The sequence below is a fragment of the Fringilla coelebs genome (assembly GCF_963513975.1).
Source record: "Fringilla coelebs genome assembly, chromosome: 28".
In the NCBI taxonomy this organism is placed as follows: domain Eukaryota; kingdom Metazoa; phylum Chordata; class Aves; order Passeriformes; family Fringillidae; genus Fringilla; species Fringilla coelebs.
This window is the reverse complement of record NC_140054.1, coordinates 5,670,887-5,729,796: the sequence shown is the minus strand read 5'-3', so window position 1 is coordinate 5,729,796 and position 58,910 is coordinate 5,670,887. Positions and strand designations below refer to the sequence as shown.

The 58,910-nt window shown below is 62.0% G+C and overlaps 6 protein-coding genes across 11 annotated transcripts in view; 4 read left to right on the top strand and 2 right to left on the bottom strand.

Annotated features, from left to right (window-relative positions):
* Positions 1 to 228: 228 nt before the first annotated feature.
* On the bottom strand, positions 229 to 12,302 carry MFSD2A (MFSD2 lysolipid transporter A, lysophospholipid). 2 transcript variants are annotated; one of them, XM_084222652.1, is made up of 14 exons: positions 12,199 to 12,302; positions 9,182 to 9,304; positions 8,564 to 8,688; positions 5,371 to 5,494; positions 5,154 to 5,232; positions 4,721 to 4,893; positions 4,506 to 4,596; positions 3,942 to 4,063; positions 3,237 to 3,320; positions 2,473 to 2,556; positions 1,745 to 1,857; positions 1,442 to 1,585; positions 1,117 to 1,293; positions 229 to 802 (listed from the first exon to the last, which is right to left on the bottom strand). In XM_084222652.1, the coding sequence occupies exons 3-14, from the start codon at positions 8,620 to 8,622 to the stop codon at positions 745 to 747; spliced, it is 1,308 nt and encodes a 435-aa protein (XP_084078778.1). In that variant the 5' UTR covers positions 8,623 to 8,688; positions 9,182 to 9,304; positions 12,199 to 12,302; the 3' UTR covers positions 229 to 744. The 2 variants fall into 2 exon arrangements, with proteins under 2 accessions (XP_084078778.1, XP_084078777.1); XM_084222651.1 differs by lacking the exon at positions 12,199 to 12,302 and adding an exon at positions 9,402 to 9,513.
* A 2,426-nt stretch (positions 12,303 to 14,728) lies between these two features.
* Positions 14,729 to 18,056, top strand: MYCL (MYCL proto-oncogene, bHLH transcription factor; the record flags this gene model as incomplete). The annotated part of the gene is made up of 2 exons (XM_084222684.1): positions 14,729 to 15,233; positions 17,491 to 18,056. The coding sequence occupies 2 exons, from the start codon at positions 14,729 to 14,731 to the stop codon at positions 18,054 to 18,056; spliced, it is 1,071 nt and encodes a 356-aa protein (XP_084078810.1).
* A 3,406-nt stretch (positions 18,057 to 21,462) lies between these two features.
* On the top strand, positions 21,463 to 35,354 carry TRIT1 (tRNA isopentenyltransferase 1). Of its 2 annotated transcripts, none has more exons than XM_084222690.1 (11): positions 21,463 to 21,636; positions 26,445 to 26,587; positions 26,999 to 27,095; positions 27,282 to 27,430; positions 28,250 to 28,392; positions 28,628 to 28,739; positions 28,816 to 28,928; positions 29,901 to 29,978; positions 31,509 to 31,618; positions 31,924 to 32,038; positions 34,759 to 35,354. In XM_084222690.1, exons 1-11 carry the CDS (start codon positions 21,481 to 21,483, stop codon positions 34,896 to 34,898), a joined length of 1,356 nt encoding a protein of 451 aa, XP_084078816.1. In that variant the 5' UTR covers positions 21,463 to 21,480; the 3' UTR covers positions 34,899 to 35,354. The 2 variants fall into 2 exon arrangements, with proteins under 2 accessions (XP_084078816.1, XP_084078817.1); XM_084222691.1 differs by having other exon boundaries at positions 26,445 to 26,592; positions 27,004 to 27,095.
* A 4,524-nt stretch (positions 35,355 to 39,878) lies between these two features.
* LOC311163766 (CYFIP-related Rac1 interactor A-like) lies at positions 39,879 to 43,495 on the bottom strand (the record flags this gene model as incomplete). Of its 3 annotated transcripts, XM_084222864.1 has the most annotated exons (11): positions 39,879 to 39,942; positions 40,026 to 40,096; positions 40,214 to 40,340; positions 40,436 to 40,515; positions 40,610 to 40,726; positions 40,829 to 40,906; positions 41,008 to 41,144; positions 41,319 to 41,424; positions 41,501 to 41,622; positions 42,111 to 42,190; positions 43,389 to 43,495. In XM_084222864.1, 10 exons carry the CDS (start codon positions 42,181 to 42,183, stop codon positions 39,879 to 39,881), a joined length of 975 nt encoding a protein of 324 aa, XP_084078990.1. The 3 variants fall into 3 exon arrangements, with proteins under 3 accessions (XP_084078990.1, XP_084078989.1, XP_084078988.1); XM_084222863.1 differs by lacking the exon at positions 42,111 to 42,190 and having other exon boundaries at positions 43,389 to 43,458; XM_084222862.1 differs by lacking the exon at positions 43,389 to 43,495 and having other exon boundaries at positions 42,111 to 42,222.
* A 7,947-nt stretch (positions 43,496 to 51,442) lies between these two features.
* On the top strand, positions 51,443 to 52,363 carry HPCAL4 (hippocalcin like 4; the record flags this gene model as incomplete). 2 transcript variants are annotated; one of them, XM_084222674.1, is made up of 3 exons in its annotated part: positions 51,443 to 51,604; positions 51,708 to 51,923; positions 52,166 to 52,363. In XM_084222674.1, 3 exons carry the CDS (start codon positions 51,443 to 51,445, stop codon positions 52,361 to 52,363), a joined length of 576 nt encoding a protein of 191 aa, XP_084078800.1. The 2 variants fall into 2 exon arrangements, with proteins under 2 accessions (XP_084078800.1, XP_084078801.1); XM_084222675.1 differs by lacking the exon at positions 51,708 to 51,923.
* Positions 52,364 to 55,245: 2,882 nt separating this feature from the next.
* Positions 55,246 to 58,910, top strand: part of NT5C1A (5'-nucleotidase, cytosolic IA) — a gene marked incomplete at its 5' end in the record, with an annotated part of 10,533 nt that continues 6,868 nt past the window's right edge. Inside the window, 2 exon segments of the mRNA XM_084222865.1 lie at positions 55,246 to 55,380; positions 55,382 to 55,480. Coding sequence (XP_084078991.1) covers positions 55,246 to 55,380; positions 55,382 to 55,480 — 234 coding nt within the window.

Genomic DNA, 58,910 nt, shown 5'->3' with positions numbered 1-58,910 from the left:
GGAGCCTTTGTTGGGTGGCTGCGACGCAGGCACCGAGCAAGGAGCTGCACGGGGGCAAGGGGCTGAGCGCAGCCTCCTGCCTGGATTATGGCATTCCTGCACCAGGGCTCAGGAAAAGTCAATCCTGCACCCCGTGGTGTCTAAAGGGACCCCGGGCTCGCTGACAGCCGTGAAAAATCCCGGCTGAGTGAAAAAAGAAATTCTTCACACCCGCCGCCGGCTTCCCCCACTTTTATGTAAATTAATATTAACAGGTCCTCGGGTTTGGGCTCTGTACAGATATATATACAAACAGGAAATGGCTCCATATTTACATCATTAAGTTAATTAGGCTCTGTAAAAAAAGCACAGGCCCCACATTAGTGCCCTCTGTCGAGACAGCAGAGGTGAGCTCACGTCCTGGGCGCGGGCACACTGACAGTGTAATGTACACTAACGATCACCCCCAGGCAGGGCGCTGGGCACGGCTGATCCTGGCCAAACCATCCCAGGCCGGGCTTCCCTGCCCTCCAGAGCCCGGCAGGGAGAGTGCCTGTCCCTGGTGAGGCACCACCATGTGTGTAATGTACACTACCAGCGCTCTGTGGGCCCCGTACAAGGCACGGGACGGGCACAGATCCCGAGTTCGAGGCACTGGGCGCTCCCCAGGGCTCCTCCAGCACCTCCAGGGCCACCAGGCTGGGCCAGCCCGGAGGGGACGAGCCCCTGGGGAGCCCCAGAGCGAGCAGACAGACCCAGCCCGGGTCACACGATGCTGGCCAGTTCTGTGTTGTCCGACTCCGAGCTGCTGTTGCTCTCCTCCCTGGGGAAAGAGTTGGGAATGAGGCAGGATTAACCCACAGGAGCCAGGGCTGCATCCCAGTAACATCTGCCTTGGGGAATGGGAGCTCCGAGGGGGAACCCAGCACATGAGCAGCTGGGGCAGGTTCCTGCTGATCTCCCAGCACTTCACACCATCCCTCTGGAAGCTGGGATTGGCAAAACAAGTCAGCCCTTCCCTCACGCCACCGCCCACGGGGCCTGGAGGAATCCTGGACAAGCCCCAGTGTGTCCCAACCCGTCTGGTCCTGCCCCCACACACACCCCCACGGGCCCTGCTCGCTGCCTGATGCTCACCTTAAATCCTGCAGGGCTTTCTTGTTTTTGCTCCTCTTCTCCTCGTCGATGGGGTAGAGCTTGAAGAGCAGCAGGCTCAGCAGGATCAGCCCCACGGGCACGGCAGACACCAACATCTTCAGGGTGAAATTCACCTGGCCAGGCTGGGAGCAGCCCCGGGTCTGGTACCCTGCAAAGCTGTGGGCAGAAAGGCACCCTCAGACAGAGGAAATGGGGTTTGCAGGGAAACCAGGGAGAGTTTTGGGGCCACAGCTGGATTTGGAGCCCAGAGGTTGGGAAGCGCCTCCCTCCCTGTGCCCCACTCAGCCCCCAGGCAGGAACTCACTCCAGGCTGAGCGTGGAGATGCCCAGGGAGACCCCAGCAGTGAACTTGGTGAAGAAGACATAGAAGGAGAAGAAGATGGCCTCGTGGCCACGGGAGCTGGGGTGCTGCAGCTTGAAGTCATCGATGACATCCGGCAGCATGGACCTGTGCAGAGAGAGGGACGGTGACCACCAGGGCTGGCACAACAGAGCCACCCCCTCTCTGCTGAGAGCATTTCCCTCAGGAGCCCCACCTGGGGCTGCAAGCACGGCAGAAAAACCCTCCTGAGGGCTTTTGAAGGCTCTGGGAGCCCCCCACACTCACCAGGGCAGGAGGAAGGCGGCTGCCACGCTGATGCCGGCGGCGACGGCCACCAGGTAGGTGACAAAGAGGTTACTGTCCAGGACAACCACGGCGATGAGGAAGGGGATGGCAGACTGCAGGGGGGGCAGAGACCAGGTTGGCATCCTCAGGGCCTGGCCCAGACCCTCCTTGGCTTCCCCCCTCCCACATATCCCAGCCCTCCAGGGAGCCAGAGGTGCAGTGTCCCTCCCTGAGCCCCAGGACAGCACAAACAGCAGCAGGAGGATGGCACCATGATATTTTATGAAGAATCCCTTCACCAGGATCTTTTCTCCTGGCAGAGGGACACTTCAGCTTCTCCATGTTTCGCTACTTTGGAATGGGATTTGGAGAACTGTTTGCCCAGGATGTGAATTGTTTTAATTTAATGTCCCATCACAGCCAGCTGTGTTGGACTCTGAGTCTGTCACGAGTTTTTATTTTCATTCTTGTCCAGCCTTCTGATGTCTCCTTTCTCTTTCTTCAGTATAGTTTTAGTATATCATATCATAATATAATAAATCAGCCTTCTGAGAACTTGAAGTCAGTTCTCATCTCTCACCTCGTCCTGGGGACCCTGACAACACCACCACAGGAGGACAGGCATCAAACTGGCACTAGCAGCAGGGGGAACTCCTTTGGGGGAACTCTGCTCATCCCACGTGGCAAAGACCATCCCCACAGGCACCCCAGACTGAGGGGACACTCACTGAGATGCCCACGTAGACAGCGCTCTTCTTCCCAAAACGCGTCAGGAACCACTGCCAGAAGGGAATGGTCAGGGTGGCCGAGAGCTGTGGGAGCAAAGGGTCAGGCTGGTGCCTCTTGCCTGCTGGAAAGGCCCTTCCCAGCTCCTGGCACGGCCTCCTCCCACCCCAATTCCAGCACCTGGGATTGCCACACGCTCCCGGGGCTGGCACGAAGCCACACGTGGCGTGTGGGGCCACGTCCTCCCCGGAGCAGAGCCCTGGCACCACACCTGCCCCGACAGGGAGAGGATCTGACTCAGTGCTCGGGGCTCAGAGGGGACCTGACCTTGTCAGCTGCCCAGGAGCCGGGCTCTGCGGGCACCACGGCACCTTGGCCCCTCCACCCCACCGAGAAGCGGCTGGGAAGCGCTTCCAGGAACGAGGAAAGCTGCAAAGAGCCCTCAGGGAGCCGCTTTGCTGCGTGTTCCTGGCAGCAGACAATGAGATCCTTTTCTCAGAGTGGGCAGGGGAGGGAGACAAGTGGCAGGATGTGGACAAAAGGCCCCCATGGCTCCTGGTGTCCCCCCTTTGTGGCCTTGCTCACACAGGAACAAAGGCCCCGCTGTTCCTGCCAGCCCACCCAGCCTCTGCAGGACGCTTGGCAGCTTCTTCTCCCTCCCCTTGTCCCAGGGGACCTCTGATCACTGTCCCTGTCCCTCCCCTCAGCCCATGCCAGCACCCACTGGACCCCCTCCCCATGGGCTGCAGGACAGGGCCATACCCACCATGATGGCCAGGAGAATGTTCTGGAACTCGTTGCGGAAGCCCAGGGTGTAGGTGCAGAAGAGGGCAAAGTTTCCCTCCAGCAGCTGTGGGAAAGGCAGGCAGGGGTCAGGGGGGGACAGGTCTGTCCTCACAGACAGGACAGTCACACCCCCAGCACGGACAGGGGTCAGGGGGGACACCCAGCCACCCAGGGGGACACGTCTGTCCTCACACAGACACACTCCTAACACAGACAGGGGTTGGGGGGACACCCAGCCACCATGGGGGGACACGTCTGTCCTCACACAGACACACTCCTAACACAGACAGGGGTCAGGGGGGACACCCAGGCACCCCAGGGGACACGTCTGTCCTCACACAGTCACACTCCTAACACAGACAGGGGTCAGGGGGGACACCCAGCCACCCCAGGGGACACGTCTGTCCTCACACAGTCACACTCCTAACACAGACAGGGGTCGGGGGGACACCCAGCCACCCCAGGGGACACGTCTGTCCTCACACAGCTGCACCCCCAGCACAGACAGGGGAAGAAAGCAGCCATTGACAGAGGGCACGAGGCCACATCCTCCTCCTCCCCCTGCCCGGGGCAGCTCTGGCTCACCCACCACGTGCTCCCAGCCCCTGGGATCGTCCCCACAGCCACCCCCAGGGCTGCTCCCTGTCCCCAGCTCCCTGTCCCCAGCTCCCTGTCCCCAGCTCACCATGAAGGCCAGCGAGGTGAAGAGGAAGCCGGCGATGAGCTTGATGTAGGGCCCGTGGTTCATCACCAGCTTCAGCCCCTGGAAGAAGGAGACAGGCTCGTCCGACTGCAGCTCGCAGGACTCTGGGGAGCAGAGATCAGCCCAGCAGCGTTAGAGCCCTCCCAGAACAGCACCCCTGGGTGCCCCATCCTGCTGCTCAGCACCCTCCACAACCCCTGCCCACCCACAGCATCCCAGCCCCTGCCTCACCCGCGGGTCCCTCAGCCCCATGGAGCAGCTGATTCCCCCAGGGAGAGGGAAAGACAGAAGTTTGGATATCACATCCCCCCCTGGGATGCCCTGGTTGGCACCGGCAACCTTGGCCAGCCATAAATGGGTGAGATAAAGGTTATCTCACAGACCCCAGAGGTGCTCTGGCCTCCTGCAGCACCTCCCCAGACCCAGAGCTCAGCTCCTCAGGGAGAGCCACCAGTGAGGGGCCAAAAGCTCAGCCAGGCTCCTGCAGAGGAAGGAACAGCAGCACTTCCACAAACCCTGAGCACTGCAGCCCCTGTCCAGCCTCACCTCTCCTCTCCCTGACACCCAGCACCAGGATGAGGGCACAGAGGATGTAGAGCCCCCCGATGACCCCCGCAGCGATCATGTAGGCATTTCTCTGTGCAAGAGAGGGAGAGCAGTCAGGGCAGGGGCTCAGCCAGGGCAGGGGCTCAGCCCTGCAGCTGGGGAAGGGGCTCAGCCCCACCCCAAGGGGAGCACACATCAGGGGACCCCCAGCTTACAGTGTCTGTGAGGGAGCCGGTGTCGTGGGTCATGTTCAGCTCCTCCATGGCCACCGAGGAGTTGGTCAAGCTGAAGAAGAAGGGGCTCCCCACGCAGGGAGTGTCCACTTTGCCAACGATCTGGCCCTGGATGGCAGTGCCCAGCAGGGTGCCCAGCACCTCCACGGTCATTCCTGCAGGGAGAGGCCGGCACTGAGCACAGCCCCTGTCCACAGCAGAGCATCCCCAGCTGGGATTCACTGCCCTTCAGGGGGAGAAATGAGGGGAAATCCGGGAGGAAGAGGGGAGGAAGAAGGGGAGGAAGAAGGGGAGGAAGAAGGGGAGGAAGAAGGGGAGGAAGAAGGGGAGGAAGAAGGGGAGGAAGAAGGGGAGGAAGAAGGGGAGGAAGAAGGGGAGGAAGAAGGGGAGGAAGAAGGGGAGGAAGAGCTCTCACGGTAGGCAGTGGCCGAGTCCCGCTCGCTCTGCTCCCTGCTGATGAACATGGTGAGTGCTGAGTAAGGCACGTGGAAGCACTGCAATGGCACAAGGAGAACTGGCTCAGGGAGGATGTCACAGCCCCAGAAGGGACCTGGGGCAGGGTGGTTTCTGCCCCTCTGGGCAACTCAGGGGTTGGCAGCCTCCGTGCCAGGGGTGAGCAGAGCCTGACTCACCGTCACGAGGGTCTGGAAGGCACAGTAGAAGACAAGGTACCACATCACTTGTCCTGTGGAGATGTCTGGCACAAACCAGATGAGGAAGTAGGAGATGATGGCAAAAGGGGTGGAGAACATGATCCTTCGAGAGAACAAAGGGACAGTCTGAGCAGCCCAGCTCTCCCTGCTTCCACACATCCCGTGGGGTTCAGGCAGCTGATCTGGGGGCTCCTGAGCTGCCCCAGGGCTGGAGGCAGCAGCTCAGGTCTCACAGGGTCAGAAGAGCTGACTCTGAGTTCCAGGGAAGAGCTTTCCTTGCCCTAACAGAGGTGTCTCCTTCCACAGAAGTGATTGATCTGCTCCTGCCTTGGGCTTCCACCCCCAGTCCCGACCTCTCCCCCAGGCAGCTCTGCTGTGATCAGCAGGATGTAATCACCCCCCTCATCCTGGCAAGGGCTGGGGAGCAGCTGGGGAACAGCCAGGCAGCTCAGCCCTGCTCCCCAGCAGCCAAAAACCTCTCACCAGCTTGGCTTTGCTGCCAAGGCCCCCCAAGCCCTGGTCCTGGGGTCAGCCCTGCTCTGCTGGCAGCAGTGGAGCGAACCAGCAGCAGGCTGGCTCCTTCCTCCACCTCTGCCCAGCCTTCCAGAGCTGCAGGAGCAGGGACATGGGACACAAAACACAAGAGAGGATCAGAGGGGACTGCCCAGTGCTGGCAGCAATTCCTGCAGGATCTGCCAGCACGGGCATCTGCCCTCTTCATCCTGGGGGTCTCATGAGCCCTGTCCTGCTGCAGGACAGCCTGGGCACAGCTCTGCCCTGCTCCAGCACCCCAGGGACACCACAGGCACCCAGGGCCCCCATCACTCAGGGGAGGAGGGGAGAAGGAAGGAGGGAAGCGAGCCAGGTGCTGAGGTTAGACCCACATCTGCTCAGAAGATGGATTTTGCTGGGGGATTTGTGAGCACCCTGAGCTCCACAAACCCCAGGACGGAGGCTGTGAGGTCCTGGAGCGAGTCCAGCAGAACTGGACATGGGACAGAGCCACTCATGGCCCGAGCTGGCCCTTCCCTGCCAGGGTACAGCGAGATCTTTCCGAGATCTTTCCGTCTGGGCTGACGTACAGGACGCAAAGCTTCAAGTGAGAGCCGGGGAGGGAGCGGGGAGAGCGAGAAACAGAAACTCCATGGATGGAGAGCAGCGACAGAGGCTGCACAGGACACAACACATGCACATTTTTCCACACCCACGTCACCCCGCCGGGGAAGGAGGAGGGGAGGAAAACGCCGAGCAGCTCCAGCCCCTCCTGCCGCCGCTTATCTGCCCTCCCATACGCGGAGCGAGGGAAACGCGGAGCCAAAACGCTGAATGAAACCACCAGGAGGGAACAGAGCAGCGTCACGCTGGCCGTGGCATGAGCGTCAGACGGACCAATTCCCCCCAGCATCGGGCAGCTGAGCCCCAGCCGGGGCTGACCACAGCTCCTGGCAGGCAGGAGTGACTGAGAGTAACCCCTGACCCAGGGCGAGGTGATTAAGGAGCTCGGAGGCGGCTGTGACGCGCCCCGGCGCTCATTGGCCCCGCTGGATGGTGTGTTCCTTTGTGCCTCTCGCACACCCCTTCCCAGCCGGCCCGAGCTGCTGGAAAACGGCGGCAGGAGGTCAAGGCCAGGGGTTCCTCGCTCACAGACACCTCAAGGAAAAGTTCAGCCAGCGGGAAGTCCGCTGTGGTCACGGAAATGAGGATCCCAGCTCGGAGCTGGGGACTGGGTGACGTCCACGAGGCTGGGGGGAAAGGAGGAAGCAGACGCTGGATGAGCTGGTGGATGGAAATGTGCCAAAAAACGTGTTTCAAAGAGAGGGCTGAAAGGCAGAGAGGTGGTGGCCCTTGGGGAAGGTGTCCTCTTCCCTTCCAAGGAACTGGAACAGCCTCAAGCTTTGTGCTGGAGCCAGCTGGGCTTGGTCCCACAGATCAGCCCGGCAATGAGCCCTCACACACGGCGGGGTCACCTCGCAGGTGTTGAGGGTGGGGGTCAGGCAGCAGCCTTGAGACCACCCCAGCGCCTGCAGCTCCTGCCTTTGCACGCAGGGAAACTGAGGCAGCCACAGCGGCAACACCAGCCTGGGGCTGGCAGAGCCAGAAAAACCTGGGCTTAAGAGGTTTAAAATCAGCTCGACTCCATCCAAATCGGGCTCGGCGGGCAGCCCTTGAGCCATGCACAATAGCAGCGAGCCGCGGCCGAGGGGCCCAGCGCAAGCAGAAAGCTCTGGCTAATTTTAACGAAGCGGGAGCCGCTCGGAGGAATGCGGCCACTTCAGTCCCACCCCCTGCCTGCAGATTAGGGCGAGCGGAGCCGTCCCCTGCCTGCCCCGCACGCCCAGCCTGCCCCGCGCTAATCTCCGGACCCCAGACCCCGCTGCAGGCAGGGAGAAGCTATTTCAGGGCACGTGTGTGCAGCCTGCCTTCAACAATTGCCTGCTGCTGCTGCTGCTGCCCAGAGCTATTCCAGGAAAGGCAGGAAGCAGAGGGTATAATTCTGTGGGGGAAAGCACTGCGTCCCTGCAGCTCCACTCCCCCCGTGCCCACCCTCTCTGTGTTTCAGCCATCCCACAGGCACACGAGGTTATTTTGGCCACCCCGTCCCGCTCGGGCATTAAAGCTCCAGATCCCGTGCAGGAACAGGTGTTCAGGGATGTCCTGAGCCTGCCCTGGCTGCAGGCACGAGCCATGTGGGTGATCACAAAGCCGGTCCCATCCGCTCCCAAGGGCGGAGGGAGCGCCCTGTGCAGACACCCACCTCCAGCCCAGCTGTTTCCCCGTCCCCTCGTGACTGTCAGCCACCACCACAGATCTGTCACACACACCCCTGACCCTCCTCCCTGCGGCTGCGATGCCACCTGCTCTGGCTGCCACCACGGCCCTGCCACCAGGGCACCACGGGAACAAAGTCCACCACGTTGGAGTTTGCAGGTGCAGTGACATTGAGGTCAGCCGGGCTCAGCCTCAGAACAGCAAGAGCAACAGGCACAAACTTGAGGCCACCCAGCTGTCGGTGGCACCTGGGGCTTTTTGGAGCTCTTGGCACCGCACCTGGGCAAGTCAGGGCGTCAGCACGGCCTGCCCTGCATGCCACATGCCAGGGGATACCCAAAGCTGACTGGAGGAGCTGTGACACAGCAGGCAGGGAATGCAGGGTGCTACCAGCAGCTCTTACCAGGGCATCAGGCGGCCGAAGCGGGTCCAGGAAGTTTTGCTGATGAAGAATCCCACCATGGGGTCGGTGATGGCATCCCACACTCGTCCCACAAATAGGATGATGGAGGCATAGAAAGCGTCCACCTGCAGAAGGAGGAACTTGTGTCAGGAAATGCAAACCCCTGGTGCTCTCAGCTGCCCTTCCTGAGCCCCTCAGGACCATCCCAGCCCTACCCACTGTGACCCCACAAACGTTTGGGAGCAGTCCCTCGGTCTCTCCCCCTCGTTCAGAGGGATTTGAGGCTCCCAGAACCTCCGAGCGCTGCCCCACCACGGAATTCCCATATCTCAGAGCCGAGTCCCCAAACCCAGCACGAGGGAGCCCAGGGGTTCTCCTCCCATAGTTTCTTTCGCTCCGTGTTTCACACCGACCAAGCACGCTGTAGGACGGGCCCTGTGTCCCCCCAAAACAGCCACACGACCCCGCTTTGTCCCGCACGGCTGCAACACGCGTGGGAAGCCCGCAGCCCCCGGGGCACCGCCAACCCCGCGCAGCTCCATCCCCGGGCCAAAGCGGCACCGGGAGCTCCGGGAGCCGCAGCCCCGGCGCCAATCCCGCCCTCCAGCCCGGCCGTACCTGCGCCACGTCCAGGAGGTAGATCTGGAGGAAGAAGCCGAGGGCGCAGCCCGTGATCTGGTAGGGAGCCCCCCCGACGGCGTAGCACAGCTTGCTGCACACCGACAGCCGCTCGCGGCTCTCCTGCAAGCGGGACGGGCGTTAGCGACCGCGGGCAGCGCCCCCCGCCCCGCCCCGCACCGGACCGGCCCGGACCCCCCCGCCGTGCCCCGGGGCTCACCCTGCGGCGGTGCTGGCGGAGCGCGGGCGGCAGGAGCCCCCCGGCCCCGGGCCGCTCCGCGCCGCCGCCGCCGGCCATGCCGTGCGCGATGAATGGAGCGAGCCGCCGCCCGCCCGCCCTTGTACCGGGAGACCCACCCCTGCACCGGGAGACCCGCCCCGAATTGGGCAGCACCGGCCCGCCCCCACCCGCCTCCTCCTCCTCCTCCTCCTCCTCCTGTCCCGGCCCTTCCCCCGGCGCTCCCCTCCCTGAGTCCCGGTGCTTTCGTTGCCTCTCGTCTGTCCCACATCGCTCCATTCCCCCGTCCTTCATCCCTCAGCCCCCCGCTCCATCCCTGCCCTCCATCCCTCAGAATGGCAGAACGGTTTGGGTTGGAAGGGCCCTTACAGCCCATCTCCTGCCACCTCCCTGTCACCTCCCTGCCACCGAGCGCGTCCTCCCTGGCCTTGAGCATCCACCACCTCTCGGGGCAGCCTGTGCCAGTGCCCCGCCGCCCTCATCGTTAAAATCCTTCTTTATTCTCACCTAAATCTCCCCTCTTCCAGTTTAAACCATCACCCCGTGTCCTGCCACAACAGGCCCTGCCACAAAGGATGCAGGGGACACTCTCAGTGTCCCCCTCTCTGGATGGCCACCTCGGTCCCAGCCCCTCTCAGCTGCTCCGGGCGCTGTTTGCCCACGTGAGCACACCCAGACCCCTGTCAGTGTCGTGTCACCGCAGTGACAGCCACCAGCTGCCCTTGGCTCAGGCCACCAGGGCTCAAAGATCGCTCTGAGCCGAGGCTGTGGAGCAGGGCTGAGCCGAGGGGGCCAGCGTGGCACCAGTGCCATGCCCTGAGTGCCACCTGGAGCTGGGCATGGGGATGGGAGCAGGCAGGGAGGACGGGACCTGAGAGATCAGCAGGGTGGGTGGCCCAGCAGCTCCAGGCACTCCCAGTTTTTGGGAGCACTGAGCCAGTGTCACCACTGACTCACAGTTTCTGGCCCCTCATTGCACCTGCAGTGGGTTCTCCTGGCACTGCCTTGTGTCACAGGGATGCCACCCCTCTGTGTGAGGCTTTAGGGTGTCCAAATCGGTGACACAAAATACCTCAAAACAAGAGAGGAGAGGGTGAAGTTTCTCTTTTCCTTAAGGAAAATCTCATCCAGGAGCAGAGGGGACTCCTGTGGTGGCACTTGACCATGCTCTAGGGACCAGATTCCCCACCTGTGTGTGACCCCAGCACCATTACTCTGTTCCCTTTGTCCCCTCAGCTCCTGGGAATGCTTTTGGCATTCCTGTCCTTGAGCAGAGCTGCCTCCTGGGCAAACAGGGCTTTAGGGGAACAAAGAGATGGCCTTTGAGGCAGAGATTGTGCAGAAAGACCACAGATAGGGGAACCCAGCCTTGCATCTGAACAGGAGAAGAAGACAGACCAGGATTTCCCTGGATTAGGAGGATTTTCTCCCCCAGATCTGCTATTGCACAATTTCCTGTGGGGGATTTGAGCCCTTCCTCCCGAGCAGATGCTCTGGGGGATCCTCATGGTGATAAATGACCCACCAGGGGCTGATCCCAGTGGGGATGTCCCTGCAGCAGCTCCTGCCAAGCCTGGGGACTCTGGGGACCCACAGGTGGTTGGGTTGGGCCCCTCACAGGGTCACCAGAACCACTTCAGTGACACTACACCAGCCCGGCCTCTACATCCCCCAGCTGGGGACACCTCTGGGGGATGTGACCCAAATCCTGGGGGTTGGGACCCAATTTCTGGCCCTGGGGACATGGAAGGATGGGGGCTGCAGTGCAGGATGCCATCCCTGCTGCCACCCACCCCTCCCAGTGTCACACATCCGGCACAGCCGGGAGCAGGATCTGAGCAAGGGTGAGAGCAGCCGAAACCAGACAGCCCTGCCAGGCTGGGCCAGCCCCGACAGGGAGCCTGGGCTTGGGGGCAAACAGCACAGAGGTGATCCCAGAGCTTCTGGGGGCCTGAGCGTGGGGACAGAGCTTCTCCAGGGCTCAGGGCACCTCCTGCTGTCGAGCAGGGAGTGACAGGGACTAAATGAGTGGAGGGAGTGAGGAGGCAGCAGGAGCCAATGGTGCATTTTGCTCTCCTCCTTTTCTCTGCACTCTCAGAGTGGGTGACTGCACGCCCAGGGGGCTGGGGCTGGTGTCACCCCGGGGCTGTGGGCACTGTCCCCCTCCCCTGTGAGGCTGGGCAGTTTTCAGTGGTGTTCCTGCAGCCCACAGGGGTTTGGGATGGCAGTCTGCAATCCTCCAGCCAGACTCCGTGCCAGCTTCTTGGGGACAAAGGGGACTCATTGCAGGGCTACACGTGGCATGTCACAGGGCAGAGGGGGACAAGATGAGGCCAAGATGTGCTGGCACAGCCTCTGCTCCTTCCCTGAGCATCCAGGCCTCCCATGGGCATGGCAGAGCGGCTTGAAGGCTGCAGTGGGATGGGGACATCCAGAGGCAGAGCCCAGAACACCCCCGAGACACCTGCCAGGCTCTGGGGGCGGCTGCCCACTGTGGGGAAGCCCTCTGGGGTTTGGAGCTTCAAATCCCAGCCCTGCTGGAAGTGGGGATCCAAAGGGCACAGGGCCACCAGGAGCTGCCCTTGCATCATGTGTGGAGCCGTGCCAGCCGCCAGCAGGGCCACGGCAGCTCCCGAGGGCCGTGCCAGCACCGAGGGCGCGCACTCGGCGCTGGCTGGGGACCTGCGCCAGCACCCTGCAGCTGTGGGGCACGGCCAGGGTTGTCCTGTCCCTCTGTCGCTGTCGCCGCAGCCCCCGGGGCAGTCACACACTCACCCACCCCCGTGTTTGCACAGCCGGCGGCTCTCGGGGCTGTTTGCCCAGCGCTGGAGAGGCCGGGATCAAAGGGCTCCGGCGCTCCCCGGCGCTGCTTCCGCACCTTCAAAGCCCCCGGAGCCCCTCGGAGCCCGGAGCGGCTCCTGCCGCGCCCTGGGAAAAGCCGGGGCCGTCCCGGAGGCCGCGGGGAGGAAGGAAAGAAGGGAGGAAGGAGACGTGGCCGGGCGCTATAGGCTGGAGGAGGATGTGTTCCTGCTGGAACAGGCAGGTCGGAGCAGGGGCAGTGCCAGCTGTGTCCCCAGCCACGGCCACTTGTCGCTGCAGGTGCTGGCACAGCACAAACCGGTGTGGCAGCTCAGTCCCTGCCCTCAGCTCAGGGCGATTCGTTTGCTAAGGGGGAAGAGAGGGCTTCACCCGCGCTTCCCAGGGAGGGAGAAGGGCGGGAGCAGCCCGGAGGTGGCAGGGCTCCAGCTGGTGACACCCTGGGGACATGCCCGGGACTTCCAGCGTGACTGGGGACTGCGGGCAGAGCTGAGATTGGAGTGCAAAGGGAACATCAGCCCGGAGTCCAGCGGGATCCCCGGATCCCGCAGCTCCTATCCCAGCCCCACGGATCCCCGGATCCCGCAGCTCCTGCCCCCGTCCCGCGGATCCCCGGATCCCGCAGCTCCTGCCCCAGCCCCGCGGACCCCCGCATCCCGCAGCTCCTGCCCCAGCCCCGCGGATCCCCGGATCCCGCAGCTCCTGTCCCAGCCCCGCGGATCCCCGCATCCCGCAGCTCCTGCCCCAGCCCCGCGGATCCCCGCATCCCGCAGCTCCTGTCCCAGCCCCGCGGATCCCCGCATCCCGCAGCTCCTGCCCCAGCCCCCCGGGACAGCCGCCAGCCCTGCTCCTCTGCCTGCCCAGTGCCCGCTGGCAGTGGGGAAACTGAGGCACGGAGTGGTGGGCAGCGCTGTGCCCGGGCGGGGGGTGCCCGCTGCGGTGTCACCCGCGCGTCGCCGTCCCCGCCGCCCCACGGACGCTGCTCCCGGGGCCCAGCAGGTGGCGCCCGGCGCCCGCCGGTGGCGGCGGACGGGGACGGGCACCGGGGGAACCGGGGGGAACCGGGGATGAGCGGGGGGAAGATGTGATGGACCCGACCGGGCTGGACTAGGCTTGTCTGTGCTGGGCTGCGCTGGACTGACTGCTCTGGACTTTACTGGGCTGTGCTGGTCCATGAAGAGCATTGCAGCGCTGGGCTGTACTGGGCTGGACTGGGCTGTACTGGTCGCTGGACTGGGACAGTCTCCTCCTTCCAGGGTCGGTGCTGCACCCCGGGCACCAACTCCTCGTCCCCACGGGGCTGCCGGCTGGGACAGATCCTGTGGTCTCATCAGTCCACACCGGGTGAAGAAAGGAGGGTGCTGGGCCTGAAGTGGGTTCCCACATACTGTGAGGGGAATCTGTTGGTTCAGGGCAGACTTTGTACCTCTGTGTGACAATTAAGAGCAGGAGGGAAAGCCCCACTCTGTTTTCACAACATTTATTGCCCTTTCTAGGAGGAACTTGGCATTGGAGAGATGCAGCATCCTGTGCTGCATGGGCAAAATGCTGCTGGGGTGAGCTGTGTGTGCCCCACACACCCCAGCTTCCTTCCAGCCCATGGATCCTGATATCCCCAGGGGCTCCCAACCCCTCCACAGCCCTTCCTCTGTGCACAGACCTCGTTCCTCATGAACACTGTGTCTCCCAGCTCTGTTTTTCTGGTGTCCCCACAGCCCCTCCTTGTTCCAGCCAGCTTTTTGCTGGAGTTGGTATCTTTCAGGGGAAAATGCTCGCAGCTGGGCCTGTGAGGGCTTTGGGAAGGAGTGGGGATGTCTCCAGGTGGCATCCAGGGTGGCACCCTGAGCTGGACACAAGCACTAAGTGACTTCACTGCTGCCCAGTGCCTGTGGTGAGAGCTGAGCAGCCCAACAGGAGCTGGAGTGGCAGCCAAGCAGGTGAGAAAGAGCCCTCAAAAATCATCCTTGCCAGCAGATGATGCCTCCTTGTGACTTGTCCCCTCTTCTCCAGTTGGCTTTGCCCTGGTTCCTGGGATGGTGGCACAGCTGCGTGCCCTCCCCAGCGCATTCAGAGGGGGATCCCCCAAACCCTGCCCCTGCCGGGGGGCCAAGGACGGCGCTGGGAGCCCCCGGGGCGCTCCTGGGGCAGCGAGGAGCCCCCAGCCCAGCGCACATGGGGGGCTGCTGGTCCAGAACCCCGTGAGCATCCCCGGTAGCGACACCGGAGACCCCCGAGGGGACCGCGCGCGCCCCTCACCGTGTCCCTTCGGGGGGCGGGGCACGGAGCGTGACCACGCCCTTTATGCAAATAATAGGCCGGTGATTGGCGGGGCGGGGCCGGGCTCCGCGGCCGGGCTATAAGAGCGGGGGAACAATGCGCCTGCGGTCCCGGCTCGGGGGCTGGCGCCGGGGTGGGGGTCCCCCCTCATCCCTGGGGCTGCCCCTCTCCTGAACGCCCGTTCTGGTCTCGGCCGCCCCCTTCCCCGTGCCGAGATGGAGTTTGACTCGTACCAGCACTACTTCTACGATCACGACGCCCAGGAGGATTTCCACCGCTCCACGGCGCCCAGCGAGGACATCTGGAAGAAGTTCGAGCTGGTCCCCACGCCCCCGCTGTCCCCGCTGGGCACCCCCGGGGAGAAGGGGGGCTGCTCGGGGGCGGAGGAGCGCCCGGGATGGCTCTCCCGGTACTGCCTCGCCGGGGAAGAGCCGGAGTATCTCATAGGGACGGGGCAGATCTTCGGGAACCTGAGCGCTTTCATCCTCAAGGATTGCATGTGGAGCGGTTTCTCAGCGCGGGAGAGGCTGGAGAAGGCGATGACAGAGAAACTTTCCACGGGCACGCAGAGAGCCACCCCGCACAAACCGTCCTTCGCGCAGGATTTTGGCTTCAGCAGCTCCGTCAGCGAGTGCGTGGATCCCGCCGCCGTCTTCCTTTGCCCGCTGGCCGAGAGCAAGATCCCCGCATCCTCGGGATCCGAGGGCCAGAGCGATTCCGGTAAGGGACGGAGCCGCTCCGCCGCCGAGCCGCCAGCTGCCCCGAGCCCGGCGTGGGGAACACGCGTGTCCGCACATGTGTGTGCAGGGAGCCTCCCAGCCGGGCTGCGCCTTTGTTGAGACTCCGAGCGAGCCCCGGTCCCGGCCCCACGAACAAAGCGGGCTCGGCTGTTCCCCTTTCCCGCGGGGTTTCTGCTCCGCAAACCCCTGTTCCTCTCGGCAGGGTGCGTGGGGCTCCCTCCGGCTCTTGCGTGGGACTCTGGTGGTCCCTTTCCCTCGTCCCGGCCCCGCGGAAACCTCGTGGGAAGGTTGAGGGGCAAGTTTGCATCTCGCCGTGCGAAGTTTGGGGTTCTGAGCGCTGCGCCGCGCTCTGCCGCCGGCTCGTGAATTGGCTGCTCCCCCTTCCTCCTCCCACGGCCCACCCGGGACGGGCTTCCCTCGGGACAAAAGGCAAAATATGCCCTGGGGGCAGCCGGTTTGGGAGCAGCGGCGTGTCCCCCGGGGCGGCGGCTCGGTAGGACGGGCAGGAACAGCCGCCCCGGCTGCGGCGCGCCCCAGCCCAGCCCCGGGGCACGTCTGCCCGTCCCGCCTGGGGCGTGCGCGGGTGTTCACACGGGGGTCGTGCTGGGACGGGGATACCCCCGAACCCCCCACAAGGGCAGTGTGGTGCCGCTGCCCCGCATCTCTCCAATCTCACCCCAATTTTCGGCGTTTATTTGTGAACACCCTGCGGCTCTGCGCCACCCCCCCGCCCCGTAGCCCCGCCGGGGCCCGTGCGTTGTTTCCGTGGCTCCCGCGGAGGCCGGGCTGACTCGGCTGCCGTGGGAGCGCTGACGCGGTGCCGTGACCCCGTTAATAAATCTGCCGGTGGCCGCCACCTGCGCCGGTGAGTCACGGCGCGGGGCTTAATGCCATTAGTAGCCCGGGGACTGTAAGCCAGGTCGCGGGCGTTAAGAGGCTTAACCCAAATATGCGGGGGCCTTCGGGGGCCGCGGGGATGCCGGTGGGGTCCCGGTGCCGAGGGGGTCCCGGAGGGGTCCGGCCGCGCCACGTGGGCGCCGAACAAAAAGCAACAGATTGCAAACAATGAGAGGGGCCGCGCTGATGGACGGGAGCACGGACCAATGAGATGGCAGAACAGCCGGCCTGCCCCGTGGGACAGCCAATGGGCGTCTCGGGAGGGCGGGGCTAGGCGGTCTGAGTGTTTTATTAATGAGGTGTGTGTGTGTGTGTGTACGGGGCTGAGACCGCGCGGGTTGTGACACTGATGAGTGTTCCCCAGCCCAGGAGCTCCAGTGTCGGGGGGTTTGGGCTTCCTGGGCTGAACCCCAAAGCCTGGAGGGCTCGGGGTATCGGCTGGGGTCACTATCAGAAGCCCCCTCACAGGGGAGTGCGGCCAGGCCTCTGTCCACGGAGCTGGTGGGGGTTTGAGCATCTCGGGGGACCTTTAGCAAGTGGCTGTGTTTTCCCCCAAAGCTTAGGAAAAAAGTTGGAGGCCCATCTTCTAAAGTGAGAGCAATCACAGCGGATGTGTCTGGAGCTTGCTCACCTCACTGTCCCCAAAGCCCCTGGGCTTTGCTGGGATGGGCCAACAGGCAGAATGGGACCAATTATGCTTTATTTAGCTCTTTCTGTTTCTGGGCTTGAGATGCCTTTGAGGTTCAGAGTCTGCTGTAGGGACCTCTTCACCTCTCCCTCCCTCCCTGCACAGTGGGGGATTGTCCCCTCTGTCCCCGGGAAGCCGGGGCTGGATGGGCTTTATCACTTGTGAAAAGTAACAAGTCACCGAGGTGGGAAGCTGCAGCCAGGGGAACAAAGGGTACTTCTGCCCTTATATCCCTCATTTACAATTCCAATGGGCCATGAAAGCACCCGACCGGGATGAACTTTGGAACTAGGCTGTCCCAGCATTCTCCTCCTCAGACCCCCCCACCTCGCAGGAGGGCTCGGGTGTTTCTTTCCTGATGATCCTTTATGATGAACACATGTTGCTCCTGGTGCTGAAGTGAGGCGGAAGTAAAGCCTCCCAGTCCGTTTTTGGGGGACCAGGGACATGAAACAGGGAAGGAATTCCACTCCTTCCCACGTGATGGTATTGAAGGGGCACATAAATCACTCCATCCCTTCGGAGGTCGCAGTTTGCCGTGCAGGAGCAAACTTTAGTGGGGACGTTTTCCAGGGAGCCGTGGAAAGGTGACGAAGGGTGACTGGGCGTTCCCATCTGACGGGGATTTGTTCTTTCTTTTCCACGAGAGCAGAGGGTGAAGAGATCGACGTGGTGACGGTGGACAAGAGGCAATCCCTCAGCCTGAGGAAGCCGGTCACCATCACGCTCCGTGCCGACCCCCTGGACCCCTGCATGAAGCGTTTCCACATCTCCGTGCACCAGCAGCAGCACAACTACGCCGCCCGCTCGCCCCCGGAGCCCTGCCCGCCACCCGAGTCACCCCAGCAGGACCAGGAGGAGGACGAGCCACCCAGCAGCGCAGATCCAACCCCCGCTGTGCCCCTGCCTGAGCCCGGCTTGCCAAAACCCAGCAGCAGCCCCGGCTCGGACAGCGAGGACGTGGCCAAGAGGAAAAACCACAATTACCTGGAGCGCAAGCGGCGCAACGACCTGCGCTCGCGCTTCCTGGCCCTGCGGGACCAGGTGCCCGGGCTGGCCAGCTGCCCCAAGACCCCCAAAGTGGTGATCCTGAGCAAATCCTCGGAGTACCTGCAGTCCCTCATCAGCGCCGAGCGGAGGATGGCGGCCGAGAAGCGGCAGCTGCAGCTGCGCCAGACCCAGCTGCTCAAACGGATTGCTCACCTTAAGGGGCACTAGCACCCCGTGTGCCCCCCGCCCTGGTCCCCACAAACCCCCAGCTCCTTCTCAATTTGCACATTTTTTTAATTTTTTTTGGTTGCTTGTGGAACTGTTGGTGCCGGGGGCTGGAGCACGTGGCAGTGCCTGTGGGAATGGGTCCACAGCAGAGACCCCAGCAGTGTCACCTACCTGGGGTTGGTTCCTGGCACTGGGTGTTCCAAGATTTCCCTTGTCCCTGCTGTGAAGCTTCCTCAGTGACTGCTCCAATTCAAGAGCTCAAATTTATTCCCCCTCCCCAACAGCCCCTGCACCCCTCTCTGCCATCTGCCACCAACAGCATCGCTGGGAGCTACCCCTGGGCATCCACCTCGCCCTAAAAACCTCCAAGCAACCACATCTGCCTCGGCTCCTGGAAGCAGGCAGGCTCAGAGGCCAGCATGGGCTCACCTCTGGAGGTGCTGATGGCAGGATGTGCCTCTCACTGGGATGGACAGCACCCCATGGGCAGTCCCCTCGCTCGGCTGGACCGTACCTCACTTCCCTGTGTCACTTCACGCAGTAGCTGGTCCTGGATTTTATGTTCTAGAAACTGCTGCTGTAACTGCGAGTCTTATACTGGAGGCTGTGTTTTTATACTGTATTTTTGTACCACTTTTTGAGAAGTATTTGGTAAAGAGTTTGCTTTTTTATATATATATAAATATATAAAAACTTTTTTTTTTTTAAGGGGGATTTCCTGCTGTGGGGAGGGCTCAGTCCTGCTGCACTTTAGGGAGATCAGGAAGGGGCTGGTTCCTGCTGGACCCTTGAGCTGAGTCCTCGCAGAGGCCATTCACCCCCTTGCAGCTCTCCAAACCACCCATTTGCAATAAGAGGGAATTTTATCCCTTTCCCATCCTTGTGAGCATCCTTGTGACCCCTTTTCCCACCCTTGTGAGTTCTCCTTTTCTCCTTCACCAGCAGCCACTTCAAATCCCCAGCGAAGCTTTGGGCTTTGCAGGTGGCTGCTCTGCCTTCCCTGTCTGTGCCCTCCTGCTGCCCAGCCCCAGTGGTGGGGTGTGGGTGGCAGAGTCCCCTGTCCCCTCCCAGGGGTGCTGGCAGGGGTGGTCCCACAGGATGGCCCCCTGGGGTCCCTGCTGACCTGCTGAGAACTGTTAGAGTTAACACTGGTTGGATTTAGCACTTTCTTCATTACCTCATACTTCATAAATAAATAAGTTTGCAACAGCCTGGGTTGGCTTTTTCCATGCTGTGGGTTTCCATGCATCACCTTGGTGCTCCTGGGGAGGGGGGGGCTGCTCTGGCCCCCCCTGGGTTTTGGGGTATCCTGGGCATGAATAAAAATTAATTAATTAATCTATTTTCCCCCCAGGGCTCAGCTGCCCCAAGACTGAGCTCTTTGTCCTGGTTTTCTCCCAGTGCTTGAAGAAGTGGTCGTGGTGGTGGGGCCAGGGAACTGAATCACTTGGATTATTTTTCCTCCTTTTAAGTGGTTTTAGTGGCAAGGAAGGGCAGAGAGCCCAGGCTGGGCTGGGAGAAGGCTTTGATGTAACTGTAAACCCCCCTAATGGGGTTTGGGGCAGGGGGTGTGGGGTGATGACTGCCCCACGGGTCAGGGGCTGGGGCTGTGTCTGGCAGTAACCCTAGAGGGAGAGGGGAATGCAATCCCCTCACTTCCAGAGAGCTCCACATCCCAGATCTGCCAAGTGGATGAAATTATATATACGTGTGTTCTCCCTGCTGCCCCCAAACCTGACACGTTTGGGTTTCCTTTGTCCTGGCAGCAAAAGTCTTACTCTAAATGCAGGAGGGATGTGGGATTATGTTACTGCTGAGGAGCCAGGAGCTGCTGCTGGAGCCTCGATCACCTGGGGAAAACCAGCCTTAAATAGCAATGGTGCCACACAGAAGCCCTTGAACACCCATCCCCTTCGTTTCCAGCAGCGTTTCACACTCTGTGTTGCATCACACGGTGTCACAGGCTTTCAGAGCTGCATTAAAAGGTGCTCCCGTGACCCACAGCTTAACCAGGGAGCGGGGTGACCTAAATCTGACACCTCGCCCATGCGCAGGAGACACAGCCCAGATGTGCCAGCCCCTCAAACAGTTTTTTTTGTTGTGGTTTTGTGACGCGCTCGCAGTCTCTCCTCAGCTCAAGGTGACCCTCCGGAAATTTCTTTTTGTGCTGAAGGTACAGAGGAAGTTTAAATCATTGATTATCTTTCTTGGAAGTGATGAGCAGGTCCACAGCCTGAGCTGAGACCGTCACCAGCGGGAGATGTCCCCAAAGCCCAAACCAAACTGAAGAACTGAGTTGCAGTTTGTAAACACCTTTGAGTTCCCCTGCCTGAAGCCTGCATTCGTATGCATCTACCTGAAACTTCCCTGGTTACTGGAGCACGTGTCTCCTCTCATATTGTCACGGTCAGGATGAGGGAAGGAGACTGACAGGGCTGTGAAGTGAAGAAAATAAGCACACAGGGCTTCCCTTCTTGCTTGTTCAGCACTGCAATTTGTGAGTGTCAGCTGCAATCATCACAAGTCGGTGCTGCCAGGGCCCGAATTAGTTATTTTTTAATGCACACTGCCCTGCTAACACCCTGCTCTTTGCTGTACCCCCCAAACCGCTTCTGCTTGCCCACCACATCCCTTCCCTCCCGTCCCTACGCTGGCCCGGGGGTGTTGTGGGCACGATGCCGCCTTCACGCCTGGGCTGGCAAATTTTTAGGACAGTTTCCCGAGGCGGTGATAATCCCTTCCCTGCCGAGGGGGGCCGGCTGCCCGCACCCCCCTGCCCCGCAGCCTCCCTCTCCCTGTTGCCATGGCGAGGGATGTGTGTTGCCAGGGAGAGCAGCACCGCGGAGGTGCCATGGCAACGGCCTCCCCTCTTCCCTCCCCTCTGTTGCCACGGGGACAGCGGCCCGCTCCCCATCTCCTCCTGTTGCCGTGGCGATGGGAAGGACGAGCCTCCGTGGAAGCTGCGGTCGCCACGGCAACACGCTCCTCTCCGTTGCCATGGCAGCAGCCCCCGCGCATCATCCTACTCTGCCCCGTTGCTATGGCAACAGCCCCGCTCCCCATCGCTTTGCCCCGTTGCTACGGCAACAGCATCCTACCCACCCGCTCCTGAAAAAGGGACCCGGGGCAGAGCCCCACGCGTGGATAACGGCGTGAGGGGCTTGGGGGGGTAACGGGGGACCCGAAAAGGGCCCGCGGGACTGGGGATGGGTTTGGGCACCCGGGACACCGGGAGGGAACCGGGCTGGATGTGGGGACCCGGGGCACCGAGGGGGGGGACAGAGGGGCACGGAGGGGGCTGGGGAGGGGAGACCCGGCGGGCAGGGGCGCACGGAGCTCGGGGCCCGGCCCCGTCCTCCCCGCGGGCGGCCCCGGCCCCGGCCCCGGCCCGCCCCCGTCCCGCCCGCCCGTCCCCGGCCGGGCCATGGCGGCGGCGGCCGCGCTCTGCCTGGGCCGGGCCCCGCGGCCGCCGCGGCCGCTCGTGGTGATCCTGGGCGCCACCGGCACCGGGAAATCGGCGCTGGCGCTGCAGCTCGGGCTGCGCCTCGGCGGGGAGATCGTCAGCGCCGACTCCATGCAGGTACGGCCGGCGCCGGGCACCGGGGAGGCCGCGGCCGGGCCTGGGCCGGGAGGAGCCGCGCCCGGAGCCCCGGCGGGGCCTGGGCCGGGCGCTGGGAGGGGCTCGGCCTCCACCGGGGGCGGCCTGGGCTGCACCGGGAGGGCTCTGAGCTGCACCGGGGGAGGTCCGGCCTGTACCGGCGGGGGGGGGGGGGTCTGGCCTGTACCGGGGCCTCCTGGGCTGTACCGGGGGAAGTCCGAGCTGGGCCTGGAGGGGCAGCAGGGCCCGGTCGGGGCCCGGAAAAGCTCAGCCCCGGAGACTCCGGGCAGGTTCCCTCCGGTTTGCCCGGGCCCCGTGTGCGGGTGCGTGTAGGGGAGGGCCCACGGGATGGAGGCTGCTCGTTAAATGAGCTCCTGGTGTCCCTGTCCTGTCCCCGGTGTCCCTGTCCCGGCCCTGGAAGCCATCCTGCTGCCCCTGTGCCAGCTCCAGGGTCCCTGTCCTTGTATCCCTCTCCTGCCCCCAGTGTCCCTGTCCCTGTATCCCAGTCCTGTCCCCGGTGCCCCTGTCCTGTCCCCAGTTCCCCAGGCCCAGTGTCCATCCCACTGGAAGTTTGCTTCGTGTGACAGTGCCTCTGTGTCCCCTCCCTGCCCTGTGGGCTCTGAACACAACCAAAACTGTGCAGTTTGTTCAAAGTGTTTGTTTAAGCCCCCCCATCCCCAATAAATTCACCGTTTGGAATGAAACCAGAGCGAAGGTGTTTTAATTTTAACCCACCAGAAGGTGCGGAGAGGTGTGATGGGTTGAGTAAGGGGAGGCAGCAGCTGGAGTAACTCGGGAGTGAGCAACACACAGGCAGTGTCCTCTGTCATCAGCAAAGGGACACCAAGAGATTTGGGGAAGTGTGTTAAAAATTATACTTTTTACTTGCCAGTGACAGTGTCTTGTGGTCTCATTTCTCACTGCAAGCAGCAGAGTGGAATCTATCGGTTGTGTCGTTGGGATAAGTCAACATCAAGGAACCAAAATTCATTTTTTGCTCTTAATTTTGTTCAGCTACAAGAGCTTTGTCACAGGATGGACATTTGAGCCACCACAAGAATAACAATTTTGCTGTTGTTTAGCAAAATATTTTCCTTACTCATCCACACTTTCACTGTTCACTTCCTATAGGGCGTGAACTTTCCATCAAGTTTAGTGTTAAATGTGTTTATTATTCTACATGGAAAGGTGTTTCCTGCCAGCAACACCCTTTGTGCTGCTCAGAGATCAACTCCCACTGTCCTGTGCCCACCTCCCTGTTTCCTGGCCACTCTTTGTGTCCCACTGAGCTAAATTTAAAACCTCACTCTCCTGAATTTGGGGCAAGCAATCAGAAAGTAATTTCATGGAATATTTCCCTTAAGCTCTTGGGGAAAGAGCGAGGCCTGAGCTGAACTGAAATCCTGAGAGGGCAAAACATAAAGAGCAGGAGCTTTGCCCATCTTTAATATCGGGGTAGCAGCTGCTGGCTTGGCTGCTGCACCCCGAGCTCTGCAGGCGTGTTTGGAGCCTCCATGCACGCCGTGAGTCCCTGCTGGTGGGTGTTTGGGAGCTGAATCCCTGCTGGTGGGTGTTTGGGAGCTGAATCCCTGCTGGTGGGTGTTTAGGAGCCGAATCCCCGCTGCTGGATGTTTTGGAGCGTGCCTTCTGTGCCCTGCTCCTTTCAGCCCCCACCATGGGAATGCGGGCAGTGCGGGGAGGATCCTGCTGCAGGCGCCCGAAGGCATCCAGGCTCCAGTGGCTCTTGTCCTGCTTTCCTTTTAATCTCATTCTAGCGTGACTGTGGAGCCAGGGCCCGGCAGCTCGGCTGCTTTATCCCGTAATGCAGCGTGCTGCCGAGGCGGGGCAGCCCCCGGCACGGCCCCCGGTGCCCCCCAGCCGGGGCTCCTTTCTCTCTGCCTTTGTTCCCCGTGCCCTGTCCCCCTGCCACGCAGGGCTGGCTCTGCTGCCCTCGCGGGAGACTCGCCGGGGTTTGGAAATCCCATTGCTGGTTGGGGATTGACAGCTGCCAGCGACCGTGTCGCCCTCAGCCCCCTCTGTGCATTCATTGCTGGGCTCCGAGCAGCGCTGACAAATGCTGGCAGTGTTTTGGGCAGCTGCTGGAGCGGGAGCCAGGCTGGGGAAGGGGCTGGGGAGCCCCGAGCCCACCTGTTCCCACACACAGGCACCCCTCTATCCATCTCCAGGATGTTTTCGTCATGGCTCTGAGTCGCTGGGCTCAAATTACAGACTTAACTGCTGCCTGCTTGCAGCTCAGGAGCTCTGGTTAATCTGCTGGCCTCTTAATCTTTCTTTTTGTCCTTTCTGTTGCTGTTTGTCATCCCAGTGAGTTTGGTTGAGGAGTAAATAATTCCTTGGAGAGCCAGGCAGGGTGAAGCCAGTTTTGTTTCTTCATTCCTGTCAATGAACATGCAGGGATCCCTGTGCCAGCTTGAGGAGGGCCCCATCCACTCATGATCCCACTGTCCTTTCTGGATCCCAGTGGCCTTTCTGGATCCCATTGTCCCTTCTGGGTTTGTCCCTTGGGAGTGGTGATGCAGTTGCTGTAGCACACACTTGCCAGTCAGTGCATGGAGGACACTCAGGACATCTCCAGAGCCTTTGCAGGGATCAGGGCAGGGAGTCAGTTGTGCTCTCCTTGCACCCTCTCTTGGTTTGGGTCCTCTCCAGCATGGCCCCTGGGAAATCCTGATGTTTTCCTGGCCACAGATGGCCTGGATGTGTTTGGGGTCTGTCATGTCACCTCCTACACTCCTTACACTCAGAGTGAGGATGGTGTTTGGAATGATGCACAGAACTAATGGCAGAACAAAGATTTGGGAGAACCTGCCCTTCCCAGGCCTGCAGATCCTAGAAATGGTGGGTCTTTGTGTGTCCTGCCTCAGTTTCCCCACCTTTTCCACAGGGGCAGCGCTGACCTTCCAGCCCAGCGCGGGGGCTCAGCGCTGAGGTGGGAGGACGCCGTCAAGGCTAAGCATCTTTAGTGCTGCCTTGTGCTCCGTGTCTCAGAGCCCGGCTGCTCCAGGCTGCTGCTAATCTGTTTTGGGGCCTTAGAAAGCAACAAAGGCTTATCTGAGCCGCTGGCTGAAAATAGAAATGAGTGTCAGGAGGACGTCTCGGTGCGAGGCCCTGCCGACAGCCAGCTGGTGGAAACCTTCTCGGGGCTTACTGCCTGTGTGTAAAAGGCTGCCTTTGTTTCCTCCCAGCCCACACACTGACACCGCATTCCTCCCCTTGTTGCCAGATACTCCGGGAGGCTCCCGGTGTTTAATCTCCAGGAGAAGCCGGTGTTTAATCTCCAGGAGAAGCCGGGGCTAGCAGCCCGAGCTGTGTATCCTGGATGTGCCCGTGCAGGGCACTGGGAGCTGCCGGCTGACTCTGAGCAGCCTGTCAGCTCTCTGTGCTCACTGGGATTTCAGGCAGGCAGTGGGAATTGGAGGAGCTGGAGGGTTGGAAATGGGGAGAGCGGGCAGGGAGCCAAAGCTGACTGAATTCAAAGCCTTTCTGTGCCGGCTGGAGCCCCGTGTTGAATGGAGCTGCCAGCCCAGGGATCAATAAGCTGCCCGCAGCCACGGGGCACGTTGGCAGAGCTGCCTGTGGGCCCGTCCTGCCTGCTCACCATCCCCTGGGGCAGCTGCCTTTCTGCAGGCTTTGGTTGGCCTCCCTCTCCCCCTCGCTTCCTGCCCCCCGGGTGAGCCTTTTGGGATGGGAGCAGGAGCCAGCCCTGGCTCTCCCAGGGCTGCAGTTGAGCAAGGTGGGAGCAGAGCTGGTTCAGCTGCCCCGGCAGCTCCAGCAGCTCACATGACTGCTCCAGGCAGGGCTTGGGCTTCCCTGCTCCACTAACCTCATCCCTCTGTGCCTGGTGCCTGTGGGTCACCTCTGTGTCACCTTGTCCTCCCGTCTGGGACCAGGGGAGCAGTGGGTGGAGGCCGTACTGCAGCAGGAGGCTTGGCAGCTTCTCAGAGGGGATTAAGGGGAAATTTATTTCTTGTAGTCTGGCTAGGGTGGGATGGAGGAGGAAATGAGTACAGCCATTTCCAGTCCTTTTCCTCATCATCCCGGTTTATCCATGCTGGGAGACTTCTCTTAAGCAGGAAGGCTCTGAGAACTAAACACATCCTTCCAAAGCACCTCCTTTGCCACCTCCTGCTCAGTCCTGGGCACAGCACAGAGCTGGGCTGGACAGAGAGGCTTTATATGCCCCACTGTGAGCTGCCAGCTCCCCGTGCTGAGGAGGGTTGTGCTTGCATGGGAAGCAGGGTGAAGAGCTGTCCTCACTTCTCCTGCCTGGAATCTGCTCTGTGTTGCAGGAAGCAGTGATCCTTGTCCCCACAAGGATCTGTGCTTGGAGGACAGCACACCTGAGCTTGTAGCTGCAGCAGCAGATGAGGGGGTGGCAGCTTGGAGGCCCTAATTTTGGAGCTCTGTGCCGGGCTGGTGACACTACCAAGGCTCTGGCTGCACTGTCCAAGAGCTCAATCAGCCCTCCCACCCCTAATTACAGGGTTGTATCAAAGCAGGAAAGCAGTCACGAGCGGTTGGACTCCACGGTTCATCTCCCGTGGGCAGGAACAAACAGCAGAGAGAGGCAGCTTGGCCCTGGCAGGAGCAGGTGTTGGCAGGGTTCCTGCTGCCCTGCCTGAACGTGGCACGTGCCCCTGCTGTGCCCTGCCTGTGCCCTGCCTGTGCTGCCCCAGCAGGGGCTGGGAGGGGTGACTGGGACAGGGGGAAGTGGTCAGTGCAGGTCTCACAGGACGCAGAGGTGAAGGACAGGCTCTTCTCTTCCCCAGGTGTACAAGGGCTTGGACATCATCACCAACAAGGTTTCCCCCCAGGAGCAGCGTCTCTGCAGACACCACATGATCAGCTTTGTGGATCCCCTTGTCTCCAACTACACCGTGGTGGATTTCAGGGACAAAGCCGTGCCTCTGATATCCTGTCATGCTGCAGCCTGCCTGGCTGAGCAGGAATGGGCTTCCCCCCTCCATGGCCAGAGGGATCAAGGTTTGGGCTCTCCACATCCCAACTGACTCTATTTTTCCAGAGGATTCTGGTGGTGACAGGGGCTTGGGGCTTCTTTTACCCAGCTAACCCTCAGGACAGCCCAGGGAAGATCTGTGCTGAGTGTTGCCCTCCCTGGCAGTCCCGGGGTGTCCCTGAGTTTTGGTTGTGGCTGGCAGAGGTGACAGAGAGTAATGAGAGATGAGGGACACCTCTAACCCTGTCCTGCAGCCTTACTGGCTCTCTGAGGCTGGGAGAGTGGGATCTGAGCCCCAGACTGCTGCTCCCACAGCCTTCTCCCCCTGCTCTGCATCTCTGCTTATGCTCCTTGACTCTGGCACATTGAAGATATCTTTGCCCGGGACAAGATCCCCATAGTTGTGGGAGGAACCAACTACTACATCGAGTCCCTGCTCTGGAAGGTCCTTATCAACACCAAGGTACCGTGGGGGGGCTGTGAATTCCTTTGGGAAAGGATGAATCCCATGTTTAGGGCAGACTTCCTGCAATTTGCCACGGTGCTGGAGAGGGACAAGGAGAACCTAAAACCCCTCCTTCACCCCATGGCTCTGGGGGATCATGTTACTTGCACAGGGTTTGGTTCAGGGCTGTCCTGTGCCCCACAGGAGAAGCCCAGCAGTGCCCCCAGGCCGGACAGTGACAGGAAAGTGGAGCTGGAGCAGCTGGACAGCGCTGAGCTCCATCGGCGCCTGAGCCAGGTGGACCCGGAGATGGCGGCCAAGCTGCACCCCCACGACAAGCGCAAGGTGGCCAGGTGAGCCTGGCGTGCCCGGGGCAGGAGGTGCCAGGGCCCAGCACCCCTTCCCAAGGGAATTGTGTGCCTGGGAGCACGGCAGGATGAGCATTCCCACCCCAGGTGGGTGCTCCTGGGTTCTTAGCCGGTGCTGGGGATTCTCTGGGATCTGAGCCCTTTGGCCACGCAGCCCCAGCCTAAGGTGCCCCTGGGGTGCTGGGCTGTGCTCTGGGGCTGCTCCCTCTCCGTGCCCCAGCAGCAGAGGGTTTGTCTGGAGCTATTTAAAGAGCAAGCTGCCCTGCTGGCTGAGTAACATAGCTGAGCTCTGTGGGAACAGCACGGCAGCAAGACCAGGCTTGCTGCTCCGTCCCAGCCGAGCCCTGGCCCCGGGGAGCAGAACACCGCCCACCCCATTCGCACGGTGCAGGGGGATGGAGGGTGGGGCACCAGCACAGCTCCTCCAGCTCCCTCCCTCCCTGCCTGGGCCGGGTACAGCTCCACAGCAGCATCTCAGCGCTGGTGCCTTCCCTGCAGCCCTGCCTGGCTGGAAAGGGCAGGGCTGGAGCCAGATCCCTGTCCCCTGCAGGACTTGTCCCTGTGCCAGGCAGGAGTGGGTGGCTGTGCTCTGGGCTCCTCGGGTGCCAGCGCTGCACCCCCAGGACCTGGGTGTGCGTGGATGCCGGGCACGGGACGGGGCTGGGGCCTGCCCTGCCCCCACATGAGAGGGTTGGATCTCGGCGAGTGTCTGCGGTTCCCTCTGCTGGAGCCCCCGGGGCTGCTGGGGGAATGGGAACGCTCATTCTCACCCAGCCTCTGAGCTCTGTGTGTCTGTGCTTCCAGGAGCCTCCAAGTGTTTGAAGAGACAGGGATCCCCCACAGTGAAATCCTGCACCAGCAGCAGGAGGAGGAAGGTGGGGGGCCCTTAGGTGGGCCCCTGAAATACCCACATTCCTGCATCTTGTGGCTCCATGCAGACCAGGCAGGTGAGAGCAGGCTCCTGGCTGGCTGAGGAAGGGCTGACTCCCTGCTCCTGCCCCAGCCTCCTCCCTGGAGAAGGCAGCAATTCCTTGGCATCAGTGGGTGTGACAGAGAACTGCCAGGCTCTGCCTTCCTCAGGTCGAGCAGCAGCCTGGCAGTGCTGACTCCTGTCCTGGCAGGCTGTGCAGCCCCCAGGACAGGGCTCCCCACGGCTCAGCGTGTCCTGCTGTCCTCCTGCAGCTCTGGATGCACGGCTGGAGAAGAGGGTGGATGACATGGTGGCTGCAGGGCTGCTGGAGGAGCTGCGGGACTTCCACCGCCGCTACAACCGAGAGAAGGTGGCGGAGAACCGGTGGGTGAGCAGCCAGATCCTCTCTGCTCCTCCCTCTGGAGGTCTCCCACGGTGACCCCTGCCTTTGGTTCTCCAGGCAGGATTACCAGCACGGCATCTTCCAGTCCATTGGCTTCAAGGAATTCCACGAGTACCTCGTCAGTGAAGGGAATTGCTCACCCGAGACCAGTGCCCTGCTGTTGGAGAAAGGTGGGGGGAGCCCCCTGTGTGCCCCACAGAGCTCCAGGTGACACCACAAGGTGCTCTAAACCAAGGTCACAGCCCCAGCTGCACCTTTCTCTCTGCATTTCCCACTTCTGGCAGCCCAGAGGGGCAGGGACTCGTTCTCCAGTGACTGGAGAGCATCTCTAAGCACACCCAGGGCAAGCCCTCCCTCCCCTCAGGCCTCCTTGCAGGGTGCACAGGGTACAGGGGACTTGAGAGCTGGAGCAGGTCCACTTGGGTGTTGAATCCCAGCTGGGGTGTGAATGCTGTGGAGAGCAGGGCTGGAAAAGAGGAATGAAGCAGAACTCAGCATGTCAGCAGCTCTGTGGTGATGAGGAATGTGGGGATCAGTCAGCAGGGATGCACCCTTTGGTGGTGTGTTATTCTGGAATGTCTGGGCTGATTGTTGGAGGGGAGCTGCTCTCCACACAGGGAGGGCCCAGGCCAAGTCCATCTGTGCCCAGGAGGGTTCAGTGTGGAAGGAGAGACTGAAGAAACCACAGAAATGATAAAAGGCTTGAAAACAAGTCTGATGCAGAAGGAACTTGTTGTGTCTGCTCAGGAGATGATGAGGAGGGATTTGATAAGCCCGGTACTAAATATTGAGCAGTTGTAAAGTGTTAAATCATCCTCTGCTGGGTGGGATGAGCAGTCCTGGGCTCCATTTGTGCAGAGAATTGGGCATTATGAGAGCAGTGCAGCACTTGAACAGGTTGTCCTACCTGCTGAAATCTTCAGGGTGGAGGGTTTGGGCTCTTTGCACCCTCTCTTTACTCAGGGACATTTGGGGTACCTTGTCCAGCCCCTTCTCAGTGCAGGCACAGACCCCCAGACTGACAGTAAAAATAATTCTCATGGTGCCACCCAACACAAACTACTTTCTGGTGTGATTTCCCTCCCCTGGAGCTGGCAGCCTCTTCTCACTGACCCTTGGGGGTTTTTTCTCCTGTTCCAAAGGGATCCAGGCCCTGAAGCAGGTGACCAAGAGATACGCCCGGAGGCAGAACAAATGGGTCCGGAACCGCTTCCTGAAACGTGAGTCCTCTGCTCCCACCTCTCCTCATGCCCCACTGCAGCTCCACAGGGGACTCTGCTGCTTTGGGGCAGCCTGTGTTTGGGGGTCTGCTCCCAGCCAGACCCTCCAGGAGCCACCCAGGGTCCCCATCCACCCACGAGGCTCTGCCTCCCCCAGTTCCTTCTCGCTGGTTTGGGTTGCAGAGTGGATCGCCTGCCCCTCCTGAGAAGTGTCCTGCCCACAGCTTCTCATCCCAGACACTCAAGAGCCAGCTCTTCCTCCTGTACCCTGTACCCTATCTCCTCCCAGCCATCAGGAGGGATAAATCCCAAGCAGAGGCTCAGCCCCGTGTCAAGCACTGTTAGATGATGATGATGATGATGATGGTCACAACATCCCTGCAGCTTATCCTGCCAAATGCTCCTGAGGGGCTCAGGGAGGGGGTCCCCACGCACCCACACATGCTGCTGGCAGGGAGCAAAGCCCATTTGACAGCTGCCCTCCAGATTAGGAGCAGCAGCCCCGTGGCTGCTCCCAGCCCAGGCCGTGCTCTGTGCAGTGGCAGGGAGCCAGCAGGACTTCCCCATCCCAGCCCCAGCCTTGGAGCAGGGCCAGCAGCAGCAGCTGGGAGCCGGGCACTTGTTGAAAGGTGCTCAGTAGGGGCAAAACAACAATAAAATAAATAATAATAATAAAAATAAATAAAGAGAAGGCAAGGAGAAACTCGAGTCAGAAAAAGATGGACTTTGAAGGAGGCGCAGGAGTTTTGGCAGAGCCCTGTGCTGGGTGGCTCAGCTTACCTTTCTGGTGGCAGGTGTGCTTCAGATGGGCCTGTCAGGGGCTTGTTTGTGGGCACAGCAATAAAGGCAGCACCTGCTGGGGACTGGCACGTGGAGCCTTTGATGGCTTTGTCCAGGCAGGGACAGCCAGGTGCCCGTGGAGGGCAGGTGAGCCATGGAGAGCAGCCAGGTCACCCAGGGAGCAGGTGCTCCCTGCTGGCAGCTGTTTCACCCTGTCCTGGCTGCAGCAAGTGCCCTGTGTCCTGGCATTGGGCCAGGGCAGACCAAAGGGGTGGCTGTGAACCTGTCCCTTGTCATTAGTAAAGCATCTCCTGCCAGGAGCCAGGAGCATCAGCCCCTGCATAATCAGTTCCAGCTCTGAGTGGGAATCTGCAGGCTCAGATCCCTCATCCAGGCTCCATGCCTGCATCTCCTTGTAAGCCTGGTGTGGTGGCTTTGTGCCTGGATCCAGCTCTTTCATCCTCCCAGCCTCCTGTGCACCAGGGCTGGGCTGAGGTGCTTGTTGTTGTGATGGGCTGTTGGCATGCTCAGATTCCAGAACACTCTCCCAAGGGCAGCCAGCTGTGAAGATGCTTCCCTGAGTCCTGAGGTGTTCCTGCTGCTTGCAGGAGGGAATTTTGGCTCTGGAGAGCCTGGTGCTGTTGTCTTCTGAATGCTGATAGGGAAGAGCAGATCCCTCTGCTCCCCCAGGGTTCTGGGAGGGGGTGCTGAGGGTTTCTGGTGCTGACCACCCTTGTGGTGTTTCTGCAGGTCCTGGGCCCAACGTGCCCCCAGTTTATGGCTTGGAGGTGTCTGATCTGCAGCGGTGGGAGGAGGATGTGCTGAAACCTGCCCTGGAGATCGTGGAGAGCTTCATCCAGGTACTGGAGAGCTGGGCTTCCCCTGACTGACCCACCTCTCTGTGTGCCCTCACTTGGCACACAGTCTGTCCCTGGAGCAGGGCTGGCTGTTCACAGGCCCAACCTTGGCATTTCCCTGCAGCAGTACATTTGTTGTCTCAGCTGAACGTTTTCCCCAAAGCCCGGTGCTGCACTTGGTAAAACTCTGCCGTCTGCCTTGCCAGCCTGTATCTGAGTCTGGCAGACTCCCATCCCAACCTCTATGAAAGTGAACACAGGCAGATTTTGGTGGCAGAGCCCACTTTGAGGCATTATTTAATCTGCAGGGCCGTGAGCCCCCGGCAGAGCCCCTGAGGATGGAGCAGGACGAGGAGAACAAGCGGAGCCATCGCGTGTGTGAGCTCTGCGCCCGACTCATCATCGGGGACAGGGAGTGGGCAGGTAGGGCCCACACTGGGCACAGGAGGGCACCTGGGAGGGCTGAGCTGCTGTGGGGTGGTGGAGCAGCTGCCCTGTGGCCAGATAACCCCCAGCTCACGATCCTGGCCTCTCAAGGATTGTTTGCAGGAGCTGTGCCACAGGAACCATCTGGCAGGATTCCCTCCTTCCCTGGGCTTCCCCCCCTGCCCAGCACCCAGAAAACACAGACAGCATCACACCAGGGATCTGGATGTGGCATCAAGCTCAGAGCTGCTGTGTTTAGTCAGGGCTCCTGGTCCTTCAGAACACTGTGGAGGCTTCTTCAAAAAGCACAGAGCAAATATCTCTGCTCTAAAATTCTGTTGTGTAAACGAAAATTTCTTAATGTTTCTAATAGTTTGGTTTTGCTCTAATATTTCCTACTTATGTGTGGGTTTTTTTTTTCTTTTTAAACTATTCCTAGCTGTAATAGAAAGGGATTTTCTGTTTTCCATAGCCTTACTTTAAAAGAGCTCAGCTGGAATCAGATTAAGTCAGTGAATTTATCTGTGCTGGGAAGCTCATGCTGAGAACCAGAAACAAAAAGTCATGGAGAAACTGGCTGCAGAAATGGAACTGGTAAATCTCCATGTGTTGCCCAAATACAGGATGTGCAGGGTCATGGTTTAACCCCAGCATCTGAGCCCCCCACAGCCACTCCCCCACTCTCTGTCTCTGGGAGAGAGAATTGCAAGGGGAAAAGTGAGAAAAATCGTGGGTTGAGTTAAAGTTTAATAGACAAAACAAAGCAAAACAAGGAATTAATTCACTGCTTGCCATGGTTGGGCAGATGCTCAGCCATCCCCAGGAAAACTGGGCTCCATCACATCTGACATGACTTTGGGAAGACAAATGCCATCATCCCCCTGTCCCCCCCTTTCCTTCCCCCCAGGAAGTGTGAGCTGTGTGGCCTGGGCTGTCCCTGGGGTAAGCTGGGGTCAGCTCTCCCAGCTGTGTCCCCTCCAACCCCCTGTGCACCCCCAGCCCCCTCTGTGTTGCTGTGAGGAGCAGAAAAGGCCTTGACTCAGTTCCAGAGCTCCCAGCAACAACAAAACATCCCCGAGTTATCAACCCTGCGCTCAGCACCAATCCAAACACTGCCCCAGAGCAGCTACTGTGAGGGAAATCAACTCTGCCCCAGCCAAAACAAGCAGATGAGACACAACCAAAGATAAATTTCCCAGGTTGTTGGGTTTGAAGGAGTTGCTTTTTCCTGGCTGAGGCAGGGAAGTGCTGAAAGCAAAGACTGGAGCTGCTCTTTGGGGGAGGCTCCTTGCAGTGAGATCAGTTAAGTGCAGTTGTTAATTTATCTAATCTCAGCTGGCTCAGGAGGTGCTTTGAAGGAGCTCTGTTCATCCAGAACTGAAAACTCTCAGGGCCTCTGTCATCCTTAAGGTCCAGAAAGTTCTGTGAGTGGGAGCTCTTAAATCCCTCCATGTCCTTAGGGATGTCACCCCAGACACCAGTCGATGGTGACAGTGCCTCCCTCAGCCAAGACCAGCTCTTATTCAGCCAAACTGGGCTCAGATCCACAGATGGTGGGAGAAAAATACTCCAAAGCCTGGGTGTTACTTGTGCCTGCAAAATGGAAAAAAGGAAGGTGAAAACAGTGGTGGGAACTGGGTGGATCTGCACTTTGGTCTGTTTTCTTAGCTCAGGTGACAGAGAGTTTTGGGAACTGCTTCCCAGCACCCTGCTGGCTCTGGGGGATTTTCAAATTATACCTGATTTTACAATTTATATGGACTTCAAGAGCACAACTCCCCAGAGAGCAGCAGCAATTGGTGCTTCCTCAGCCACTGTAGCTTTGGTGTTGCTTGTGACAAATTGCAGCAGGACAAATTGAGACTTTATCTCAGGGTGAGGGTGACCCTCCAGCATTGAGATAAAGCAGCAGCTTTGCATGTGATTTCATCCTTTGGCAGAAAAAGAATGGCTGGAAAACACCTGAGGGCCTTGGTTCAGCAGAGAACATACCCTCATTTAATTAAGGCCCTGCTTGAAAAGTTTGTGCTTTAATTGCTGCTCTGATCTCTTGGAAAAGGCAAAACCACCCCGCCAAGATGGTCAGACAAAGCCTCCCCTGAGATAAAACCGCTGATAAGGAGGTTTGGCTGTCCTTAAGGATGTGATTTCACTGAGAAATGCAGCTCCTGCTGCTCCAAGCTGAATCCCTGGGATTACCCCTCTGTTCCCATCTGACTCCTGCTGCAGTGCTTTCCTGGCTGGGGCACTGCCCTGCAGTTACTCAGAAGTTTAATTCTGCTCCAGGCTTTTCCCTGGCTGCCCTGTAGGATGCACAGGATCTTCCCAGTGCTGTGGTGCAGGGATCCAGTCCTACAAATGATCCTGGCAGCTCTCCATGGGGAGCAGGGAGCTGCAGAACCTCACCTGCAGCCTGCAAAGTGCCACCTCTTGGGAAACACCCTCCCTCTTCCCTGGAGAGGCTGGCAGTGACAGAGCCAGGATTTTTCCCTCTCTCACTTCTTCCTGAGGAAGTTTGGGAGCTTTGTTCTCTTCTGAGCCCTGATAGTTTGTCCTGGAAGTGTCCAGTGGAGCAGCCAGGGCAGAGTTTGGGAATTTGCTTTTCTCCGGGAGCGACTTGTGCTGGGAAGGGAGGGTGCTCTGCCCTGTGTGGGGGGTTTGGCTGTTTCCTCCTCCAAATTCCACAGATTAAAGGCTCTGTTTGCCTCTTCCTCCAGCTCACACACGTTCCAAATCCCACCTGCACCACCTGAAGAAGAGGAGGAAGCTGGAGGCATCGGGCCATGCCAGAGGGACCGTGGGGGACAGTGGGGACACAGAGACCTCGGACGAGGCTGGCAGCCTGCCTTTGCCTTAGGCCTGCAGGAGGGAGCAGCTGTGCATCCACCTGCACGGAGAGGAAGCTCCTTAGTCCTTGGCAGCCTCGAACCAGGGAGCTGAGTCATTTTTTCTTTGGGGTGAGGCAGGTGTGTGACGGCAAAGGCCGTCGGCTGCATGGGATCCTCTTCATGTGGCCTCATCCCGCCGTGTTCCCATGCTCCCCCAGCCCTGCCTGGAACGGGCTGGGCCCCGGGGCAAGGCTGCTGGGAGCCTCCTCCCATGCAAAGTGTGAATTCCTGCCAGAGCTGCATCCTTGGAATGGCTGAGCTGCTGGTATGTGGTTGTGTGGATCTCAGAGACAGAAATACCCCGACTCCTCCAGCTTGGCCGGGGGTGCAGCTCCGGAGCCGGGCGAGCTCTGCCTGCCTTTATTGTGGAGAGGATATTTTTTTTTTGTTCTTTTACATGCAAATAAAGTCACAGGATTATTGTGGGTTCCCCTCCCTGTTAACAAGCGCGATTTCCTTGCTCTCTGATTCTACCTGGCCCCGGTTCCCTGCTCTGGGCACAGGGCAGGAGATCTGGTTCCTTCTCCCAGTCACCTTTTCCACAGCTCCTGAGGGAGCTGAGCAGATGTTCCCAGCGTGGTGGGGGCAGGGAGCCCTGTGCACACAGCAGGTGCAGGAGGAGCTGGCACCTGTTAAACAGGAACTTGGAAATGATCTCATCCAGTTTGCAACAGATGAGCCTGTCCTAGTTAAGGCAGAATTCCCGGGGGGTTACACTGTGGTTTGGCACTGGGAACCAGCCCCGAATTTGAATCCAAAGCTACTGAGCAGCAAATTCCTGGTGCTGTGTCTGCCAGGCAGTTGGTGGCCCATTGTTGTTCCTGGAGGATGCGAGTGCCATTTGTGCCTGGAATGCTGCTCTGGTGAAACCAGGCCAGCCTTTGGGATTCTCCTGGCAAATTCAAACCCAGGAGGGTTTGAGGGTTGGTGGAGCACAAGTTTTGCCTTGTGCTGTGCCATGTGGCAAGAGCCAGGGCTCACCCTGCCAGGGAAGGGCTGCGTGGGTGGATTTGCCGGCGCGGGCTCTGGAGATTCCTGCTTTGGTGGGGATTAGATTAAACCTCCAGTTTGTGTTCCTCAGCGTGGAATTATTCCTGTAGTGCCCCGTGGGGCGGCTGCCTCGGGCTGTGGGAACTCCTGTGCAGGGAAAAGCTGGGAATTTGGCACTGGGCAGAGCTGGGCACCAGCTTTGGAATGCTGGGCACTGCGGTGTTGCTGGGTCTGTGCAGTGCCAGCTGAGCCTCTTCTCCAGCCCAGACTTGTTTGCCATCCGTGCTGACTCAACCCGTGGATGTGGGCTCAGCCACAAGGTCGTGGCATGGAATTGTGTCCTTCCAGCCTGAAGTGTGAGCTGGGAGTGAAGCCCCATGTGCTGAGCTGGTTTGTGACAGACAGCTCTGAGATGTTGAGTCATCTCCCCAGGCCAGGCTGGGATCACTGGGGCAGCACTGGGGAGGAGGGCTGGGATTATCTGCTCTGGCTCCCGAGTGCAGTCAGATGTCCATACTGTTAGAGGTGGATTAAATATCCTTAATCGGTTTAATATGAACTTTGTTATCCCCACGGATTCATGTTATTCCCCTTCCACAGCAGCCTCTTCTCTTCAGGAGCTTGTTTGGGATGGGCTGTGCTGGCAGGGGGGGCAGGGGCTCCCAGGCCTTTTCCCCCTTGGTTCCCAGGTGTTTAGGTGAGCAGGGTGTGCCACACTTCCTTGTCCATGCAATGGAGGGAGGGCACATGCCCTGATCCTGTCAGCACCACGATACAGGTGGGTTTTCTTCCTTGGGGAGCTGGGGGCTGCCACTGGGAGCAGTTTATTTGAGCAGAGCCAGGGCAGCATTCCTCCAAGGGTGGTCACTCTCGGTGCCTCGTACGCTCTGCAGGTCTCCAGGCAGGGGCTGGGATGGAGCTCCTGGCTGGGTCACACCAGTTCCTGGTGCTGGCAGCAGCTCCTGCTGCTCTGGGCCCTGCAGAAGGGACAAACAATGCAGGAATCGCTCGCCAGTCCCAGGCAGGGCTCGCTGAGAAAGTTGTTGTGGTCTCAGGTTTCAGGCTGCTGTCAGTGCCGGGAGGTTTGGGGATGGGGAATGGCACTTCGCTCCATCTGCCCTCCGCTAATCCCCAGACAAACGCGGCTCTTCCATCTGTGCAGCCGGAGCCGCCGAGCCCATCACACCAGCCACTTAATCTAAATGGCTTTGGCCAAAGATAAGGTCATTAATTACACTGGGATTAGAAAACAGCCCCGGCGTGGCTTGGCTCGCCATCAATTAAAGTCCTCGGCACCCCGGTCTGGCTGAGCACGGAGCCGGCAGCCTGATCTGGGGGAGCTGCGTGTCCTTGCTGGCCGGGCACCATCCCGGTGGCACTGCCCGTCCCCGGGGCAGTCCCCTCGCTTGCACACTGGCATTTTGACACGGTGCTGCTGTGCTCCTGCCCCAGGCTGCTGGCAGAGGCAGATCCAGGGGTCCAGGGGACTCAAATCCTCGTGTCCAGCAGCGCGAGGTGCACGGGCAGCACCTCCTGATCTGCATCCCGCTGTGTGCTGCCTCCAGCAGCCCCTGCCATGGCTCCAGCCCTGATTGCTGCCCACAGGGGTGGCACTGTCCCCAGAGTCTGAGCTCAGATGTTTCTGTGATGATCAGGGTGTTGTACATCCCTTGGTTCCCTTTTCTCGCCCGGTTTTGGGTCTGAAATGCTCCCACAGGAAAAGTCTCACCCATGCAGTGCTGCCCTTTGCCGGGGTGGCATGTGCCACCTGCTCTGCCCTGAAAGGTGCCACCTTGGGGACAGTCAGGGCTGGGATGTGGCACGAAATTTGGCCTCATCCCTCCCCTCACAAGCAAGGAGCACCTCAGGGGGGACGTTATGGGCTCTGTGCCAGGACCCCACCGGCACTGGGACACCGGGACACAGCTGCCACCTCTCCCAGCACCGGTGACCAGCTGGTGTCTGTGCCCGCGCTCACTGCTGGCTTTAAAGGATCCGGCTGTCCCTTGACTCCTGGTGGAGAGTCCCGCGTGGTGACGCTGTCCTGCCTCTTCCCAGCCCAGTTCCCACACCGCAGGGACACTCCTGGGACGGGCCGGGGACGGTCTGGGGGACGGTGTCACTTGGGGACATCAGCTCCTGCAGACACGCAGCAGCTGCAGCACCGCGGAGCCGTGTCCCGGCCCCGTCCTCAGCTCCCAGGTGGGATCCTCGTGCTGAGGAGCACCGGGGGGATTTAACGGGGCCCTCGGGGTCCCTTTGGGCTCGGCAGCCACAGGGCCAGTGGGTCAAAGGAACTCACGGGGAAACTGAGGCACGGCTGGGGCGTGGAGCTGCTCGGGAGCAGGGCAGGGCGCTGGGGAGCCTGTGGCCCATCCGATGCCTTGGCAGCATTTCAGGTGGCTGTGGCAAAGCCAAATGTTGCAAGAGCCTAAAAATAAAAGGAGCTGTTGGCCGGGCTTGTGCAAGAGCGTGTCCCCGTCCCGCCCCGCGCGGGAGTTCGGCGCGTTTGGCGGCAAACCCGGCCGGGCACGGCAGGATCCTGGCACCGGGCCCGGGAAGTGCCGCTGTCCGAAGGGCTGGGGGCTGTCCCCCCCTCTCTGTGCCCTCTGGGCAGCCCTGGGGCCGGGGAGGGGGTCCACGGAGGTTTGGGGTCCCCATGGTGGCACCCTGAGGAATTCCATCTCGGGGAGCCGTGGGGACAGCATGAGCCCCCAGCACACACAGGGGGCAGCGGGGAAACTGAGGCAGAGCCTGCCAGAGCTGCCCCGCACGAGGCTCTGGGGCTGTGGTGTCACCCGTGGGGTGTCCACTGTCACCCTCCGGACAGGCAGGAGAGGGGGGGGGACACGGTGCCCGTAGCTGCCGTGTGCCCGGCGGGAAAGGCGGCGGGAAGGAGCGGGCTGGCAGGACACCAAACCCCAGGGGAACCGATCTGAGCCACCCTGAGGACACTCCTGGGGGTCCCCCGGGGGGTGACACAGCCCCAGCCAGGGGCTGGCACGGGGTCCTGCCCTGCGGGGGTCTCCCCCAGCTCGGGGGGCTGCGGGTGCGAGGCCGGGTGGGTGTCCCCAGGGCTGGCTTGGCACGGGTGGGTGTCCCCAGGGCTGGCTTGGCACGGGTGGGTGTCCCCAGGGCTGGCTTGGCGCGGGTGGGGCCAGCGGGGCTGGCTTGTCGCGGTGTCACAGGGCCATCTGCCGGCAAAGGCAGCGGCCCTGGCAGCCAGGACCGGTCTCCAGCGGCAGCCCCAGTCCTCCCAGTCTGCAGCCTCACCGGGGAAGGAGGGGGCTGGCTGGGCTGGCTCGGGGGGCACCCGGGCTCTTGTCGCTCCTGGTCACTGTGGGAGGTGGCGTTTGTCCCGCAGGGTGTCACAGAGAGGGGACACAACAGAGAGAGGGCCCCGCTCCAGCCACGAACAGATTAAATGTCATTTTATTTCACACCCAAAGAAAAAAATGTAGAAAAGAAGAGGTGAGTGTGGATTTAATTGCTCATATTAAAAATCTACCAGGTGAGACTGAGCCGTTTCCTCCAGAGTCAGTGCAGATCCACAGGGATACTTCTTCCTTCTCCTCCTCCTCCTCCTCATCCTCTCCCTCCTCCTCCACTTGGGGAGCAGGATGGGGACGGGGGCACCCCCTGCCCCCTCCCCAAGGTGCCCCCGTGCCACGGGCACCCTGCTGCCAGCCCCACCAGCGCTTCCCTTGCCCGGCTCTCTCCTGCCTGGCCCCGGCCCCGTGTCCCCACGGTGCCACCCACACCTCGTGTCCAGGAGCGGGCGCTGATTTGGGGCTGGGAAGGGGAGGGGCAGGAGCCCGTGGCAGGGGAGGCCGGCCCGGGCCCGTTTCGATTTGTTTTTAGCATTTCTGCGCGTTCCTCGCTGTCCCTTTTCCCTCTGTACAAAATGAGCTGTATGGTCATGGGCGTCGGTGACACGGTGACTGCGGCTCCGGCCCCGCTCACTGCAGCAGGGCCCGGATCTGTTTGGACGTGGTGTCGTCGTTGAGGTGCCGAGTGGTGTACCTGGAGGGGAGGGGACACAGTCACAGTCCCCCACCCTCTCTGCTGTCACCCCTCCCCACCGTGTCCCCAAGCCCCCCTCTCACCTCAGAGCGTTCAGGAGCCCCTCGGTGCTGGTTGAGGGTTGGTCTTTCAAGACTTTAATGCAGCCTTTCATCTGAGGGGGGCACAGAGAGGGGCTGTGAGATCCCCCTCCCTCCCCACCTCAAGCCCAGGGATCACAGCTGCAGTGGCATGGCTGTGACCCCCCAGCTGTGACCCCAAGACCACTCACGTCGATCTTGGAGGTCTTGGCGAAGGCCCCCACGGGGTGGACGTGGTCGTAGAGGATGATGACGCCGACCATCACCCTCATGCAGAAGAGCAGGGTCTCGGTGTTGGTGAAGCGGCTCCGGTACTCCCTGGGCCGGGAGAGAGGCTGCCTGAGCCTGGCAGGGGTGGCAGAGGGACCCCAGGGCCGAGATGTCCCCCCCAAACCCCAAAGTGGGGCACTCACGGGGTCTCCAGCATCACCCTGCACACGCAGGCCATGGTGCTCAGGCAGTCGGTCGTGTCCTCGATCGGGAGGGTCTTGTTCTGAAACCCAACAGGTCCCAGCTGCTCTTTCCCCCGGGTGTGGTGGCTGGAGGGGGTTTCTGCCCGCCCCGAGGGTCCCCCCAGCCCCCCTCACCTCTGAAACGAACTTGGTGGTGGCATTGCTGAGGGTTTTCAGCATGGGGGTGGCCTCGGCGTAGAACAGGGACATCCTGTTGGCCATCTCGTTGTTCACCTCGCTCTCTGCATCCAGCTGGGGGGGGTGTGATGGGGGTCACAGCTGGCTGAGCCCCCCCCAAGCCATTCCCAGCCCTGTGAACCCCTGGGGGGCCATCCCCCATCCCTGGCCTCCCACCTGCAGGTTGTTGATGCGATTCCGGCTGATGGTCCGTCTGTAGTAGCTGAAGTCGTTCTGGATGGCAGGGTTGGTCATCTGAGGGGGGGACACCACAGTTAGGGGACCGAAGGGGCTCTGCTGGCTGGCAGGGTCCCCGTGTGGGGGCCCCCCTCGCTGTCCCCCGCACAGGGTGGCACCTTGAGCTCGTCGAAGCTGAGGGTGAAGTGCAGGATCTCGGCGAACTGCTTGGCCAGGGCTTGCTCCCGCTCCAGGTGCTGGGTCGGGGCGTAGGGGGGGCTGGTGAGAGCCTCCAGCAGGCTCCGCAGGGCGTTCTCTGGGGACAGAGCACTCCCGGTCCCCCTCTGCACCTCCACGCCCCCCGAGGGGAAACTGAGGCACAGCGCAGCATCCCGAGCTGAGCACGCACTCCACGGCCAGGCCTCCCGCCGCCTCCGGAGGGGGGGATGCGGGATGCACGGGAGGGATGCAGGGGAGCTCAGGCACTCACCCAGCCGCAGGGAGAACTCGTAGAAGCGTTTCAGCTTGGCGACCAGGGGGCACACGGCGCTCCAGGCGCGCTCCTGCAGCCGCAGGTCCCCGGGGTTTTGGATGGCCTGCCAGGGGAGAGCGCCGGCGCTTGCCCCAAGCCGCGGAGGGTGCGCGGGCAGCGAGCGCCGGGGCTGCACCCACCTCTCGGATCTCCTGCCCGGCGCCCGTGTAGGACTGCAGCTCGGCCAGGATGGTCTGCGCCTCCTCCAGCACGGCGTTCACCTGGTTCCACACCGCCGTCTCGGCCTCCGTGGGCTGCGCATCTGCAGGGCAGCGCCCCGGGGAGAGAAACCCGGAGGGCTCTGAGCGGGGCCCGGGGCGGAGAGAGCCAGAGCGGGGTGCCAGCACCCCACGCCGCGGCTCCCCCGCCGGCCCGCAGCCCTTCCTGGCCGGATCGTGCCCCTGGTCCGTTCTCCTTGCCCCGGCTCGAGTCAAGCCGCGGAGCGGGGGGCGGGTGGGGGTGAGTCCTGGCTGCCCTGTGCCCGCGGTCCTGCTCACCGCGAGGGGTCCCCGAGCTGCCCTCGGCCCCGAGAGGCCGCAAAGCGCCCCGGGGGAGAGGTGAGGAGCGACAGCCCCCGGCCACGGGCCTGGCCCCCCTCCCCGGGGACACCCCCGGATGGCAAAGGTGGGGGAGGACGTCTGGGATGGGCGCGATGCGATGGGCGACGGGGACAAAGAACTCAAAATGGTGTGGATGTGGAACTCAGGATTAAGTACGAAACAAAAACGGAAAATAAAAATCCCATCTCACTTTCAAAGTCAAGGAAAAAATTAGGGCCTTGGTCAAGTTCGTTATAAGTCAACACTTTTAGAAGGTTCCCCATGTGAAACCTGCAAGAGAAGAAACAAGAGGAAAAAAGCATGATGGTGAGGTGGACCCCGGGGAAGAGGTGCTGGGCTGCGGGCAGCGGCGGTGGCCGGAGCCCCGTCCTCCCCCCGCTGCTCCCCGGGGGCTCGGGGGGCTCCGGGGGTGACCCCGCGGCCGCTCCCGGCCCCGGGTGCAGCCTCTTCCCCCCCGATGGTGATGAGCGCTGGCGGATGGGGTGATGGAGAGGGAGGAGCGAAGGGAGGAGAAGCCGCCGGGAAGTCCCTGAAGCGCCCGGAGCCTTGGCTACAGCCAAACCCCTACTCTAGTGCAGAGGGGTCCTGGGGAGCCCCCAGAACTGTGCCGGGGGGCTGTGGAGGGGGCTGGAGGCAGGAGAGGTTTGTGCCACCTCAAAGGAGCCGGGAACAGCAGGAAGGTTCCTCGCCGTGGGAGGGGGGGGCTGTGCGACCCCAGCTCTGGGTATTTTGGGGGGTGCCAGAGTCAGAGGTGGTGCGGGGAGCTGTGCCCGGCCCGTCCCCGCTGGGGATGGAGCTGGGGCCAGGGCTGGGGCGGGCAGATGCCGCTGCGCTCTTTTCACCCTCCTCACTCCTGCTCTGAGCTGTGCCCGGGGAGGAATGGCAGGAGCGGGAGCCAGGAGAGCCCTGGGGCTGTGCCCGGCCTGGCACCCTGCCACCGAGGCCACCGTGTCCTGCACCCCCCGTGCCAGCCTGGGGGGCCGAGAGCTGCTGTCCTTTCCGGGCCGTTAGCCCGGATCCACGGGAAGCTGAGGCAGGTCCCTGCTGCCCATCCCTCGGCGCAGGCTGCAGCCGCCACACTGACCTTCCCAGCAGTGCGGGTGGCACGGATCACTCCCTCCTGCTTTCCCAGCCTGCAGGCTGTCCCTGTCCCTGTCACGGGACATGCCACACGGCCACCACTGCCATCAGCTAACAGCCCAGGGTGTGTGCCTGAGGTGGTCCCGGGCCAGGTCCTGCTGCATCCTGCATCCCACCACTCTGCCAGGACATCTGTCCCACTCTGAGGGATGGGGCATCTCCTGGGTCCCGGTCCCCTGCCCCATTTTTTGGAGACTTTTTCAGGGCCCCAAAGCACCTGGGGACACGGGGCTGCTCGGGGGCACTGTGCCTGTCCCCATCCTCGGGACAGCAGCTGCGGTGGCAGCCCTGGCGCCCTCCCCATGCCCGCCCTGCTCATGGGACTTACTTTCAAAATCCAGGAAAAAATGAGGACAGTTTTCTAAATCTTTGCCCAATACCTTTATCAGGTTGCCCATGGCCAGCAGACCTGAGCGAGAGAAACAGAACAGAGTGGAACAGCACCGGCGCCACCAGCCAGACACCCCAGCACCCCTGAGCCCCCAGGGGCCACCACCCCGGCACCCCCGAGCTCCCCGGGGCCACCACAGCCCCTCCCTGTGCCCACCCCAATCCCTCCTGGCTGGGCATGTGGCTGTGAGCATTTCCTGGAATGTGACAGCACTCCCAGCACTTCTGGCAGCTCCAGAGGGAAGGGAAGAGGGGTGAGGGAGCCTTGTGCTCCTGGGGCACCCCTGGGGCACCCCTGGCCAGGCTGCCACCCCTGAGACACCCCAGTTCCCCAACCCTGGCAGCCCCAAGGGATGGGGGCAGCCCCAGGTGACCCGCACGGTGTCATGCCCTGGGTTAGGGGGCTGGGCACCCCCCATGGACGGGGGAAGACCCCAATGGGAATTGTGCCCCACAGACCCGGTTTGGGGCTCTTGACCTGTGCCAGAGCATCCCACCCACCCCACGGCCGTGCCCTCGGGTCCTTACCTCAGTGCCTGGTGTGGCAGCGGTGGCTATGGCAGGAGCAGGGGCTGTGCCACCCACCTGGGTCACTTCATGGGCCACCAGGGACCTGTGGGCAGGAGGGCAAGAGGGTCAGGGCACCCCACTGGGCACCTCCCTGCCATGGGGACCCGTGGGTGGGTGACCAGGAGGGGAAGCACGGTGGGACACTGGATCTCCCCTGCATCTCATGCTGCCACCAGCCTTCCCCTTATTTACCTTGGTTATTTTTTACTGCCCACCGGGAGCTCACCAGGCATCGGGCTGAGCATCCCCGTCCCTCTTCACCCCTTGTGGGACCTGCCAGCAGCTCGGGGATAACCCCAGAGTGGAGCCATCTGTCCCCATCCCTCCTCGGAGAGGCCAAGATCCCCAGGGATGACTTTGCCAGCTCCAGTGGTTGGGTTTGTTCTTTCCTGAGCGCTGGGTGAAGATCCCTTTATGCCGCCGATGAGCCACAACCCAAATCCTGCAGGCAACGGGGTGCTCCCCCAGTTCCCTGCACCCCACCTTTCCTACAGGGATGGGGGGGGGTCAGGATTGTCCCCAAGCTGTCAGCAGGCACCAGGAAGCAGCCACAGGACTCAGAAGGTTGTAATTAAGCGCTTGGGTTTAATTAATGAGGCTGGGGAAGGGGAGAGGGAGAGCTGGAGCAGCAGGGGAGGGATGGGGTGGCCTCGTGTCTGGAATGGGGCTGTGCCCCCCAGCCCAGCACTCCCCACTCAGCCCCAGCACAGACCCTGGCATCAACAGTGATGGCTCTGCCTTCCTCCTCCTCCTCCTCCTCCTCCTCCTCCCAGGCCCACTAAGTGGGGGCTTTGCACTGGGGCTGCACAAGCCTGAAATACAGCTGGTTTTTGGGGTAACTGGGGTGCGCCAAACACACCCAGGTTCATCCTGCTGAGCACTGGGGTGTTTTGAAAGGGTCCTGGGGGGTCCCTGGGGTGCCAGGGCAGTCGGTGGGGCGGGAGATTGGCGCTTGCTCTGCCCTGGTACTGCCACACAGGCTGTGACCGGCGTGCGGGCGTCCTCGTGCCCGTGCCACCGTTGTCCTTCACGGGCAGCTCGGGGCTGGGATTTGTCACTGCTGAACTCTGCCTGTGCCCAGGGAAGGGGCACAGATGGGTCCCCAGCGTGGGGACACCCCGGGGTGACTCCAGAGCCGTGGTGCAGGGGTTTGGTGCCAGGGGCTGGTCTGGGGATTGCTGCAGCCCCTTGGGCTGGGGTAGGGGTGGCTCCGCTTGGGGTTCAGCCCCTGTTTTACTCCTTTTCCTTGGTCCCAGGTGCTTAAACCCCCTGGTGGCACTTGGCCCGGGGGGCCATGGCACATCCCTCCCAGGGGGGCTGTGGGGGAGGGCGAGGGGCTCCCCCAGTGCAGGCTGCCCACTGCTGAACTGGGGGAATTGTGCGCCCCAAATTCGCTGGGAGAGTCCCCCCCAAACCGGCAGCGCTCACAGAGGAGCGAGCTGCCACAGGAGGGCTGGGAACAGCAGGCTCCCTGTCCCCAGCCACACCCGAGGTGGCCCCGGCTTCCATCCCTCCCTGCGGTGGCCTCGTTGCACCCCAGCCCTGCTCCAGAACCTGCCCCTGTTCCCGCAGCGCCGCCTCCCCCTGCTCCCCACGAGCATCCTGCCCCACGGGGACCCACAGCAGGTGTCGCCTCCATGGGGACAACCCAGCCGATGGGGTGAACCCCCACTCCTGCTCCAGGCAGGACCAAATCCTGCATCCAGGAGCATCCCGCCCCCGAGCCGGCAGTGCCCGGGCTGGCCACGCCGGAGGGGCAGCGATGCCCCCGGGCTCAGGCCAGCCCGTGTCACCGTTTTGGGGCTGTGCCCCTCTGCTGCCGGCGCAGCATCGCCCTGGGCACCGCAGCCTGGTGCAGCGCCGCAGCCCCGGCCGGGGGCCGCCTGCCCCTTCCCCTTGACCTGGCCCCGCTCCCCGCAGCCCCCCGCCCGCCGGGAGCCCTCTGGGTGCCCGCTGGGTGCCCCCCGCCGCCTCCGAGCCCCCCCGGCCGCTGCCCCCCGCCCATGGCAGCGCCGGCACCGCCGCAGCCGCCGCAGGGTCGGGCGAGCGGTGCCCGAAGGATTTTCTATGGGGGGCACAGCCTATCCCGGGAATCGGGGTGCCGGGGCCAGATCCCCCCCAGGATGAGCCGGGGCACCCCCAGCCCCGAGCAGGGTGGAGTTGGGGTTCCCGGCGCGGCGACCCCCCCGGTTCGGCGAGCCCCCTGACCGAAGGGATCTGCGAGCCCCCCATGGGGCTGAGCCCCCCTCGAGCGGGGCCGGGGGGGTGCAGGGGCTCCCCCGCGCCTGGCTGCGGCTGCGGCTGAGCAGCGGATTTACCGCAGGGCTGCCGGGAGCCGAGCCGCAGCACCCCGCCGGCGCGGGCGGGCACCCACCGTGCGCCCGCACCCACCCGGGGCCACCGGGGGCTGCAGCAGCCCCAGGTGGGGCGAACCCACCCCAGCATCGCCCACCCCGGCGGCGCCCAGCCCTCCTCCCCCGCTCCTGGCCGGTTCCCGCCGGCGGTGCAAAGCGCGGAGAGGGGCGGCCGCCGGGGGGTCCCCGGGGGACACCCCTCGCCCTGCTCTCGGGCCTGGCGGCAGCCCCGTCCCCGTGGCCGCGGCGGCCCGCGCTCACCGTGCCGGTGGGAGCCCGCGGCGTGGGCAGGCGGCGGCGGCGGCGGCCGGGAGTCTGCGGATGCTGCCGAGCGCGGGGTGCGGGGACGAGCCGCCCGCCGTGTGCGTGAGCCGCCCTGCGCCAGCTGCCGAATGCACCACAAAGACCACCATAGCCCCCCGGCCCCCCCACGCCACTGGTGACGGTGACGTCTCAAGTGTGAGGGAGACGGGGATGCTTAACCCGCTGCGTGCCGGCCGGCAAAGCTCTGCGGCCTGGCGGGGAGAGGGGTCGGGCTGCCGCTGCCCGGGTTTGGGGGACGCGGGGACATCGAGAGGGTCGCCCCACATCAGAGCCAGACCCAGCTCGCAGCAGGGGGAGGGAAAACCCAGATAGTCCTCTGCTCCTGCCCCAGCCTATGGGTGGCACCGCTTCCCCCGGTCCCCTCTTGGGGGAGGGGGACAAGCACCGACCCCACCTGGTGCCACCGCAGCGAGGACGAACCTGACCCCCGTGCCAGAGCCCCTGTTTGGGGCAGGCAGCACCCTCTGTGCCTCAGCAGCTCCCCCAGGACGGGGCAGAAGGGGTTTGGGTGGCAGGAACCAGCACTGAGCTGTTCCCACAGGGGTGATGCAGGAGGAAATGAACCCCAAAATTTGGCAATTTCTGCTTTTCTACCCCGACTCCCCCCTTTTTCCAGGCCAGTGCTGGGCATGACAAGTGGGGACATCAAGAGGCACCCCCAGTGTTAGGGTCACCCCAGGTCCAGCTTGCCCGGTGGCACCCAGAGCTGTCCCTCAGGGACATGGCGTGGGTGACAACAGCTCCTCGCTCCTTTGTGGGGCTTTTGTGCTGGGGGGGTCTCAGAGGGGCTGGCTGAGCCTCCAGCGCCCCGAGCACCGGCAGTGTCACCGCTGGGTGACCTGGCAGTGCAGAGGGACAGGAGCTGTCGGGATTCTGGGACGAGCACCCGTGATTCCTGCTCCCCAAGCCCCCCGCAGTTTGTGGGGGGCTGACCCGGCTGCGGCGGCCCGAGGCAGAGGGGGATGCGGGGTCGGTCCCACCGGGCACAGCCCCCCGGGCCGTGCTGCTGCAGCCTGTAGCCGCTGGGGGAAGCTGCAGCCCTTTGCATTCCTTGGAGCCGCTGGATGGGGAGGTTTTCAGGGATCGGCAGCGCCCTGGCGGCTCTGCGCCCCGGCGGTGGGTGTTGGGGGATGCTGCTGCAGGAGCGGGGAGGGAAAAGCTGTGGCTGAGCCGGCGCTGCCTGCACAGCGGTGCTCCCCCCCAGACACCCTGCAAACCCAGGGCAAATAGCCCATTCGAACCTGGGCTCAGGCAGGTTTTGGGGTGCCCCAGTTTGGTTGCTGGGCTCAGCTGGGTGCTGTGCCAGTGTGGCCAACCCTCCATGACCCCCAGGCATCCTCCCAGCGCCACGATTGGGGTGTCAGGGCCCCAAAAAGGACATCCCAGGACCACACCGCCACCCTGATCCTCATCCCAAGGGCGTTCCTGTCGCCTGGGGCTCCCCTGCCTCTCCCAGCCCCTTCGGCTCCCCCTTCCCGTGAGCTGAGCCGGGACGCTCTCAGCCCTGGCAGCCTGCGCTGCTTCAATTAAGCCCTCATTAATTTTTCAGTCCCCCGGAGCACCCCGGGCACGGGCGGTTTGCAGAGCTGCTAATTGGTGTCTTCTCTTCTCCACATCCAGGAACCGCCAGAGGGGCCGGGGGACTCATCCCCCCCCCGGCTCTCGGGGACGCTCACGGAGAGGCTTTGGGGCCACACCGAGCCACTTCCCGTGCCCAGCAGAGGCTGGGGAGGTGACCCAAAATCCGTGGGGCAGAATCATCTCATTCCAGGCAAGGTCCTGCCCTGGCCAGGGACATGGCACAAGGATGCCACGTCCAGCCCCGGGGGGGTCCCAGCCCTCCTGCCCCCAGGGTGGGGGAGGATGAAGCCCTTCAGCCCCACTGCTGCAAATATTCGTGGTTTTTGTACCCCAGCCCTGTCTCACTGCAGCTGGGGCAGTTTCTGCTGCTTCCTGCAGCCCCCCTGCAGAAAAGGTGGGTGCACCTGAGGGCAGGTGCCTTGGAGAAGGGCTGAGCACCCCATGGCACCCCACAGCCCCCTGGGGGATGGGATGGGATGGGGAGCAGCCCTGGCTGGCCAAAAACTTCATCCAGGCCCAGTGGCCACCAGATGCAGAGGGGCAGCTTTGGACGGGCCCAGGGGCACAGCAGGATGCCAAGGTCACCGCGAAAAGCGCTCGGCGATCTCCATGGAAACATTCCACGTTTGGTTCTGGAGATCAAAGTGGTTTTCTTGTCCCTCTCTCCTCTGTGCTTCAGCCGTGCCTGTGCCAAGCGATGAGCCGCTGGCGTGTCCCGGTGTCCCCAGTGCAGGCGGTGTGGGGCCAGCATCCCCGGGATCCCACTGCCGGCATCCCCCGCACCCCGGTCTCAGCATCCCGGCCCCATTTCCCCTCCCAGCATCCCAGTACCCCCCAGTATCCCACCTCGACCCCCACCCCGCGGCCCCTCCCGCCTGATTGACAGCGCTCCCAGCCAATGGACGAGCATCGCCGCCGCCGGGGGGGCGGGGGGCCCGCGGCTACGAGAGGGGCGGGAGCGGCGCGGGCTGAGCCGGCGGCTGGACCGCGGCCCCTCCGGTACCGGCAGCGGCTCCGCGCCCCGCCCGGCCCCGCCGAGCCGCCTCCTGCCCGCGCCGCGCCACAGGTAAGGGCCGTCGGGGCTGGAGCCGCACCCGCGGGGCCGGGACGCGGCTCCCCCCGGTGCGGAGCCGCCGTCGGGGCAGGTGCCGGGAGCCGCTCCCGGGAGCCGCTTCCAGCGGGTGTCGGGGCCGCTATCCCGGAGCTATCCCATAGTGCGGGTGGGGAGAGCATCCCCGAGCCCCCACCCACCCCCGGGCCCCGTCCCTTCTCCCTGGGGTGCCCTCCCGGGGCGCTGCTGCAGGCTGGGGGGCTCTGTGCTGCCCTGGGGGGGACACCCCTGGTGCCACCCCTCTGTCCGGCGTTGGGACCAGCAGCTGCTGATCAATTGGTGCTTTGGGGCGAGCGTGTGGCTCCCTCCTGGGTGCTGTTCCCTGCCCTGGCATGGCTGGGTGCCGCTTGAAAAGGGATTCCAGGGCTGTGGAGCTCAGGATGCTGCTCCGGAGTCCCGGGCTGAGCTGAGGGCTGAGCTGTGGTGAGGGGCTGCATCCTCCAGCCGTGGGAGGACTTGGATCTTGGCAGGTCTGGCATGGTTTATGATCGATGCCAGCAATTTAGAGCCAGGCCACAGTGCCAGGGGGGTTTGTGGAGCCGAGCTGGGGTCTCTGGGGAAGCCTTGTGCTCTGTGGGTGTCCGGATGCTCCCTGGGCTGCTGGGCTCCGTGCTGCCGCGGCAGACGGTGACAGATGCTGGTGGGATGATGGGGCAGGAAGGAGCTGCTGCCTGTGGGATTTGCTGGGAGCGGAGCTGGCTGGGAGCACGAGGAACCCCACATCACCCATCCCGGGGTCCCCCAGTGCGCCCCGAGCCCACACGGCCAGCACATCAAATCCCTGGGAGGACACGGTGCTTGGTTGGGCTCCAGGTGAACTTCTCCTCAACTTCACGGAGAGAGAAGCTCCAGGAGCTCCCGGAGAACCATCTGCTGCTCCGGCTGAGCGGCGCCGGCAGCCAAGGCTGCGTGGGAGCGGGCACGGCGCGTATCGGAGCGGCTCCGCTGCTGCCCACACAGCCAGGGCCCGCCAGGGCTCCTGCTGCTGCTGCAGACCACGGGCCAGGGCTGGCTCCGAGGAAGAGCCGTGGAGGAAACCATGTTGTGGTGGTTTTGTGCTCCCCTTGGGATGCCTTTTGTAGCTGCAGTGTGCCTGGAGCTCTGGGCTTGGTGGTTTAAAAACCCTAACCCTAACGCTAGGTGTAACCCCAACCCTAGGCAGTAAAAGCAGCCTTGGGCTAGAGCTGGTTCCAAGGAAAAAGCCATGGAGTCAGCCATGTTGTGGCACTTTTGTGTTCCCCCTGGAATGCCTTTTTCAGCTGTGGTGTGCCTGGAGCTCTGGGCTTGGTGGTTTAAAAACCCTAACCCTTGCTGGAACCCTAACCCTAGGTGTAACCCCAACCCCAGGCAGTAAATGCAGCCTTGGGCTAAGGCTGGTTCCAAGGAAAAAGCCGTGATGGAAGCCATGTTGTGGCACTTTTGATTTCTACATGGGATGCATTTGGCAGCTGCAGTGTGCCTGGAGCTCTGGGCTTTGTGGTTTAAAAAACCTAACCCTAGGCAGTAAATGCAGCCTTACAGACCCCGTCCTCCCCGAGGAGGAGGATTGGCATCTCTGTGGCCAGCTGGATGCTGCGTGGCCTGTGGTGCTGGGGAGGTTTTTATGTGCCCTAATGTTGTCCCATCCTTAGGAAAGTTCTGGTCTAAGGTGTTCCTTGCCATGGCAATGTGGCTGGAACTAAATGAGGTTCTTTCCAACCCAAACCATTCGAGCATTCTATGGTCATCCTCTGGCAAAGGCAATGTGCAGACTTCTGAATTTTCAGTTGCTTTTTGAATGTTTGCCCTCAGCCCAAAATGAACCCAGAGGATGGGGTGATGCTGATGGCTGCCCTGGTGGGCTGTCCCAGGGCCAGCTCCTGGACACCTCCAGCAGCAAAGGCCACAGCCACATTTCCAGTGCCACAGCTGCTGTCCTTCATGGACACCCATCAGCCGGGTGGATCAGCTCCAGCAAGGAGAAGAAGAATGCAGGGTGAGCCAGGGTGGATGAGGACCTGGGAGGACAATCCCTCTCCAGCCTGGCGTGGATTTTCCTTTCCAGGGGCAGCCATGGGCAAGCACAGCAGCAAGCTGGCCCCGGAGATGCTGGATGACCTGGTGAGGAGCACGGAGTTCAGCGAGCAGGAGCTGAAGCAGTGGTACAAGGGCTTCCTCAAGGACTGCCCCACCGGCATCCTCAACCTGGAGGAGTTCCAGCAGCTCTACATCAAGGTGGGCTCCAGCTGGGGGTCTGAGTGCTGCCTGGGGGGCTGGAGCAGCCTCCACGCTGAGTTCCCCCCTCCTCATTTCCATTCCTCCTCTCTCCTTCCCGCAGTTTTTCCCGTACGGAGACGCCTCCAAGTTTGCCCAGCACGCGTTCCGCACCTTCGACAAGAACGGGGATGGCACCATCGACTTCAGGGAGTTCATCTGTGCCCTGTCTGTCACCTCCAGGGGCACCTTTGAGCAGAAGCTCAACTGGGCCTTCGAGATGTACGACCTGGACGGGGACGGGAAGATCACGCGCCTGGAGATGCTGGAGATCATTGAGGTACCAGTGCTTCAAGCCAGCAGGGATAGTTTGCTTTTCCTGGGCTTTTCACAGATATCGGGTCCCTTTTAGCACCAAAGAATGAGTTTTCCTACCCAGAGCCTTGTCTGAAAGGTGCTCGATGTGGATCTGATGGAGCAGGGTCCCAACAGAGCAGCAATCCTGTCCCCATCCCCTGCCTTGTCCTGGGGTCTCGTGTCCTTCCAACTTTCTCTCTCATTCCCACTCTCATCCTCCTCCAGGCCATTTACAAGATGGTGGGGACTGTGATCATGATGAGGATGAACCAAGACGGGCTGACACCCCAGCAGCGAGTGGACAAGATCTTCACAAAGATGGACAAGGACAAGGATGACCAGATCTCCCTGGAGGAGTTCAAGGAGGCTGCCAAGAGCGACCCCTCCATCGTCCTGCTCCTGCAGTGTGACATGCAAAAATAGAGCCCTGGCACTCAGGGCTGGACTGAGCAGCCAAGCTCTGCCCCTGTGATGGTTTCAATCCCCTTTTTCCCCCCATTTGACCCCATGAGCCACATTCCATCCCTGCAGCTGCCCCTGCTCCGGCTGCATCCTGGGCAGTTCCACACCCTCGAGGTCAGAGCTTGCTCTGGGCGTTGTCAGCCCTCTCCCAGCCTGGAGAAGGATCCCCTGCAGCCACTGGTGTGTCCTGGCTGACCAGGGCCAGCTGTTCCCACATCCCTGCTGCTTTCTCCCTGCTTTCCCCCACTGCTCCACCTGCCCCATTCTCTGATCCTAACTGAGACCAACTCTGTCCCCTTTCTGCTGTTTTCCCCCCACTTCTTGGCTTGTGATGTCTCCAGGGAGGCTGAAAAGTCCCAGGCCCTGCTCCTGCTCCTTCCTTCACTGGCAATTCCCTGGAAAGCTGCCTGGAGAGGCCAGGGCAGGCTCTTGCAGCAGCTTTAGCTCTCCCACCTCTGCTTTTCCTGCTGGGAACAGCCAGGCTTGGCCAGGACACTTCAGCAGAGAGCAGAAGTGTCCAAAGCCAGCCCTGGATGTCCCATCCCAGCATCCACCTTCCATCCCATCAGGTGGGTGATGTCCCCAGCTGCCCTGGGTGCTCTGTGGCCTTTCTGACCCTCCTGGAAATGGAGGTGAGGCCTGCAGTCCCAAACTGGAGGCAGGGTCAAGAGTGTGGGGGTGGAAGGCAGGTCCTGGTGCTGCCCCTGGGTGTGTGGCACAGCTGGCTGCTGGATGGGGGCTGTGGGGAGGTGTGGATGGGTCCTGTTCCTGCTGAGCCTCCTGGAGAAGCTCTGAGGCCACAAGAAACAAATCTGTGTCCTTCCTCCCCCCTCCCAGCCTGCTGAATCCACCCCTCCCGTCCCAGGTTGGTGTTTAGTCTGCACATTGTGGTGTTGGTGGCTGTGGTGTCTGTTAGGAGATGGTGAAGTCCTTACTTATTTTTTTAATGGAAAAATAAACTGTCCCCTGTGTGTGGTGTCCCCCTCTGGATGGTTTACTGGGGGACAGTGAGGTGACAACACTGCACTTCTGAGAATATTTTAGGGGTCTCACCTGAGCCTGTGACACCCCAAGGGGTGGAGAGACCCTTGGGGACAGCACAGTGGGGTGGAAGGTGGGTGGAAGTGAAACCCTTCAGTCGTGCAGGCATGTCACTTTTGGGCTGGGGAGGTCCAGACCCCAAACCTTTCTGCAAATGGGTTTTTTTGTCAACCAGGAGCTGGCCCCTGGCCGTGCCCTTCCCTCAGGGCTGGTGGCTTGTCCTGGGCTCCATCTGTCAGCAACTGGGACCTGCTCTCTGTGCATCTCTGTCCTTCTTTCCCCCACCCCCATCTTCCCCGCACAGATTTTCCTCTGGCCTTTCTTCTCCCTCAGCAGCCTGCACAGACAGTGACTGTTGCTAAGGAGCTCTCACCAAATTTTAATCCTTCTCTGGAATCAATCTGGCAGGGCTGGCTGCCAGCTCACCCCATCCCACCTGCATCCTGCAACTCCCCAAGCCTTTGGTGTGTCCTGCAGCAGCCAGCACGGGAGCACGGGGATGGGAGGGTGCCAAAAGCACGGCAGGGAGGGTATTTTTAGGAGAGCTGCTGATGGGAGAGCTCTGCACCTCAGCTTTGGCCGCTGTGCTTTCCAGGAGCACGTGTGAGTTTGCAGCTCAGCGGGGCCTGGGGAACAGGGAACAGGGCAGGTTCTCCCACCCTGTGGGAGCTGGGGAGGTGCCAGGGCTGCTGCCTGAAAGGGCAACAACTCAAAAGCTCCAGAGAGAGCTCCAAGAATAGCCTGGTGATCCCGGGGCCCTCCAAGCTCCTGCTTCCCCTGGGGGCCACCCCGAAGGAAGCTCCTGTGTTTCCCAGCAGGGAGCTGCAAAAGCCCTGGGGAAAGGAAATCTGTGAGGCTGAAATGATGGATTCCCAAAGGGTTTGGGATTCCTGGTGCCAGCCCTGCTCACCAGCACGCAGCTGGCTCTGCTCTCCTCACTTGGACCTCGGTGTTGGATTGGTCTCATGGACCACACGGGGGTCCCCAAGGCTGGTGTCAGTAGGGAGGGTTTTTCTTTACCTGGAGCACAGAGATTGGGGTAAAACCCTGTCCCCTGACCTCCCCCCAGGAGCTGCCCTGCTCCAGGTGAGATCCTCCATCCCTTGCCCCTTTTCCTGGCTCCTGGGTTTTGGTCTCTGGGATGCACCCCCTGCTCCCCAAGGACTTCTGGGGCTCCGCTGGTTGTGGTGGAATTTTTAGCCTGAGCTGAAAGTGCGGCTCTGTGGCTGCTCCCACCAGCCCTCCTGGGAGAGCAGAGCCTTAATTAACACCCGCACCATTCCATTAACCAGAGAACGGCACAGGTCACCCTGGCACGGAGCAGGGTCCCACAGCCCTCTGTCCTCCTGGCCGCTGCATCCTCCGCAGCTCCCAGCACTGACCACCCCCCCCGAGTGCCCTTCCTGTGCTCCCCAGGATGGCCAAACCCGGGTCCCGCGGCTGGGGACAGCAGGAGCAGCGACGGACCGGGGACCGAGCAGCGACGAACCGGGGACCGAGCAGCGACGGACCGGGGACCGAGCAGCGACGAACCGGGGACCGAGCAGCGACGGACCGGGGACCGAGCAGCGACGGACCGGGGACCGAGCAGTGTCCCCAGCGCTGCCCCATCGCTCCCGCGCCCCTGCTGATGCCACCTTTGTCCCCAGCCCCTTCCCCTCGCTCCCGGCCGTTCTCTGCCCTGGAGCGGGGGCTCCCCCCTCAATTCCCCGCAGCTCCCCGGTATCACCGGGCGGCGGCGAGGAGCGCTCGGTCCCGAAGAGGTTAATCCGTGTCCCGGTGGACTGAAACCCCGGAGCTTCATGGGATGCCATATAAAGCGCGTTCCGCCGGGCCGGCCGCGGCTCCGGGAGCTCCCGGGACGCGCGGAGCCGCCGCCGCCGCGCACGGAGCGGAGCCGCCGGTGCCCCGGAGCCGCCGGTGCCCCGGAGCCGCCGCGCTATGGAGCCGCCGGGCCCCGCCGGGGCGCCGGGCCGGCCCTGGGATGAAGCCAAGGCTTTCTACGACAACCTCGCCCCCAAGAAGAAGCCCAAATCGGTGAGAGCCCCCTGCTCCCTCCGGGCGCGACCCCCGCCCCGCCTGCCCCGTCTCCCGCCGGCGTTCTCCCCGGCGCTCTCCAGGTTCCCATCTCTTGCGGGTTCTCATCTTCCCTGGCTTCCCCCACGGAACCCCCCGGCTGTCTGTGGGTGCCCCATCCCCTGCAGGATCCCTCCCGGTGCCCCGTTTCCTCCACGTGTTTTGGGGTCCCCCCGAGTGTCTCCGTGTCCCCCAGGCCCTGCGGGGTCCCCCGCGGTGTCTCTGGTGTTTCTCTGACCCCCTGCCTCCATCCAGGTCCTTGGGGATGCCCCCCTCTCTCTCTCCAGCTCCTCCCACTCCTCCATGGCATCCCTCGGTTTCTGGGGCCTCTCCGGCTCCCCCCAGTCTCCCTGGGCTCCCGCAGGTCCCTGCGGTGCTCCTGGCTCCCTCCTGGGCCGAGCTGTCCTTGCAGAGTGGCCCGGTGCCCCAGGAGCTGCCTGTCCCCTGCGCCAAGGCGGGAGGCCCTGGCAGGGACAGGAGGGGTGGCACTAACAGAGCCGGGGACAGCCAGGAGCCGAGCCGCTGGGCCAGGGGGTGTCACAGGGGTGTCACTGGGGTGTCGCTGCCCCTCGCTGCCCCGGGGGATTAGAGGGACAGCCGGCGTTATCTAACGAGGGCTGAGCCTGGTTTTAAACCCGGGAGCGCCTGGAAGTGCGGCAGTGTCCGGGAATGGCAGCGGGAGAGCGGGGCTGGCAGGGCTGGGGGCTGTGTCCGTCTGTCCCTGCAGCCTCTGAGCCCCCCCAGCCCCAGCCACAGCCCCAGCCACCCTCGGGGCCGTGGGACCCCCAAAACCTGGGGTTTGGCAGAGGCGCTGGACCCGGTGGCACCTCCTGTGACACCTTCCGCGGCAAAGCTCGGGCCGTGAGCTCTCCACGAGGGGCCGCGTCCCAGCCCTCACTTGGGGCAGCCCTTGTGCCTTCCCAGACTGCCAGCCCCGTTCCTGGAGCTGCTGCCAGCTCACGTTGCTGCTGCCCGTGCCCTTCCCGGAGGAGAGGGACAGCCTGGCTCGGTGGCAGGATGCAGCTCCTTGCCTTTCACGCCGTGCTTCGCCCACGGATGCCAGCCCGGGCTCCTCCTCTTCCTCTCCTCGCAGCCAACTCGCTGACCAGTACAACTGGGGAAACTGAGGCACGGGGGTGCTTTGCGAGCCGAGATCTTGGTGCTCACATCCTGGTGCTGTGGGGCTGGGGATGGTGCCAGGCTCTGTGCCCTTCTTCTGGGGGCCCTGTGGCTGTGGGCAGCCAGCTCAGCTGCCCTCACACAGCCAGGCAGCTGCCAGCCCGTGATGGATGGCTGCAGGGCGCTTTTCTGCAGTATAAATAATGTTCTTGGAAAACTCCAAACCACCCTGAACTTTAATCTGATCCCGAGCAGGGGGCTGGTGGTGCCCAGGGCTCCTTCAGGAAATGGGGTGCCAGGTCTGTCTGTCTGTGCCCTTGGGGTGCCAGGTCTGTCTGTCTGTCCTCCTGGCCCTACAGGAGCAGGAGAGAGCTGTGAGGTGGCAGGAGAACAGGTGATTTTGGGGAGCCATTCCTGGCTGGGGAACGGGTTAATGGGGCATTCCTGCTTTGCAGTGGTCGCAGCTCTTCCCACGGCTGCTCCTGCCAGGGAGGTCAGCAATGAGACCTGTCACCCTTCAGCAATGCTGGAAATGTCCCCAGCCTCTCTGGTGACACCGAGTCGGGCCAGTGGGAGCTGGTTTTCTGCTGGCTCCCTTCCTCTGGGCTCCCTTTGGGACCCACCCATCTCACCCCTGTGTGATTTTTGGGATGCTGGAGTGGGGACAATGCTTGACCCTGGAGCAAACCCTTCCTCTTCCCTTGCCATGACCAAAATCCCCTGAATATTGGGTTAATCACAAGACTTTGGTCTTCTGCAGCATCCAGGGAAGTGCCCAGAATTCCTGCAGGGTTTTGGGATGGAGTTGGGTCCAGCCCCAGGCAGCTCAAAAGGATCAAGGGGGGCAGAACGGGGTCCCCACGGTGGCTCCTGCCAGTGGTGGCTCCAGGGGTGGCACCATGGGCACCTGTGGCTCTCATGGGTGGGAGGACACGGTCCCACTGCACATCCTGGGAGCCTGGGGGATTTCCAAATGACTGCCTCTAATCCTTGGGGGGCTGCTGGGGATTTACTGATTAGAGCAGTGGTTTAAAGGCTGCCAGCTGTTGGAACTGCAGGGAGAAAATTGGGCTGTTTCCAGCCACTCCTGAAATACACCTGCACCCCAAAACTGGGGGGTTTGGGGTCTGGGCTGGGGTTTGCACTCAGTGGAGCTGGAGCCTGCTGGAAAGGTCTTTTTACATTTCTCAGGTGGGGTTTGGGCCCTGTGGAGCTCCTGGAGCTGTGCCAGTGTCTGATGTTCCTCTGACACGTCCCTGGTTGTCCCTCCTTTTTGGCTGACCCTAGGGATGGACCTGGATTGGGGTGGAACCTTCCCCCACCCTGCTCACACTCCTCTGAAACCCATCATGAATCTGTTTCTTGAGGTTCAGGAGGGGCTGGATCTGACCTTCCCATGGGAAGGAAGAGGAGCTCACCATGGATCCCCAGGCAGCAAATTCAGTTGGATTTGGCTGAACAGAGTCTGGACTTGTGTTGGATGAGCTTCCACTGACCTTGGCTGACCTTGGATGCTGCTCTGAGGGGAAAACAGAGTTTGTGATTCAGCCCAAACCCTCCAGGGCTGAGGCAGCCAGAGCAGGAGGCTGTGGTGGGATGGGGGCTGTGGGACCAAACCCACCCCAGCCAGGACTGGGAGTGGGACCCCTCCCACGCACACATTTCCTGTTACAAAAGAAGAGTGTTTGCCTTGAAACATCTCAATTTCTGGGGGAAACTAGGGTTGGGTGGGCTGTTAGCAGCGCTCAGATAGAGGATTCGAGGTGCTGTGGTTCCTGAGGCTTTTTAAAGCTCATTTTTGAGCGTTGTAATGACCATCTGCAGCGCTAATGGGGACGGAGAGGCATCCAAACAACCTTGAGGAGGGAACGCTTCCAAACGAAACCTCCACTTCAAAGAAATGTCAAAATGCAGATCCCTCCTTGCAGAGCAGAATCGCCTCGTTTTCCAAATGTCAGCATTTCCCAGGGAGCAGCAGGGCTGTTCCAGCCCAGCCAGAGCTGGGAGCTGCCTTAGCACTCCCGGGTGAGACTTTCCTGCCCCGAGTGCTCCACAAGGTGCAAATCTTCCTTGGCAGGAGCCGGCAGCTCCCATTCCCAGAGCTCCCTGCCCGCAGGCACCTGGGGCTCCAGCTGCCCACGCCGGGGCAGAGGCAGGGCCTGGAGCTGAGGGTTATTTTTATTGCTGTGTTTATTGCCTCTTAAATGAACCTCCCCGAGGGCTGGTTCCCTCCCCGAGGGAAGAGACCTTGAGCAGCCGGGGCTGTTGTGCA

Bases quoted from the DNA above. Each gene is read 5' to 3' on its own strand.
- TRIT1 (XM_084222690.1), top strand. From the start codon at position 21,481: ATGGCGGCGGCGGCCGCGCTCTGCCTGGGCCGGGCCCCGCGGCCGCCG. The intron at 27,096-27,281 runs GTACCGTGGGGG...TGTGCCCCACAG, and splicing joins AGGTCCTTATCAACACCAAG to GAGAAGCCCAGCAGTGCCCC. The intron at 29,979-31,508 runs GTGAGTCCTCTG...GTGTTTCTGCAG, and splicing joins CCGGAACCGCTTCCTGAAAC to GTCCTGGGCCCAACGTGCCC.
- MFSD2A (XM_084222651.1), bottom strand. From the start codon at position 9,479: ATGGCCGGCGGCGGCGGCGCGGAGCGGCCCGGGGCCGGGGGGCTCCTG. The intron at 1,586-1,744 runs GTGAGTGTGGGG...CTCTCTGCACAG, and splicing joins GCCGCCTTCCTCCTGCCCTG to GTCCATGCTGCCGGATGTCA. The intron at 1,294-1,441 runs GTGAGTTCCTGC...TTCTGCCCACAG, and splicing joins ATCTCCACGCTCAGCCTGGA to CTTTGCAGGGTACCAGACCC.